The sequence below is a fragment of the Protomyctophum parallelum genome, assembly GCF_964188405.1.
Source record: "Protomyctophum parallelum genome assembly, chromosome: 6".
Classification (NCBI taxonomy): domain Eukaryota; kingdom Metazoa; phylum Chordata; class Actinopteri; order Myctophiformes; family Myctophidae; genus Protomyctophum; species Protomyctophum parallelum.
The window spans coordinates 8,949,650-9,021,738 of NC_139701.1; the positions used below are offsets into that span (position 1 = coordinate 8,949,650).

General features: G+C 43.0%; 2 protein-coding genes across 2 annotated transcripts; one reads left to right on the top strand and one right to left on the bottom strand.

The window, feature by feature from the left end:
* Nucleotides 1-1,547: 1,547 nt before the first annotated feature.
* On the bottom strand, nt 1,548-30,291 carry s100p (S100 calcium binding protein P). Its single transcript, XM_083767023.1, has 5 exons — nt 30,179-30,291; nt 10,630-10,800; nt 8,686-8,856; nt 7,967-8,162; nt 1,548-6,135 (listed from the first exon to the last, which is right to left on the bottom strand). Exons 1-5 carry the CDS (start codon nt 30,238-30,240, stop codon nt 5,851-5,853), a joined length of 885 nt encoding a protein of 294 aa, XP_083623149.1. The 5' UTR covers nt 30,241-30,291; the 3' UTR covers nt 1,548-5,850.
* A 38,253-nt stretch (nt 30,292-68,544) lies between these two features.
* LOC310860902 (small ribosomal subunit protein uS3-like) lies at nt 68,545-69,306 on the top strand (the record flags this gene model as incomplete). The annotated part of the gene is made up of 1 exon (XM_083768090.1): nt 68,545-69,306. One exon carries the CDS (start codon nt 68,545-68,547, stop codon nt 69,304-69,306), a length of 762 nt encoding a protein of 253 aa, XP_083624216.1.
* Between the last annotated feature and the right edge of the window lie 2,783 nt (nt 69,307-72,089).

A 72,089-nucleotide genomic window follows, 5' to 3' on the forward strand; every position in this document is an offset into this window, starting at 1 on the left:
ACTGTACAGTACACTACAGTATGGTAAAGTACAGTACAGTATGGTACAGTAACGTGCGGTACGGCACTGTACAGTACAGTAGAGTATGGTACAGTATGATACCATAAAGTATGGTACAGTACGATGCAGTACAGTACGGTACAGTGCAGTACAGTGTGGTACAGTACGGTACAGTATGGTACTGTGCAGTACGGTACGGTACGGTACAGTACGGTACGGTACGGTACAGTATGATACCGTACAGTACAGTACCGTACAGTACAGTACCGTACAGTACAGTACAGTACAGTATGGTACAGTATGATACAGTACAGTACAGTACAGTATGATACCATACAATAAGGTACAGTACAATACAGTACAGTACAGTACAGTACAGTACAGTACAGTACAGTATGGTACAGTATGATACAGTACAGTACAGTATAGTACAGTATGATACCGTACAGTACAGTACAGTACAGTACAGTACAGTACAGTACAGTACAGTACAGTACAGTACAGTACAGTACAGTACCGTACCGTACCGTACCGTACCGTACCGTACCGTACAGTACAGTATGATACCATACAGTACAGTACAGTACAGTACAGTATAGTACAGTATGATACCGTACAGTACAGTACAGTACAGTACAGTACAGTACAGTACAGTACAGTACAGTACAGTACAGTACAGTACAGTACAGTACGATACCGTACAGTAAGGTACAGTACAGTACAGTACAGTACAGTACGGTACGGTACGCTACGCTACGGTACGGTACAGTACAGTATGATACCATACAGTAAGGTACAGTATGGTACAGTATGATGCCCTACAGTGCCGTACAGTATTATACAGTATGGTACAGTACATCACAAAGGTATAGCCAAATATATGCTGAAATGCAAAATCAGTCTAATATTGGTGGCCATCTTGAAATTAATGGCCGCCATCTTCTCTCACAATATGGCTGTTAGCCACTGTAGTAATATGAGTATTGTGAGACAGAAGGAAGCTTCTTAGAAATTACAAAGTTCCTAATTCAAATTCTGCACAAGAATACTGTATAATTCTGAAAAATGGCGGCCATTTTGAATTTTCATTGAAAATGTTATATTATCCAAAAGAAACATTTACCAATTACTATGCATGGAAATATGTCCAAATATGTCTCGAATATCATATTATATCCATCACTCATAAGAAAACGGTTGTTGCTGGTGGCCATTTTGAAAAATGGCTGCTATGGGCGCCATGTTGAAAATTCAAGTTGGGTCCACATCCAAATCTTTTTAGAATGCCTTTGGCTATAAGTGTACCAAATTTCATGCTTTTATCACAAACTGAACGATTCATTGATATAGTGGAGCTAAGCTGCTGTACTATGGGAGCTACACACAGTAAAGACATTATTTTATGTCCAGCAACAATCTTTATGAAGCTACACTGCAACTGCTGTCTATCAAAACCACAAGATAGAGCCAGGCACACAAACGGCATCTTTCTTCCACATGCAGACGCACTATTTTATTTATTTAACAGGGACAATGCACAATTAATCAACACCTCATTTTTTTATTCCATGTAAATGGGCCAAAGTTGGCCAAGAGCTAATTCCCATCTGTAGTCCCTGAGCAGGCATACAACTATCCATACAAAAACATATAATACAATACAAAAACAAGTAAATATGGCACAGGGGACAGAACAATTACAGTGAAATGTGAGAAGTGGCACCAGTGACAAAAGGAGCCGATAATTTCTCATGATTACAAATTTGGTTTGCTTTAAGCCACCTCTTAAGGTCAAAGATGGAGTGCCACAATTAACAGGTTCTGATTCTACTTAGGAACTCCACTCCGTATCAGGTCTGTTTTAGTGTCAAGTGTGTCGGGTTTCCTTCACCGTGAGCAGTGTCCCAGGAGAGAGCCATAATTATGTGTTGTTAACATACAGTAGCCCCTGCATTGAGTGACCTCACCGTTCTCCGAGATCTGAAGATAGCGGGCTTTACACTCTCTAATCCTGCTGAGGAGCAGAGTCTGTGAACTTCCTTTGGTGTGGAACGCAAGCACTCGCCAACCAGTGTTGCCATGTCTGCTTATTATAAACGACCTTGTAGATAGTAGTTGGGTGCTTGTTTCTAATGTGTATTTGCTTATTTGGGCCTTGCTTCTAAAGTGTAGTTGCTTATATTGTGCTTGGCCCAAGTGAGGCTCTTCAACGTTGAAGCACTGGGCCCTAGTGGTAAGAGGAGGGACTACAGGCGGACCCGTGGATTCATGACCATGACAGTGCAGCTGGGCTTTAACATTGAGCGCTCGGTTGCACTTCCGCATTTGACCACCAAAATTTGGTGGGCTTCGTGCCAGTTCAGTCTCTATATCCTTCTTTATACTCTATGGCTTGTTTCCTAATGTTTAAACCAGTGATTCTCACACATTCTCATGTCAAGGACCCACCCACACATTAATGTATTTGTCCAAGGACCCTACATCTAAAAATATTTGTGCCAGCTCACTCCCATACCAGATTTGTGCTGTAAAAATTTTCAAAAAGATATTCCACAAGATATTCCACATCGTGAGTGAGCTTGTAGATTGGCTATTTTCAAATTGCCTAGTCGCTTCTTTTGATCTTGTTTTCATAGACCCGGTTGCTTATTTCTCACACACAATGTTGCAGAACTGGCACACATAGCCTACGTGCACGTACACATGCGCACGCACACACGCACGCGCACACGCACACGGACAATCACACTTCACTAATGAGGATTAAAGTTGCCATGGCTGTGAGATGCTTGTCTTCTCCCATATCTCCTTGACCTGCATTGCTCTGTATGTGTTAAGGCATCGAGGAAAGGTGAGGCAGCGTTATTGTTTTGGTGATCTGAGTCCTTATTAACCACCGAAGTGTGTCTTGTTGCAACACGACGTACATGCTGTGAGTTTGTTGAAAATGTTCAGATAATGATTATTATTAAAATTATTATTATAATTATTCCTAAAATAGGGATGCCAGGTTGAAAGTGGTTAATGAAGACTTTGATCACAGAGATAAACAGATCATTTGAACATTAGTGTTCCACAAGCTCTGTTCATGCCAATATAAAGCCCTTTGAATTGAAATTTAATTGTGTGTTTTTATAATGGTTATATGTTTCAATCAATACTCCTGTTACTAGTCCAAGTAGGTGAGACTGCAGAAAGCTGTGTCACCTTTCACCCCTGGGATTGTAACTGCGGTTTTATTTTAGAGTAGCCAATTATTTTTTACCCCCCTTTTTTGTCTCACCAATGTAATGCGTGCGTGTGGTCGGTGCTTACTGTACGTGACTGTGAATGAGCCAACTGACTCATCTATTCTTTGTCAATGACAACAAACACCGTGGAGATCTCGCCTCAGTTAGATTTTCATTTCTCTGTGCAGCTTGCTTTTGTGTGTGCGTGCATGCCCGCGCGCACGCGCGCATGTGTGTGTGTGTGTGTGTGTGCGTGCATTGCTAGCAGCAATATCTATTTCAATATCTATTTCATACCACCATCCGTCTTGTTTAAAGTTGGACAAAGATAAACCATTGCTATCTGTGTTCTTTCAGTTGCCATAACAACTCACAAGAGCTGTCATTTAAAGGTTAAATTATATCTAATTGAAGTTTAATTGTTCCAATAATGTAAAATGAGCCAACAGCTCATGGGTGGCAATAATCTTCCAGGATGTTGACTTGCACCTGGCACTATAGGACAGTGGTTCCCAAACCTTTTCATGTCAAGGACCCCTAAATTGACCCCCCATTTGAAGAGATATGCCAGGGACCACCATAAGAGAAGATTTTTAATGGCTCTACAGTAGCAGTGATTCTCAAAATAAATAATTTAAAGTACCTCAGTTTGACATGCATTAGTCTACGGACCCCCATTTAATGGTATTTCTATTTCTGGGACACCCAGAGTTACAGACCCATAAGGGCCCACACAATCATTTAGTTGGGGACCCCCATTGCCTCAAGGACCCCTGGGGGTCCCCGGACCCCACTTTGGGAACCACTGCTGCACTGCACTAGGGGATGCACTATGAGGATGTATTTATCGCTTGGCCAAGGACCCCCTTAGCTGAGAGAGAGAGTTGACACATGGACACATGGTCCTTGTTGCAGATTAGAAACATTCCATAGGCTTCATAGACTGAGCAGAGCACTATCATCCGTGTTAATTCAATTATTTTGTTTGTTTACACACCATCATTCCATTTATATAATCCCGACGGCCTTTACGGCATGTCACTCCCCCATCTCTCTCCCCCATTTCCTGTCAGCCTACTGTCTGTCCCTCTATAATTTTTTTAATAAAAAATAAAGGCGAAAGCCGCAAAAAAAAACATTAAAGGAAAAGAATATATATAGCTACTGGGCTTCAGGCACTCTGCTATACGCACACACGTGCGGACACTTGGCTTCTAAGTTCTAACACATATAACAAACTCACTGCACACAAGTTCGTGGCCAATAACTGAACGTAGTAATGATATCAGAGTTAGGTGATAGGTCTGGGCAGAGTATAGAGTAGGGGAATAGTGACATGCTTTGATCTCGCCACAAAGCGGGTGCCTATGGGCTATATAGTTCCAAATATTGCTCCTATGGTTGGAACTATCCCATCGAGATAGAATGAGCACTTCCGCATTCCATTGTTACAATGGGAGTCAACGCTAGTGTTGCCACTCTCTTACTATATTACTCTGGTTCCGGGATGCCACTTGCGTATGTGATGAAAGAAGTGACTAATGGATAATCTGAGAGGGTGGGCATGGCATGCAGGGAGAGATTGTGTAAGATTTAGATAGTGTGTGTGTGTGTGTGTGTGTGTGTGTGTGTGTGTGTGTGTGTGTGTGTGTGTGTGTGCGCGCGAGTGCGTGAGGGGGGGCGGGGGGATTGTTATTGCGGTTATAGTTTTTTCACGTTCAGTTGGCAGAACGTTGCAATATGATGAAATAACTTTCCGTTTCACCAATAGACATCATAGTAAGTTTACAGTACCCTGAAGGGGGAGATCGGGCAGTATGTTCACACCTGTACAGTATGTTATATTACATAGTAGGCTAAGTACAGTATGTAAGGTGCTCCCAATAATACTTCAGTCTTAAGGCATATTCATTTAGGTGATAAGGTGACCACCGAAACGGTGGTTAGTAGAGAAGTGTTTGGGTGAGCGGTGAGTCGCTTACCACCACAGCGTGACGTCATGTTGTCGTTTTCAGTGGTCACTTTATCGTCTAAAACTGGAGTATGAATGGGCCTTTATGTCACTTAAGTTTGACACAACAATCTTAAGTATAACCAGCTTTGCACCATTTACTGACTACCTACCAATGGCTATTTTATCTTTCAAGCATATTCCATCTCCTTTCATCATTGTGCAATTCACAGAAAAAAATACCCAAAATGTCACGCTTAGACTGTTGTACTTTATCTAAACAACATCTACATCAACTGCAGTTTTCCAGTCTTGGCACGTTTTGTTGTGTTTTCACATGTGCTGTGTTCACGGAAAAAATAAATTCCATTTGGACCTTGCGTTCCCGAGTTATTGCCATTTGAATACACCATGGCTTGATGAAACACACTGGAGATAGATCCATTTCTGTGGGACTGCGACTCAACAAAAAAGGCGCCCAAGTCGTCCTTGGCAGAGAACGCCGTTGGAAGAAAGTCGTCAAAAGTCATCCTTTGACGTGGAGTTAAAGTCATTGAGATGAGTCTCATTATTGTCCCTTCTCGTCGTCTCAGAACAATAAAGCCGCACCGGAAAGTCGCCACTTCGTCTTTCTGACGACAACGCTTCGCTCTGACATCGTGAAACCCCTCACCTCTTGAGGGGCTTCATCTGCTCGCACATTATGGACAGGTACTGGGTCAGCTTCACCAGGGCAACGATGATGGTTCCGCAGATCAAGGTGCAGGTGGGCCAGAAGAGGGAGTGGAAGACGGCGCCCTGGCCGTAGATCTGCGTCAAGATGGCGCTCTCCACGTGGTCCCTTGGGTCCGCGAAACACAGAACTATTTGTTGGGTTGTGAGGCGCGTGGATATGTTCTGGACCATGGCGTGCGTGGCTGCGTAGTCCTTACGGCACTTTGGGATGAAGAAGCACTGTGAGAGGGAGACAAGAAGGGGAGAAAGTTGTGTAGCGTACAGTACGTGTAGCGCCCCCTGGCTTTGTTGATATATCTATCTATTTATAAATGCACCAAGTCTCTGTCCGTATGTATATGTCTAATGTCTGTGTAATCCACGTAACTCGAGAACCGTCAAATTCGACACACGCGTTCCACACCACAGCAGGGGGTGCAGTGCCCAGTGTCGAGTCAGTCGGACTCACGGTTGTCCTGAACGGCCTCAAAAGGCCTCTGCCCCGAGCTCTATCTATAAATGCACCAAGTCTCTGTCTGTCTGTATGTATGTCTGTGTAATCCACGTAACTCGAGAACCGTTAGCCCCACCGACTTCAAATTCGACACACAGGTTCCACACCACAGCAGGGGGTGCAGTGCCCAGTGTCGAGTCAGTCGGACTCACGGTTGTCCTGAACGGCCTCAAAAGGCCTCTGCCCCGAGCTCTATCTATAAATGCACCAAGTCTCTGTCTGTCTGTATGTATGTCTGTGTAATCCACGTAACTCGAGAACCGTTAGCCCCACCGACTTCAAATTCGACACACAGGTTCCACACCACAGCAGGGGGTGCAGTGCCCAGTGTCGAGTGCCCAGTGTCGACAACCACTTTTCAAATTATCTTCATATAATTGGTCCTCACTAATAAAATACCACAATTGTTTTCGACTCGGTCTCTGTCTCATAGGAGGGATGTGAGCAGTTCAGAAACCTGTCCACCAGTGACTTCATCGATGGGGAATCCAAGCTAATAGAAACTGCAGGCTTTCTATAACTGAAAAGTTTCAATGCGACGCCGATAATGGAAGCCATCGTTCTCATGAAAAAAACAACAACAATTATATATTATTTTAAATCTTGTTAAAAAAAATCTGTCTAACGATGATGTCACTGGTGGACGGGTTTCTGAACTGCTCACATCCCTCCTATGAGACAGAGACCGAGTCGAAAACAATTGTGGTATTTTATTAGTGAGGACCAATTATATGAAGATAATTTGAAAAGTGGTTAAGTTAGTTTGGGCGGGAACCCCTTTTGGTGTTAGCATTGTCATGCTTTAGCTATTTAAAAATAGCAGATCTACAAGCTCATAGCGTGCCACCGAGTTGCGCGCTACGAGCTTGTAGGTCTGCTATTTTTGACTGCCATAGAAACATAGCTTTTTCAGAAAACTGTCAGGATGTTGAAGACATTTTTAGAATCTGATCTCAGGTCAGAATGGGTTAAGTATAAAACATACATTTTCGGCTTTTGTTAAGTCCATGCAGACCCCTAATATGCTCTATGATCTATGAATGTCTGGACTGTGGCTTTTGGGCTATAACATTAACATTGCAACATCATGTCTGTCCTATAGTGATGACAACATGCCACGTTACTTTTAGATGCGTCCATCCGTTCACTGTCCTAAGCTTTGTCTACATATAGCCAGCCTACTCTGGTTGCACCGTAATGATGTGATAATAACGCTTAATACTGTATCCTCCCCCCATATAGCACATGCCCTTTATACACACACAGAACCCCGAACCATCACATGATGCCCTAGGGCCTAGGCCTAGACTGACAGATCGAGGGACGGTCGTACAGTAATCTACACAGCACTGTTTCCCAAATTGTGGGTCACGGACCAATTTATATGGGACTCGAGTAAAAATCCCATTTTCTTTTACTACATAAAAAATATATATTTAAAAAGTATGCCTCCGGGCAGAGATATGCACTCAGAAGAACCAATATCGTTTTAATAATAAATATATAGTGCCGTGTACGTGCAAGGATACAATCTGAAAAATACGGTATATACTGTACCTCCATGCTGATGTCTTGTGTTTCCTCGTTGTGTGACAGACGGACCACCTTGCCCGAGGAGTTCAGGCTAACGTATACCTGAAGACACGGGTAGCGGGAGCTCTTCCAGCACTCGGCGCCACAGCTGTACGAGCAGTTCACGTCCCACACGATGGTGGAGTTCAGAACCGTGCAGCTGGTCTCCTCTGTCCACACACTGCACAGAGAGAAGATTGGGTCTGCTTATACACCAGTGGTTCTCAAACCTTTTCATGTCAAGGACCCCCAAATTAAACAAAATGGTAGGAGCGCACACAAGAGTAGGGAGGTGCTGACCACGGGAGACACACTTTAAAATAGAAAGGAGAGGTCGCACAGCTCGTAGTCCCGATGCCAAAAATACCTTTATTGTTACCAACGTTTTGACAAACAAGTTGCCTTCTTCTTCTTGACATTAACTTGAGGCACAAGTCAATTTCCCATTCACTTGTCCGGGACTTGTCCGGAGCACCTAACCGTTAGGGGAGAGGATGATATTGTGATGTCACTATATCACTGTTTCTTCATTGGCACGTTTGACTGTAAGGTTTCAGCCTCCAGGAAGAAACCCTAAATACAAAGGGAATACACCATTGCAAACAACAACCACACCAAGTGGTCTAATGAAGTACCGTCACCTCATGAACACATAAATACAAAAATCACGGCACTCCATCTTTAAGGATAACTTGGGCTTATACCTGTCAGAGTATGACCGTAGGATGGTGATTCCCAGTACAAAGTACATCATGACAGAGATGAGCACCATGCTGAGGCCTAGTAGTATGGCTCTGTCCTCTCCTGCCCTCAGAGCGGTCACAGTCTTCCTCTTGTCCAGCACCTCATACTCACGAATCTTATGGTAGATGGACCTGAGACGAGACAGACAGGGGCGTCGTATCAATGCTGCAATAATGTAGAACTACTCTGTTACAAGCAGTGTTGTTTATGGCAGCACATTTCTATTTTAGTTTAGTCATAGTCTTTGGGCCTGAAACTTTTTTGTCATATTTTAGTCATCTGGAATGTCTTAGCATTACTCTAGTTTTAGACAGTCGACTAAATGTCATGCGATTTTAGTCGACTAAATCTAAAGTTGATTCAGTCGACTAAAATGTATTTTGTCGGGCCTTGATGCCGTTGTAATGACAGATTTTACACTTGCTGAAAATAGCCGATCTACAAGCTCACAGTGCGTTGTGAGCTCCAACAAAAATAAATAAAGACACTTGGGTATATGAAAAAATCTGAAATAAATAAATGACTAATGAGTAATCTGAGAGGGCGGGTATGGCATTTTTTGTGTTTTCACAAAAGAACACATTCGTTCAAGGCAATATTGAGTGTAGGCCAGGGTAACGTTCATAAATTGACACTCCAGGTGACAGAGTGCACGCTGTCACCAAAATACCCTGCTCCTAAATTCAGATCACGATCAGAATTCCTAATGGTTTATTCAGAGCATCAGAGCTAGTGCACTCTGGACATTCTGATTAAGAGTGCAAAAGACCATGCTTCATCTTGATATGATTATTAGCTTAGTTACAACTTGAACTGACAATCACTTGATCCGTGTACCCTTGATCCGGAAACCCGACGGAAAAACGCTACTAAAAATCTGAAAAACGCAGCAGTGTGCCCTGTGACCTTAAGCCCTTGGACTTGTTGTACAGAGTGAACTGTTCTTTGGCAATGAAAAGTGATCATTTCATTGCTACTTACACCCAACCAGACTGAAGTGGTTTGACTCAGCTGACATTGCCATCCAGTCTTGTGCTGATGGGGCCAATAAATACATACTGTACATACATTTTATTAGGAATATTGTCTCCAAGTGAAAATTGTGGCCTATTAGGGGTCAGCAAAGTCAGTATAGGGTCCATCCTCTGGGGAGCATGACGCTATAGGCCTACGTTACAACAACAAATACCATCGCAATCCAACCAGTTGTTTTTCAGATATCTTGTTTGGGACCAATGTAGCCTGACCAACAAGTGTTAGGCGAACCAATAGGATCCACCGGCTGTTTTTGCCGGCACATTTGAATCTGCCCCTCTAGACCCAGTGGCGGCCTTATATATGTTTCAATCGTTTCAATTCAAACGGTCCTCGAGTCTCCAGGGGCCTTTTTTGGAAAAAAGAAATTGTAGTAGTAGTATAGTGTGTTGTTTGGTTGTAATTGTTCCCACTTCCCAGTGTGTGCACTCACTGCAGCGCTGACAGTTGAAATTGCATCATTGTATAGCCAATGCTGCCTTCCAGTTATACTTTAGTAAAAGTAGTAATTGTTTAATCAAGCAAGCTGCTTTTGTGTGTTTTTTATTTATTTCTATAATTATTAATTATTAAAATTATGACGTCATGAACGGGGCCTCCCGATCCTTAAGGCCGCCCCTGTCTAGACCAGAAATCACAGTGCCTTCACGGGCAGTGGGGCAGGCTAATATAATGCTGCCTAAATTATTTGTCTGATCTGTTCCCAACCGCACTGTTCCCGCTCTGTCAGCTTTAAGTGTGCAAGGTTAATGGTTAAGTAATGTCTACCACAGGAGGATTTGTAAACAGGATCTGAAGCTCAGTCAGGTTTGCAGATGGCTTTAGTCAATTCCTTTTGTAAGTGAAAGCTTAAGTTGATAAGAATGTACCTCCGCTCACTTCCTCCCTGTGTTGCCTTGCCTCCTGACCATAGAAACATGCTCTCAGAGGATTGTTGTGGGTATTGTAGTCCACTGCTGCTGCCAGAAGTGCTCACACTGGGCTGATATTGTAGTCCTCCGTTGCTGCCAGAAGGGGTCACACTGGGCTGAGGAAACCACCTGCCAAGAGAATGTACACACTTAAGTGTTCATAGTAATTAGACCTTTAAAGATTCCAGGGAAATTCAATTGCCGGAGGCAGCACAGCAGTTAAACTCACTGACTGCCATCTCTCTCCCGCCCCCATGCTGCTGCTGGCATAGTGATACTGGACATAAAAAAATGCTGCTGCTGGCATAGTGATACTGGACATAACAAAATGCTGCTGCTGGCATAGTGATACTGGACATAAAAAAACCTTCCCATGTGACAAAGGGGACTGATGATTAACTCTGTACTCTACTATTCCTTTCCCTCCTCCTTCCTCTTCGGTTTGTTTGTTGCACACCTGCCCTTAAAACCATTTTCATATTGCGTTTGATTCCATGGAAATGTGCATAATGCAAACCGGTAACCGGAATGCTCGCCTGAAACGGAAGACTGTACGTTTCTGAACCAATCAGACTCATCTGTGTACCACCAGGGGGAGGGGGGGCTGAAGTATCCACCAGTGCTACTAGTACCAGTGGTTGAGAACATCTGCTGCCATACATGGTTTCCTCCGCCATCTGTGTGTGAATGTGTATGTGTGTATGTAATAATGCACAATCTATGTAAAGCGCATTGGATAAAAGCACTATATAAATGCAGCAGTCATTGTCAAATTTGAAAGATAGTTGAGAGACGATCTGGCCCCCTGAACACATTGAAATCACTCAGCAGTCCTGCGGACCACCTGTTTCTAACTTACACACGATGCAGGAGGCAGCAGGACGCAGCGTTATTGAAAACGAGCACTTCCGACCAACTCGGGAAAACTTGGAAAAAGAATCACCCGCATGGAATTTCTAGACAGAAAGTAACTCATTTTAATATGTCTATTGTCTATGATCGATTTTTAAGAAACCAAAACTGCAGATAGAATGAGAATCTGTACAGCTGCAATGTTGGTGAGTTTAACGTTGTGTAATACAATCTGATTTCTCTTTAGATGTATGGGCTCGGCTGTCAAGGCCAGAAAGTAGTTTTTTTTGCCACTCAGTAGGCGTTCCCACATAACTTGCATGTAGGATGATGTCATGCGCATAGCCTCTATGTCTATAGCTTTGCCCAACAATAATTCACTAACTGAAATAAGTTTTGCATCAGCTGCTGAAGCCAAAGCAGATTAAAGTGACCATTTTCAGTCATAGCACAATATGTTATTGACATGAATGTGGCGGTTTGCCAATCCCCATCAGCAATTGAGACTATTTAGCCTTTGTTTTATGTCACAAATATCTGTCATGACGTTTTTGTTGTGACCTTAAAGGCTCATACATAGTCTGGATTTTCGGTGGTGGGGTGACCACCGAACTACAACATGACATCACGAACCGTGGTGAAGAGCAAACCACCGCCACGGCTCCAGCCCTTCTCTCTGTTTTTACTCACAACCGCTCAATGTTATACTCCGGTGGTCAGCTCACCACCGGAGCGGTGGTCACCTCACCACCGAAAATTCAGACTATGAATAGGCCTTAACAGTTCTGATTAGTGTGAACGGGTGAACTGACTAATGGTCCAGATGCTACAGCTGTCATATGTATTTTGTGTTGTGTACAGATGAGAAGACCAACTAGGCCTATACTGCAAAAGCTACACACAGTATATTAGAGAAAACGACAATAAGATGTTTGGCTGTTGACTTCACCACATGCATCCTAGTAGGCTATTCCTAATCTGAGGAAAACATTTAATCATGTAATTCACTGTGTCAGTGTGTTATTATGTTATTCCCAATATTTCTCATTTTGCCTGCATAATTGAATCACCATAATCTGCCAGGAGCCATACAGTACATTTCCTTGTGGATTAAAGCTGCTATAAGCAATAATATGTTACATTTTGAATGACCCTTTTCTATTTATTGTTTGTGTTCAGACAGCCAGCTATTGGTATAAAGCTCCCAAAACAAATTTAGTCTCTCTGACACATCTAGGGGCCACAATCTGCATTCAAAGATTTCCCTAGAAGCTTTGTCATTGGTCGATTTGTCTGTCTACTACCTGATTGGTTAGTCATTTCGACCGGGTGTTTTTCGACCAATGACAAAGCTTCTAGGAAAATCTTTGAATGCAGATTGCGGCCCCTAGATGTGCCACAGAGACTAAAATATTTTTGGGAGCGTTTTACTCATTGCTGGCTGTCTGAATACCAAAAAATCACACCAGTGTGAACCGAGTGGTGCAACTCCCGTCTATTGGTTCTCTGTATCATTCCAATTTGTATCGTTCCAATTTCTTCTCTGTATCGTTCCAATTTCTTCTCTGTATCGTTCCAATTTCTTCTCTGTATCGTTTGCGTCCAGCAGGTGGCAGCCATGTCACATACTTCTGTCGTTCCAATTTCACACATGCGCACAACACTCATGCTCATGGTTACAGGTACACACACAGGTACACGGACATTGCAAGCTGGATGTAGGAGTGGTTGCACCACTCAAAAATAATAATAATAAATAAATATTGCTTATAGAAGCTTTAATACAGTTTTATCTTAAATATAAAACACCAATCCCATCTTGTTTTTTAGGTCCAGCATTTGGTGTATGTAACCCAAATGTTGTCCTAACACAAACATTAAATGCCATTGACAATGACTATGGACTATTTTGTTGAGTGTTTGTGTAAACACAAACATTGATGTCGTCATTGGTGAGGACGCAAATTGTGATTGGCCGGAATGAGAAGATGTATGATGATGATGTATACGATGATAAGAGCGCCCCTCACTTCACACGGGTGTGATTTATTTATTGTAATGACAGAAATGATGTCGTTACCCTCTGCTGTTGATGTCATTAGACAAATTATGTCACGCTAGATTAGCTGTGTAATTGTCCATCAAATAGGAGAGGTTAGGGGATCACACTACACTAATGAACATAACAATGTGTAATTACTCCATTGGCACTGTTGATGCAACCTTGATAATTGGAACCCGCAAGATGTTGTGAGCATCCTGACACGGTTCCTGTTTTTCCAGCATGATTTTCCACACTTTACTATCATAGTAGCATAGCAAAGGTTGTGATTTCATCATACTGTAGAATAATTATGTTATTACTTGCACAAGCAGAGCGCACAAGTAGGCCATGTATGGCCTATTGTGGCCTACCATGTATGGTCTACTTGTGTGCCACGTGCAAGTTGGTACCTCGACAGAGCATTTCTAGTTTTATTTAAAGTCATCAGAGCTTATTGATGATAATAACCAGATCTTATTTTAATGATGTTTGGGAGACAAGAAAGGAAGTAAGTGAGCCCAGTGTCCATGACATCATGGAGCCCATGGACACTTTGAAATACAAAAATATATGAAAACACATATTTATTACCAACATAAAAACACCAGGAAAGTGTTTCTTGTCTCCCAAACATCATTCAAATAAGATCTGGTTGCAAAAGGGGTGAAGTGGCCCTTTAAGATGAGTCTACTCGTCATGAGCGCCTGCATAATTTATTTATAGATGTATATATATTTATTTATTTATGTGATTAGCATCAAATGTGTAATATGTACACTAGTAGATGTCCTTGTCCCTGTCTCCTTACACTGTTCTAGTGTGATTCCAATATATTTAAATCGCATGTGCTGTATGTTCTCCGGTAGTAATTTATTTATTTATAGATAGATAGATAGATAGATAGCACCTTTATCCAAGGCACTTGACAAAGATTACCATTCGTGCATGCATATATTCATTCATACACCGATAGCGGATGCAAGCCGAGACTAAAACTAAATCACATTTTATTCAAAAGACTAATAGGCTAAAACTAAAAAATGTTAAAATCAACACTGGATGATGAGTGTTTATGACGTCCTGGGAACACGAATAGAATCAATAATCATAAAGTAGAGTATTGTACATATTTGACATCACCTTGACATAACCACATACACCGGCGACGGAGCCATATTTATGTGAAGAGATAATACGACTGTTTATTTAAAGGTATTGTGGTCACACGGTGAATGAAAGAGTGCATTAAGGCAGTGGTTCTTAAACTTTTTCATGTCAAGGACCCCAAATTGACCCCCCATTAGAGAAGAGAAATTATTTTGGGGGTCCCAAAAAAAAAAAGAAGGAAATTAAGAGTTTACATAGTACACATAGTTCATGCATAAACTTTCCTTAATGATTATATCTGGTTTCAATATTTATTGTCTCCACCAGGCCGAAGGCATGTGGGGAGAGTATGTTTTGCACTCCGTCCGTCCGTTTGTGTGTCCGTCCGTCCGTCCGTCCGTCCGTGTGTGTGTCCGTGAACAGCTAATCTCGGCCACCGTTAACCCGGTCGATGCCATATTTTGCACACACACTCCCTGGATGCCAACCATGAACCTCTGCCCCAAACATTCCAGAACGGCCTGTTATAGCGCCACCAGGAGGCCGCTTTGTGCAAAACAAGTTTTTGCACAGTACACCTACAGATTTTGTCCAAACATCACGCAAATTGGTACACAGTCTCTCTAGAGCCATTCAACGAAACGGGTCTTTCAGATTGATCAGACTCCATCCTGATTGGTTAAGATTGGCTTCCAAAGTTCACAGGAGTGCTCAGTTTCAAACAAAATGCTGCAAATCATGAACACATCGCGTGAATTCCGTGAAATTGTGCACCCACATTCCCACTAGGCCGAGGACGAAATGCCACATGAACAATTTCAACTCAGCCTCAAGGTGGCGCTATAACTGGCCGAAAAGTGTTTTTACCTCTAACTGCACGGATCTGTGGATAACCTGGTGGAGACCTGTGCCCGGAAGGGCACTTTTTCTAGTTTATGATGTATTTTTGCTATTATTAAGGTTATTGTATAATGGTCAATTTGTATTGGGGGTGCGGAGGGTGGCAGGGCAGGGGTCGCTTTACAATTTACACCACTGCATTAATGGTATAGGTTGACCAGAAAAGGGCAGATCTTCCCCAGCAGGCCGGGTGGCCTACCTATGGGGCTGCATGTGTCAGTGTTGTGTTGCAGCCAGCGGGACGCGAGGAAGCTGAGGAGGGAAATGGTCGTTTAGGGTTCTTCCCTTAGAGTATATATTAATAGAGACGGCACCGGATTTCTCCTCCCATCCACTTGCATTAAGTTCGGTTAATTGTTTCAGTGCTGGCTGCTGTGTGCTGGGAGGCTAACAGTAAGCACACCGAGAAATGTAAGTATAGGGCCTACACTTCTGTCTTCAACAGGTTGAATAATTAATGCTGGATCTTCAATTTAATTGCATTTTAATTTAGCATTTTAATTAGAGAGCAAGTCGGAACTTGGCTCCCATACTTAGAATCACTTGCATTGAGTGTAATGTGCATAAGTTGAACATTTATTTAGAAAATTGTCCATCGTGCAAAAATAAACAAAAGAACGTGTGTGTGTGTGTGTGTGTGTGTGTGTGGTGTGGTGTGTGGTGTGTGTGTGTGTGTGTGTGTGACTGTGTGCGTGCGTGTGCGCGCACGTGCACACAAATCCAATAGGGACGAGGGTGTGCGGTAAAGATAAACTTAAGTGTGGTGAGTATGAACTCTATCTATATTGTCAACTTGAAGTGTTCTTGTGATGTGATGATGACTGACTATAAGGCCTTTATTTACAAAATTACACATACGTATCATGATGATTTAAAAAAAAATACTTTAAACTAGTGATTGAAAACAGAAAGTGTTTCATGAAAAGGTTTACCAAGGTAATTATTGTTAAAATCAAGTTGAAAGTCTGCCCAAAACCTCTTTTACTTGTATTGAGATTCAACAAGTGCTATACGGCGTCAGGTGATAAAAAGCGGCCTGCTCACTCCTCATGCATTGAAGGAAGTGCATGAGCTCAGTTCGGGGCTCTCCCCAGGTTGACAGAGGGAGAGTAGCTGTGGGATTACAGCTTCAGGCAACCGGGTGAAAAATGGGTTACAAAATCGTGGGTTAAAAAATGTATATAAGGAATGCACTAACGTGACCATAAGACGTATTGAGTGTAAGTGAGAAGTGTATAGTGAGAAGTCATCAAGTGTTTGATACAATGTTTTTTGCCTTGTGCAGATAAAGGACAGTTTGTGATGATAAGAAGTGTTCAGCATGGAAACAAAGCCTACCTGAAGAAACACGTGGCCGATAATGGTAGCTGTGGCGGTGGCCCAAATATGAAAAAAAGTAGTAAGTGTGCACGCATGCACGCACGCACGCATACGCACGCACGCACGCACGAAGTGGTGCGAATATATATAAATGACAAAGAATATAAAGCGAAAAGCCCTATAGAGGCTTGTTTCCTTTGTGGTTCTGTGTCTCCAATTCATCTAGACATTTTATTAAAGACATACAATAACATATACAAGAAAAATACAAATGTAACCAAATCTGTGTTGAACGTGATTAGTGGTGCTCCCTGTGGTCTTGACGGTGTTGACCTTTAGGAAGTAGTTAGACACTTAGACAGGTACATGCCATGGGTGTCTTTGTGGTGTAGCGTATCTTGTAGGCCAGGCCCATAAGTAGTTTAACAGGTACATGCCTGTCTTTGTGGTGTAGCGTATCTTGTAGACCAGGCCCACTGCAAGTTGCTGTGCTCTGTCTTCTACCCTGAGCCATCCCATGATCCCCACCTATCCAGAGCCATAGAGTAAGACAGCGTTACGACAACTCTGTTCACTTCATGGGGCCAGTCTAATGGCGGCTCTTCTACATAATAATATAATAGACTTTTATTGTGAGTGAACCGCATGACTGGGCTGTTTTCTGCCCCTTCAATGTCGTAACTCTGTCTTACTCTGTGGCTCTGAAGTCTGAACCTATCAAAATGAGCAGAGGTAAGGTGAGTTATAGGAGTATAAGGCCAAGCAGTAGCCTGAGTTTGTTTTGGGATGTCTGGAGCCTTGTGTTGTGTCCTCTCTAATCCCTCCCTCCACCAGGTGCACCTGGAGGCGTGGGTGCAGTGGTGCACCCTCATTCCATACGGGATGTTCTGTAAGTGCAGCCGCATGGCGTGCAGCGGCCGAAACAGAAGGAACCGCAGGTGTGCAGTCCTATTGCGTCTCAAGGGGTGAGTTTGCACGTGTGCCCGCAACGCACCCACCACTCACCCACCACTCACCCACCACGCACAGTGTTATAAAGTACTGTAAAAGGAGGGGGGGCTAATAAAAATAATAATTATCATTATTATTTTTGTGTGTGTGTGTGCGTGTGTGTGTGTGTGTGTGTGTGTGTGCGTGCGCGTGTCTGTTTGTGTGCGGGTGGGGAGGGAGGGGGGCATGAGAGAGAGATATAGAAAGAAAGACCTTAGAAACTAAACAAAAGAAAATTATGTAATAATGCTCAGTGTTTAAGACTATTCTGTACATGACTGATTAATTAAGATGAATTCATGTCTACTACATTTCAGCGGTGACGAGGGGAGGGAGGCTGTCTTGTCGTGAGTGAAATCTTTTTTACCTTCTCTGGAAACATTGTCTTGATAGATAGGTATCGGTAGATACGTAGATAGATGGATACTGTAGATAGATAGATAGATAGATAGATTAAAGCAATAAGCCACAAGAGGTCTCAGTTCACCGGGTATTTTATAATGGCTGAGAGGAGTATATAATGAGATACAACGTGCAGCGGAGTGTCTCTGTCTATCCCACCCTCTCAGACATTATAAAATACCCGGTAAGCTGGGACCTCGTGTGGTTTATTGCTTTTTTAATCGGTTACCAACATTAGCAACATTAACCTCATAAAACGATTCCTAATTCACAAAAGTAGCTACACTTTGCTGCGGGATCAATGTAACGAAGCTGGGAATGATAAAGTGATTAAAGGTGCAGGATTATCGTGAGAGTTACTACGTGATCTAATCAGAAACCATAGATAGATAGATAGATAGATAGATAGATAGATAGATCAGCTGGCTGTACAATGTTTAACTATATGTATTTTGTTTCTCTACAGTTAATGATTCGAAACTCTACGTGGCCCACTTTGTTTTCTACAAGCGCAAGGTGACATCTCTTAGGAAACTGCGACATTCAAATAGGTCATATTTCAACAAGATAATCAACTTTAGAAAGTAAGTTATTTTATCAAACACACGCAGGCACGCACGCACGCTCCTGTGTGTGTGTGTGCGTGCCTGCGTGCCTGCGTGTGTGTGTGTGTCATAGGAGAGCTGTGGGCAGTTCAGAAACCCGTCCACCAGTGACATCATCGTTAGGCAGATTTCTTTGTGTTTTAGTAAAAAACTGCCGCACCCTTAGATCTCCTGACCGACCTGTTCTGACATTCCATGTTAATCTGACCTCATCAAACCCTGTATACACTCAAGACACACTCCATATATGGCCAGAACTCATCAAACCCTGTACACTCAAGACACTGCCCCCACTGCCACCCTTAGATCTCCATATATGCAGCTGACCTGTTCTGACATTCCATATGTTCATCTGACCTCATCAAACCCTGTACACTCAAGACACGCTCCATATATGGCCAGTACAGAATTCATTCCGATCTGAACCCCCATGCCAAAGCGCCAGCGCTCGCCCAGCAGTCTGCCATCACCCAGGCGGATGCGTGCGAGCGAATCTCGCCCTTTAGGGTGTCTTACTGCATGGTTACTTAATACTGTGTATATAGTAGCCTATTATATACCCATAAAGTTTACCCACAAAGACAAGGAGAGAATGGCATTAATTCAAACACAGCTGCCATGCCAGCCATGTTTGACATTCTGAGTTCACAGTGAAGTCGTTCATGGTGGCAGTTTTACTTGCACTAGTTATTCAGCCCTTGGGATTATATCTGTTACCAACCCGAAGGGTTATCGGATATCACTCTCTCGCTGTCTCTCTGTCCCTTTATCACTCCCCTCACCGGGGAAAAATAAAGGCTAATCACAGCCTTTGATGTCTGTTACTTCTGTCGGTCTGACCTATAGTTACAGTATATCAGTCGGTATACTTGAAGGGAAGATGTGGTTAAATATATACAGTATCTTCTCTCACCAGATACACTACAATTTATGTGCCATGAGCATGTGGCTCACAATCCAGACTCTTGGTTTAAATTGATTCATTGAAGCAATGAAGAATGCCAGAACTGCTACTAAGCCACGATAATTACCCCTCAAAAATCACACTCGTGGCCTGGGCGGTTGGCTCATCCGTCTGGGCACCTAGGCTGCTGAGCTAGCCTGACGGCGTGCCGCGTGTTCGACTCCCGATCCCGACGGCCTTTGCCGCGTGTCTTCCCCCCCATCTCTCCCCCCATTTCCTGTGAGTCTACTATCAATCTATCAATAAAGGCGGCTGTCCAGGCACCTACAGTATATAGGCTGTGAATCTGCGGGTTCGACTCCCAATCCCGACGACCTTTGCTGCATCTCTACCCCATCTCTCTACCCCCATTTCCTGTCAGCTTACTGCAGTGTAAACTATATCAAACTAGAACTTCACTCTGTCGAGTGCCTACTTGCTTGTTGCACACTAGTAGGCCTTACATGGCCTACTAGTGCACAAGCAGAGCGCACAAGTACTGTCGACCACTACAAACTGTCAAATCTCAGCTTCTCTGTGTAAGAACGTTTGAAATATTGAATTATTAGGTTTAGCTATTTGCTACGTACCTAGTTTTTGGAGGTAAAAAAGTAGTATTGTGAAGTATGGTAAAAGCGACGGCTTTCGATGGTGACGTTATATCTCGATCAGTGTCGGGAAATGCCTCTATGTATATGTATATGTAATTTGTAAGTTGATTAGCGGTATACTGTGGTTACTTTGCGCCCCTTTTGATGCGTATGTATCGTCCCAGCATATGACGTCAGGGTATATAACTGGTATAACTAGCTCTCAATGATGACGTAATAAAGATGTGGATTAAAGGACCCAATGCCAGAGTGTAATTGGTTTTCGATGGTGACGTAATGACGATATGATTTAGTGTCGGGAGGATTAAAGGTAATGCCCCTATGTATACATCTATGTAATCTGGCACCACTGCCGTATCAGGCACAAGTAGTCATTACGTCATATGCTGGGACGGCGCATACACATCGAACATCGTCCTGGGCGAAACTAGTACTTGCGCGCTCTGCTTGCGCAAGTAATAAAGGCAGAAGAAAATACCTGTATATCTTAAATACATACATCACATTCTGTGCTCAGCCAATCAAATTCCACAAACACAACACAAACACACAAAGCAGTGCATAGGACCCCCTCAAAAAATGAAAGAAATCACACTTGTGTGAAGTGAGGGGCGCTCTTATCACCATATCAACACATTCTGTGCTCAGCCAATCAAATCATCACAAATAAAAAAAGACACACAAAGCTGCATGTGTCTGCTAGCGCCCCTCAAAAGGTTCACAGACATGGCTGCCACATTATGGCAGAGTCACTTTCATTCATTGCAGATTCACTGAGTTCACGAGTACATTTTGTACTGCAGTATTGAGAAAAAATAAAGGGAAGCTCCGCACACTCAGTACTGTACTGTAGTATTGATACTTTTACTTAAGATACTTTTACAGTAAGTAAAACATTTGAGTAGCCTACTTTTTCCACCACTGGCCAGTAAGCAGAGCTTGGTTTAAATAGCCAATCAGATGACGTGTGGATGTGACCGATCACCTGATGCTGAGTTGGCACTATACTTTGAGTTGTCTCAACTTGTCTGCCTGGAAAGGAAAGGAAAGGTACTATGTTTACCCAGGGTAACTGGACTAAGCTCAAGAACCTGTTTACAGCCAGGCCCTGCTCATAGAACATTTCTTGGTAGGGGTTCAATGCCTTGTCCAAGGGCACTTCAGCGGTGGTACTTTTAACGTGCCGGTCCGGGGATACGAACTAGCGACCTTCCGATATCAAGACCGCTCCGCAAACCGTTCGGCCACTGCTGCCCTGAACTACTGTTAGCTCTGCAGCCAGGCTTCGTATCATTTACACTACAGTAATAACCATTGTGTGGCTGTACGGAACCGTGTGTCTGTCCTGGGTTCAATTTGAGTCCATGCCTCTGACTGCTATTGATATCCCCCTCTGTTAATTCACCATGCAGTGGCTGTTTTATCCCTGCTTCTGGTCAAACTGCAATTAAATTCTGGGAACCTATTTGGTAAAACAAAAGCAAAACATGAAATCTTCCATCTTGTTTTTGCCTCTGGGGGGAACCACCTCCTCATGTTGATGTATATGTTTGATAATATCAGAATTGAATAGTTTAATTTAAAATGTATTTTTAACCACATAAACCCTGGCGTCCATATTTTGGGGAAAAACAATCTAAAATGTGTACAAATTCTAAAACATCTTTTACATACCGTGAATAAAGGCAATCGGATCGATTTACTAGCTGACAGCGTGATCGACTTCGCTATTGGTCATACAACAAAGTATATACAGTTAAGAATATCTTTCAAACCCTGCATCTATACCCTATGCATATAGCCTTATTCTGCATCACTGTAATACCCATGAATCTACAATAATACTGATAACGCTCACTTAGCACGTGTTAGTCAACACATGCTAAGTCATCAGGCTATAAATGTCTGTTTTGCTAAAGTGGTGGTGGCTCGGCTGACATAAAAGATGATCCCAGCAGGCCGTTGTGGTGAACACATGTGTCACCACTGAGCAGGACTAGCATGCCTCGGGATGGTTTACAGCCCAAAGTGAACCGGGCACTTTCAGCAGCCATCAATAAGGTGTGTGTGCGTGTGTGTGTGTGTGCGTCTGTGCGTGCGTGCGTGAGTGTGCGCTCGCGCATGATATGTGTGTGTAAACACACGTCTACATGTTTGTATGCGTGCATGTGTGTGTCTCACACGACGTGCTGCCTGCATGGGAGGTGTGATATCGTAACACAAGGAACAAAGGTGTGGTGGCATGCAGCGCTGACACGTTATATGGCCACATGTACATACTGCATGCGCAGCTATGCTACACATAATATGCACTCAGACATCACACCACGACGTACAGACACATGCCAGACATTCCTTTACAGTTTAAGACCTCCTGGCTTCAATGGAAGACATGCTCTGCACGTCAAAGGTGACATGGTGAAGGTCAGGGCAACTGTACGACAAGATTACCGGTATGTACTGTATAGCAGACATTAAACTGTACAGTTATCTAGCCGCCATACAGTATCGCCTGTCCAATAGCTCCTGTAACTATCTATCCCGCATCTGCTGTGGTACATATACCGCTGATTGAGACTGACTGATGTTTTTAGGGATTCATTGATTGATTGAAAACTTTATTCAAAAGGATACAGACACAAGAAAGCGGCTAGGCTTGTTTCCGTTGTGGTCCGTTGTGGATGCACCAATATGGAAATTCTTGGCCAATACCGACACTTAAAATAACAATTTAGCCGATACTGATACCGATATTATGTTTGTTTTTGTTGTTTTTACTTTCCCCCTTTTGTGCCACGGAAACAAATGCATCTTCAATACAAGAAATACATGTTCAGAATCTACATCTTGGTAGGCTGCAGATAACCAACACACCGACATAGCCAACGCAAAATGTATGCTCATCACAACAGAAATATCGGCTACTGCCATCAGTTGTTTTTTGTCGATACCGACATTGACCAATAGCGGCAAATATCGGCCGAATGGGCCAGTACCGATATGTGGCCGATTCATCGGTGGATATAATGTATAGTGTTTTATGTTTTGTTCTTTAATGGACCCTGAGTCTAGACAAATCAAATTGATTGATAGAGGTAGAGGCAGCTTACAGGACTTTATGAGAGGTCAGAATCTCTCCACGTTCACGTTTTGCTCACTTTTACTCTTTTTACCAAAAGGCTGAATGGGTAGCAGATGCATATAATCCTTGCTATAGAGAGAGGGTATAGGGAGTTTTTAGGGGCCTGCATGAGCACAATTTGGAGGGTATAATTTTGTGTTGCTGCCAGGGGAAGAAGGGGGTGTGGTTGAAGGGCAGGTGCTGATACTATTTGTGTGTATTTAAGTAGCAGTTGGAAGAGGTTGCCAAGGAAGTATGTCCATCATCTGGGCATGTTTGTGTGTTCTTGGCTTGAATTGCTTGTCTTTGTGCACCGTTGCACACAATTGGTAATTTCTTAAGAATGCTCATGAGAGAGTCAAGCACAGTCTTCCTCCCTTTAATGATTAATATGCACACAGAGTCACAGACACTTTGGGGCACATTTTGTCACATTCTTTTCTGTTCTGTAGAAGGCTTGATAACAGGCTATCTATCTCCTGGACATGTTTGTCAATGATAGCGAAAATTGCCTTTTTAGATCAAAACAAAACTTTATGTGGTCAACATCCAGCAACATCTGCTGGAAGAAATGCTTGGTTATAGATCCTGAAGAGCATGTGGTGTGTGGAGGTTGAAGAGTCTGTGTATGGAAGCAGGATTAAGGGTAATAAGGGAGGATGGCAACATTTATCTTGGTAGTTATGTATTGTAGAGAATGATCAAAACATGGTGCACGCACACACACATGCACAACAAGCTCTCTCCTATAGCTCTGACAGCAATCAAATCTTTACATGGCACTGCAGCGCACTAGACATCTACAACAACAGCAAAGCTTCTCTCTAGGTCGTCGTCAGACGAGCCCTCCATCGTTGCTTCCAGTCCTCCCGGTTCTCCATACATCTCCATACATCTGGCCAGTTTGTTGGTACTTTGCGCTCCTGCATCGCTCGTGAGTACATCCACGTATGTTAGCGTTAGCCTGGCTAATAAGCCAGACTGAATCAGCCGTTGGCAAAAAGATTGCCTGTGTTGTGTGATATTAGTCTGGCTTATTAGCCAGGCTATGTTAGCGTGGATGTCCTCGTGATCGATGCCCGTGTGTTGGTTCCCAGAGCACCAGTTTGCTGGCTGGTGCCTTTGGCAGTGTCTTGCTAGTCTCATTCTCCTGGCTGCTATTTTCTAGCTCACCCTTAGTAATCCCTCATACAGAGTCTTGTTAGTAACATGTACAGTCTTGCTGATGTTAAGTAGCATTCTGGTGTAGCACCTGTCAAGGGACTTCTGCAGGGTTGGCTTCAGGGTCCAGCATTCACTGCCGTATAGGAGAACAGACTCCACTGTTGCGTAGAAGAAGCTGAGTTTGATTTGACGGGGGAGATTGGAGTTCCATATATTCAGATCTTGCTCGGTTGAGTTGACCCATGAGCCCAGGTACTTGAAATCTTTGACTTCCTTCAGGCTTCCTTCAGGCACAGCTGCCTCCTGTTGTTGTGAGAGGTGGATTTTCCGGTGAGATGTTATAGGTGATAACCTCAGTTTTCTTGGCATTTAGCCTAAGGCCAACATTGGCACACTCCAACTCCACTCTGTTCAGGAGTTCCTGAGCTTGTTCCACGTTGTCGGAGAGCAGGCTGATGTCATCCACATAGTCCAGGTCTGTCAGGACTACTTTGGGATGTCGTCTCGACCTCGACCTCACTGATGGCTTTCTTGAGTGCATAGTCCAGGACTATGATGAAGAGGAAGGGGGCTAGGGTGTCCCCCTGGTTGCATTACCCCGGCTCGGATATCAAACTCCTCGCTGTTGGGAGGGACACCTTAGGCCATAAAGGGGCATTCCATAAAGGGGCATTCCACTCATTTTCAATATTTTTCATTAAAAAATACCCCCATTCTGTGTTTCCTAGAACTGGAGGTCTGAAAAGAAATCATTAACATGGTGAAACACATCTTGATGATGTCATCAAGATGTGTTTCACCATGTTAATGATTACTTTTGTGGATGAAGCAGAGTACAGCAGTCAAGTTATCCTTCTTCACCTCCTCAATCATTCTCCTTAGTGCCAAGATCTGTGCTACGGTAGTTCTCCCCCCTCTGAAGCCATTTTGGTTCTCCCTCAGGTGAAGGTCGATTGCATGCCGTGGCCCGTATCCTAATAGTATCATTTGGTTGTAAACTTTTGCAGTGATACAAGTCAGGCTGATGCCTCGGTAGATGTCTGGCTTTGAGAGGTCCCCAGCTTTAGGCACTGGATTGATGTTAGACAGAGACCATATTTCAGGCTGTTTGTTGTTCATTGGAAAAGGATAATACATAATATTTTTGTTGGAAATAAATGTTACATTTGTACACTCAGAGTTACTGAGTTTTACTATGAAGACCTCCACTAAAACTTCTAAGTCCGTCCGTCCATCTGTCCGTCACGCCTCATTACACGCCCCATATATGGCCAATGCAGAATTCATTCCGTATTTTGATCTGACTGACCTCATCTGGCCTCATCAAACCCTGTACACTCAAGACACTTCCCCTGCTGCCACCCTTAGATCTCCATATATGGAGCTGACCTGTTCTGACATTGCATTATGTTGATCTGACCTCATCAAACCCTAGCTGTACACTCCAGACACGCTCCATATATGGCCAGACCTATTCAAACCCTGTACACTGAAGACACTGCCCCCGCTGCCACCCTTAGATCTCCATATATGGAGCTGACATTTGGTCCAATCATTTTGCTCTGCGTTGCATTGCGCAGTATTTACTTGCGCAAGCAGAGCGCGCAAGTACTAGTTTCGCCCAGGACGATATTCGATGCGTATGCACCGTCCCAGCAAATGACGTACGTACATCACCATCGAAAACCAATTACACTCCGGCATTGGGTCCTTTAATCCACATCTTTATTTCGTCATCATTGAGAGCTAATTATACCTGTCATACCCTGACGTCATATGCTGGGACCGTGCATATGCATCAAAAGTGGCGCAAAGTAACCACAGTATACCGCTAATCAACTTACAAATTGCATATACATATACACATTTAGTATTAATATCACTATAGTCCAAGAATAAGTCAATTTAAAGCAATTAAAATAAAGAATTAAATAATTATACTGTATACGTGATAACATATTTTATTTCAGTTTATATACTTTTTTTTTCATCGGATATCGATGATTTATTTTTCTTTGAGAAACTAAAAAGGGATCCAGAATAATTCTAAATCGATAAAACTGTATTTCTTTTATAGATAGAAACTTGTACCATACTTCATAATACAACTTTTTTACATGCATAAAGTAGGTAGGTAGCAAATAGCTAAACCTAATAATTCAACATTTTAAACGTTCCTTCACAGAGAAGCTGAGATTTGACAGTTTGTAGCGGTCGACTCAACAGTACTTGCACGCTCTGCTCGCGCACTACTAGGCCATGCAAGTAGGCACTCGACAGAGTGAAGTTCTAGTTATTTATGTATTTTTTTATTTTTTTATTTGAGTTGATATGGGTTAGTTTAGTTTTTTCTTCTTTAAGAAATTAAGGAACTTGCCAGTATGAACTTCTAAATAAAACCTGTAACCTCTTATACCAGTGAGTCTTATTTTGAAGAGCTGCTACAGGAAGTCTGATAACTAGGCCTGGTTACTTGTCTGTGCTGCTAGGGGAAATCTTTGCTGAATGAATATGGACTACGTTTTAGGATTGCTTTTTACCAACTTGAACAATAGGGAAACTACTGATCTTTCAACCATCCACTGCAGTAGTGGTGAGTCTCATGGATTGTTTTGCTGCTTAATTGCTCTCTCTCTGTGTTTACTTTTTCTCCACAATCCCCCCCTCTTTCCTCTGTTGCTACGTTGCTACCTTTTTACGGTCTATGGTTGCTACACGTGCGTTTGTATTAGCCAAGCCCACACCTGCTGTTGTGGTATGATAATGAGCGGGAGGGTATGATTTTGGAACGTCATTGTCTCCACCAGGCCGAAGGCATGGGGAGAGTATGTTTTGCAGTGTTGTTCCGTCTGTTACCAGCTAATCTCCAGGTTCCAGCACCGTTGGCCCGATCCATGCCAAATGTTGCATACACACTCCCTAGATGCCAACGATGAACCTCTGCCCCAAAATTTCCAGAACGGCCTGTTATAGCGCCACCAGGAGGCCGACTTTTGTAAAACATTTTTTTTGCTATTACTACTCCTGATTTTGTCCAAAAATCCCGCAAATCGTTACACAGTATCTCTATAGTCATGTGCTCAAGACGGATATGTCAGATATTTCATATTCCATCCTAATTGGCTAACATTGGCATTCAAATTTTGCAGGACCTGCCCGTTTTGAACAAAAAGCCTCAAATCATGAACGCAGCGTGCAATTTACGTGAAATCTTTCATGCACTTTCCTAGGCTCCGGAATATATCCCGCCCTTTTCACGTTGGCCTGTTATAGCGCCACCAACTGGTGGAGTTTTGCAAAACACAGTTTTGGAACAAAATGCATCAAATCATCCAATTGCCATCAAAGGCATATAATAAATGGCACCCTTTTCACGTATTGGCCTTTTATAGCGCCACCAGACACCACAACCTGACCTTCCTTGGAGACCTGTGCCCAGAGGGGCACTTTTTCTAGTTTTATGCTGTTTTTTGATTGGCCCTTTTCACTCTCAAGGTTTCAACTAGATACAGAAATTGAAGTACTGTCACCTCATAGACAAGATTCTGGCACCCCATCTTTAACTGCACAAAGATAGTCGATCAGTGATGTTGTCTCATGGCTACTATGGGAATTCAATGCAAGTTGCTTGAAATATTAGAATATTTAGAAAATAGTGAAAACAGTGTAGTACAGCAGATAATAGGAACGATCTTTCACTTGGTGATACAAGCGTGAAATTTGGCATGAACATGCCTCTGGGTCACCTCTTTAACTTTTTTTAACCGAGCCAACGAAAAATCCAATATGGCGGTCATTTTTCAAGATGGCCGCCAAATAAAAAAGCCCTTTTGTGGCGGTTCTGGACAACCATGGGTGCGGCCGACTCGAGACCGGGCACTGCACTCCCTGTGGGTGTGTGGAACGTGCGTGTCGAATTTTAAGTCGGTGGGGTGAACGGTTCTCGAGTTACGTGGATTACAGATGTACACACGCACACAAAATTCGTGCAATATAGCAGATCATTGGAACAGTTGTTCGCTTGGTGATACAAGCGTGACATTTGTCATGAACCTTCCTTTGGGTCAACTCTTTAACTTTTTTAACCGAGCCATCCAAGAATCCAATATGGCGGTGCTATTTCAAGATGGCCGCCACATCTAATTGTTAGCCTATGTCTACATTTCTTACAAATTTTAGGAAAATTTTCACCAAGAGGTGACACAGAGGCATGTTCATGCCAAATTTCACGCTTGTATCACCAAGTGAAAGGTTCTCTCACAATATGGCTGTTAGCCGCTGTACTATGAAGACATGTAAGCTTGTATGATAGATCTGCTATTTTCGTCTAATCTCTCTTGTAGGTCTTTGAGCTAAACGTTTGGCAACCAGTGAACCACTGAGAGGAAAGGGGCTAAAGCTTATCTTAATATAGGGTTTACCCTGCACCTAATAGATTTATATGAGGTATATCTTGTGTGAAAAGCTTGACATTTACACCTGAGGGTGTCACTACTAGTGTCACCCGGTGCCAATTGCCACCCCTAAACTGCCTCCCCAACAGACAGACAGACAGACAGACAGACAGACATATCGATCGTGGAAAGCCAACCACTAAGCCATAGGGAATTCCCTATGACTCTGGGGAGATATTAGACTTTTAGTCCATCAGGCTGAGGTTGTGAGCCACTCTGTTACACATACTGTATGCATTAACATTTGTACATATCGTTTTCGTTGTTGGCCGTTGATCCAGAGACTTCTTTTACCAAATTCCGGGACATATTGCTTAGTTATGACAAATCACTTAGTTATGACGAAAGTGGTTACATTTAGACGAGTGTTTGGTCAAAGTTAGTGTATTGTGCACATTGAGGACACGCTCACTATGTCTAGTGGAGCCACTAGCAGAGGTGAAGGGTCTATTGGCTATATGCATGTGTAGTGATGTGCAGGGGCGGGGATTGAACCCCAGTCTCCCCCCATCCCCCCCGTTCCCCCCGTTTAGAGGGTTTTCTCGCGCTTCACACTTCACACCACGGGCCACCGCACACAACGTCCCTCATGTCCCTCACGCAAGGATCCCCGTCCTGCCGACTACGCCAGATTGTGGTGATGTGCAGGAGCGGGGGCTCAAAGTCGTATCACAGGTTATAGTTGATCATCGATCTGTGTAGTTTTGTATAGATTATAAGATCACTATTTCCATTCGGCCAAAGGAGACAGACCATCACCACACTACATAGAGGTTTGCACTTTGCAGTCTTCATTCTGTACATACTGTAGTATACTATCAATAACTTTGTTCCCCATCCTTCATCATCTATACTGGAATATGTGAAATTACGATGCACAAATGGCTTGTGCACAGCTTTTCATCGACATTAAATGGAATGGATCTTCAAGCATTTAATTTTCGTATGCGTCTCGTATTCTCACAGCACACCAATGAGGAAGTATATAGCTTACCTGATCACTGATGATGGTGTTGTATCGATGGTCAGACTGTCAGAGCAGTTGTCCTCTAGCATGGCCCTAGAACGTTTACTCCACCTCCACCCATGGGCCTCTCTCTCTCTCCCCCCCCCCCCCCCCTCTCTCTCTCTCTCTCTCTCTCTCTCTCTCTCAAATACTTTTTAATAAGTGTCACTGCTTTCTGAATGGAAATAAATAAATCACTAATCTTTCATTTTATTCACATTGTTAGGTCGCTGTTTTAGTTCCAGGGAGCAGCTGGATTGCCTTTATAGAGATAAAACGTGGTTCTTTTGCTTCTCTTGGTAGCCAATAAATCACTGAAAAATATTGCAGCCGTTCTCCAAATACCAATCAAGGCACAAGTTTGCTGGCGAAGCAAAAATATAAAGCATTAATCTTGTGCGACTGCTTCATAGGTCACCTCTAGCCTCCGCTGAGGTCTCTGGTGTACTGGTGTAGCCACTGGTTTCTGTCTGCCACTGAACGCTAGGCGTACGTCAGCCACACAAGCATCTGTTGGCATTGCTGTGTGACGGCGTGTATATGGGAGGTGGGTGGGTTGTTGGTAGGTGTTGAGAGGCTAAAGGAGAGGGGCTGTGTGTGTGTGTGTGTGTGTGTGTGTGTGTGTGTGTGTGTGTGTGTGTGTGTGTGTGTGTGTGTGTGTGTGTGTGTGTGTGTGTGTGTGTGTGAGCGAGAGGTATGCTCAGATCTATGCTTTGGCAATGTGTGCAATGTCATGCCAATAAAGTTAATTGAACTTAATTGAGAGAGCTAGAATAACAATGTGTTGAGAAGAGGGACAGGAAAAAGGATATATTTGCATCGTGATTTCTGAAGGTAATGGTAACGTGAGGCACACACACACACACACACACACACACACACACACACACACACACACACACACACACACACACACACACACACACACTTAATGGTTGCATATCATATCATGATGACCAGAACGTCCCCCTGTCCGTTCACTCAGCATTCTCTGAACATCATTTGTGTCAGTGACTTCTGTCCTGTTTGTCCGTGGTGGAAAAAAGTAGGCTACTCACATTATTATGACTAGACCGTCGGCCACCGGCCTACTTGAGAACGATGCAACTTTGGAACCTAATAATACCTGTTGTCAACTTGTCATAGCACCCGTTTTAACTGTCTGTCTGTGTCCCACATGGAGATCTCTGTTGAACATGCCTGTCTGCCTCTGTCTGAAGAGGGCAAACTGACTGACTGTTAAAAGTGGACTGGTTGCCATGGCAATCAATTGATTAGGCCCTGGCAGAGCCTGAGCAGAGCCTTTTGTGGTGGTTCTGGAGAACCGTGGGTCCGACCGACTCGATACCGGACTCGAACCGACCCTGGTCAACTATTAGTTTACTTTTTCTGTGTGGAGCTTCCATGTTCTCCCCATGTCTCCTATAGGGTAGGTACCCTCACAAAAAGACATGCAGTAATCCTGGTCTCTAAACTGCCTCCCCCTGGCCAGCCGGGGCACCTGATGGAGGGGAAAGGAACTGTTTGGAATTACGTGTTACTTCCACACGTTACGTCCAACCGGGGAAACTCCCCCTTGTCAGGTGAAAAGAAGCGGCTTGGAGATTGAAGATTCTGAGCCAGTGTGGACATTTGAACCAGCAACCTTATGACCACAAGCCGGCAGCTCTGGGCTTCCCACACTGACATTTATCAACATTTATATGACAACTCTCCTATCAGATGTCCATGTGGAACATTTCATCTCCATGTCCAATCTTAGAATCTCACATGCGCATGCCACACACATGCACACACACACACACACACACACACACACACACACACACACACACACACACACACACACACACACACACACACACACACACACACACACACGCACACACATTATAACACAGCTATTTATTTCACCCCTGTTTATATGGCTGTTAAAAATATAGATATCACGTCTTGTACTGTTGTTGAGACAACAAGGACATTGTTCTATATTTTCCCACAGTGTCGTTGGCTTAGCCTGGCTCCAGCCCCTGAATCGCCCCTTCAAAAATGTCTTCTGGGTGATTCAGCTCTGGTGACTCTATGGCAGCCTCGGTTGAAAATCCGATACCGCAGCTACGGCCAATCAGTGCTGTTTCAGCTCGATGACGTCAAACAACAAACATGGCTGACGCCTGACCCACTGAGGTAACTTGCGAGCATAGTGTAACGACACCTGCAAAAGTCACGGCCGTAACTTGCTCCTCCAAGGGAGCTAGCTCTCTTTTTTAAGATATTATTTTGGCTTTTTCTGTCTTTATTGATAGGTTGAATCGGTCTGACAGGAACATGGGGAGAGAGATGCGGGGAAGACACGCGGCAAATGCCGTGGAACCAGGAGTGGAACCCGCGGCACGCCGTCAGGCTGGCTCAGCAGCCTAGGTGCCCAGACGGTTGAGATAACCGCCCGGGCCGGGAGTTAGCTCTCTTGGCGTGGCTTGTTGCCTGCCTGGTCTGCTGAGTTGGAGATCGGGGTTCGATTCCAGCTCAGGGTGCTAAACGTTACAGTATTGCTCTGGCTATTAAATCGCCCTATGATTAATAGTTTCTTTACAGAAACGACAGGTTTTTAACACCTGACATATTTTATCCTGTTTGTTTACATGCTATAGTGCTCGTTGACTGTGTTTGTTTGGTTAGCATCAACCGTGTTAGCCACATTGCCAACAACGTCATCTGCTTTGCTACTATTTTGATTGGTCTGTGTGAACCAATCACAGAACCCTAACCCAGAAACTGTGGGAAGGGCTTTCAGTATGAAAAGAAATGAAAGTCCAGGCTGAGTGTCAGGCCATCGTCGGCTAGCTGCTAGCACACAATGCCAAATGTATACGGACAATCATGAGCGAACTGCAACAGCGGCGACTTGTGCAAATATCCGCTGTTAGGCGCGCCAGTGTCAGTGTTGTTATGCACGTGCCACAACGCTGAATGGCTGCACTACTGTGCCGTGGTCTGAAATGTGTTTGGTCACATACTGCAGTGGTTCTCAAACGGGGGATACACTGAGGTATTACAGGGGGTAGGCTACGTGAGAGAAAGTGGAATAGACTTGGATCAACTTACCCCTTACCTGGGGCAAGTTGAGCCACATGACAACTTTTTTTTAAAAGGTCATATTTTCATGGCCCTTTGTCATAGATGCTTACTGATCATTTCAATTGATAGAAGACATCCTGAAATATGGGTAGACCATTAGATTTTATTGCCATCTCATTTTGCCTTGCTTCCAGGACAACAGCAAAAAGTGGTTCATCTTACCCCGTTCTCCCCTACGTGAGAGAAAGTGGAAAATGGAAAAAACATGGAAGTAAATTTGCCCAGGATGCTCTAATTTCTTTTTTTTGAAATTATGTTTTTATTTTGGTCATCGTTTGCAAGTATTATGAACATCTTCACAACATATGATCAAGTGAATAACAATTGCATATAATATATAAATATATAGATATGTTTCCTATGTGCTCAATGGTGACCAAAATTACATTTTCTCTTTTTTTTGTAAAGGACGAAAACAAAAAGCAGACAAGAAAAAACAAAAAACAAAAACAGACAAAAACAAAAATCAAAAACATCTGGGCAGCTTTGCAGGGAAAGGGGGAGCTTTCACAAACTTACAATACACTTATTTGGAAACAAAAACAGGGTCATACATTCGGCAAGATACAATAAAAGAAAAGAGAGTGAAAAAATAAATAGAAACAAAAGTAGGAAGAGGCACAGGATGAGTGATGACAAACTACCTATTCAGCAAAAGTCTGATCGGACAGGTGCAATATATTCAGTCCATTTAATCCAGATCCAGAGGAACTTTTCTTCCTGTGATCTGAGTGAGTATGTCAATTTTTCCATCTTGTATATGTCATGGATTATCTCGATCCATTCTTCTACTGTGGGTGGTTGTGGCTGCAGCCACTTTCTAGTGATAGCCTTCTTGCTAGCGACCAGGAGGGTCAGAATTAATTTTCTATCATTAGCATCAAATGAGTCATATGGGAGGTTACCTAGGTATAATGTATCGAACTGAAAGGGGATGATGATCCCAAACACAGCTTCCAAATGATCATGTATTTCCTTCCAAAATGTATCTAGAACTGGACATTCCCAAAACACATGAAAATGGTTCGCTGCATTGTGATTGCATGATCTCCAGCAGTCTACTCCTGTACCTCTATATCTCTTTTGCAGAGGTGTTATAAAATACCGTATATGATTTTTCCAATTAAATTCTCTCCACATGTTTGAACATGTTGACTCCCAAAGCGAATTGCAAGTTTTCTCCCATTCTTCTTCAGTTATGGTAAAATTCCCTTCTCTTTCCCATTTTTCTTTGACATATATCGTATTTTCAGTTGTGTTCTGCTGGAGACCATTATACAGTCTAGAGATAATCCTACTGCATGTAGGAGAGTCTCCTGCCGACAAGAACACCCTCATGAGGTCTGAAGACTCCAAAAACAAGGCACCGCTCAGAGTCTGATTTATATAGTGTCGAAGCTGTAGAAACCTGTAAAAATCACTCTTATCCAAGCCATGTTTCTTCTGAACAGATTCAAAGCTCTTGAGTGCCCCCTTGTGTACAAAAGTGTAGTAATTGGTTATACCTTTAGAGATCCAACCCCTAAATCGACAATCAGTTCTGTTTGGAATAAATTCCGTGTCGTACGCACACCATCTCAGCATTCTGGCACCATTTTTGAGGTCACGTTTTTTCAGTGTTTCTTGCCAAATCTTTAATGCTGTATTAATCCAGGGGTTATTTCTATCTTTCATATTTTTTATTAACCTATCATCCCCAATTATGGCGGCTAGTGGTACCTCCCGAGCCCATGCTGCCTCAATGTCTTTCCACCTTGCTGAATATGAAGGCGTACACCAGTACACAAGAGTCCTCAATTGAGCGGCACAGTAGTAGTCAAATAGACAGGGGAGGCCCAGTCCCCCTGCTCCCCTTTTTAATTGTAAAGTTTTATATCTAACTCTGGGTCGCCTCCCCTGCCATATGAACCTGGATATTAATTTGTCCCATTCTTTAAATTGGTTGGTTGTCACCTCGACTGGGAGGGATTGGAATAAGTACAATAACCTTGGTAGGATGTTCATTTTGACCGAGTCTATCCTGGAACTAAGACTCAAAAAAGGGACGAGGCTCCAACGCGCCAGATCGTCTTTTATTTTATCATTCAGGGGGCCATAATTAAGATCTGTTATTTTAGATAAAACTTTAGGCAGGACAATTCCCAGGTACCGTATCGAGTCTGCGTCCCATTTTAGGTCGTATTTCCCCAACATAGTCTCAGGTGGATTATAGTTAAAAGTGATAACCTGGGTCTTTTCAATATTGAGCTTGTAGCCTGAAAAAGATCCGTATTTCTCTAGTCCCTCCATTAGAGTTGGAATCGATTGTGTGGGCTGTGTTGAATATATTAATAAATCATCTGCGAATAATGCCAACTTGTGTTCACCGTCTGCCATGTTTACACCTTTAATATTTCTATTTTGTCTTATCATTTGACTTAATGGTTCAATGAAAATTGCGAAGAGGCTGCAAGAAGCGCTGCAGCCCTGTCTGACACCACGTTCCAGAGTAAAAGATTCCGTCAAGTCACCATTAATTTTTATTCTAGCAGATGGATTTTTATATAACGCCTGGAATGTCTTGATAATAGACTTATGAAACCCGAACTTCTTTAATACCTTGAATAGGAAGCTCCAAAATACTGAATCATAGGCTTTATGGGCATCAAGGCTTAGTAAAGCTGCCTCCTCTCCACTCTGGACTATTTGGCTAGCAATGTGTAGAGTTCTTTTGATATTATCTTGTGTTTGCCTTTGGCGAATGAAACCTGTTTGCGCTTTTGAAATGATACAAATTAAAATCTCATCTAATCTTTGTGCCAATATGGACGTGAATAATTTATAATCTAAATTTAATAAACTGATGGGTCTGTAACTGTTACACTCGACTTTATCCTTTCCTTCTTTCGGAATAACTGAGATTATTGCTTCCTTCCAGGAAGACGGTGTCTCCCCTGTCTGCATTACCCAGTTAAAGGCTCTTAATAGAACGGGTACCAAATCCTCTCTCAAACCCTTATACCACTCAGCCGTGAAGCCGTCTGTACCTGGCGATTTGCCTCCCTTCAGCCTGGAAATCGCTGCTTCTATTTCTTCTATTGTTATTCTGGCTATTAAATCTTTGTTTTGGTTTTCCGTGACAGTAGGCAGGTCAAGAGACGCAAGAAAAGAGTCAACCTGAGGTTCGTTATTAGTTTGTGGTTGGGAGTATAATTTTCTGTAAAAAGTGTTAAAACTCTCTTTTATTTTCTCCTGGCTAGTCTCTATTACACCAGATTCAGGATTCTTTATTTTTAAAATGGTATTGTCTGCTTGTTGCTTTCTCAATTTGTAAGCTAGTAGTCGCATTGACTTTCCTCCCACCTCATAATAGCGTTGCTTGGTGAACAGCATTTTCTTTTTTATTTCCTGTGTCCCCAAATCCTCCAAATTGTTCCTTATTTCCTTCATCTCCCGCTTTACCCCGAGGTCCAGGCTATTGGCATGATTTCTTTGTAGGTGTTTCAATTTAATTTCCAAATCATGTGTCAGTTGTCTCCTCAGTTTCTTGGCTTGGGCAGTGATGGAAATAATTTTGCCTCTCATCACAGCCTTAAGGGCGTCCCAGAGCACTGACGGTGTTACTTCACCATTGTCATTCAGCTCAAGATATGTTTCTATGTCTTTTTTTAGTTCAGCTTTAGTTGTTGGATTATTTAAAATACTTGAATTAAATCTCCATAGCGTGGACCTCGGTTTTCCATTAAGGCATATAGTCATGTAAATAGGGCTATGGTCTGACAGAGCTATCGGGCCTATGCTACAGTGCTTTATTTTGTGAAAGTCTCTATTGAGAACGAAGAAATAGTCTATCCTAGAATATACCGAATGTGGAGCACTATAATGAGTGTAGTCTCGGCTGGTCGGGTACATTTCTCTCCAAACATCTATTATTCCTACTTCCTTCATCAATGCAGTTGCTTTCTTGGCTATGGGTTTGGGTTCCGGATTGCCTCCAGAAGCATCCAAATGTGGTATTAATCGAAAATTATAATCAGCAGCATTGATGAGGATGCCCTGTGATTTTGTCACCATTATATCGAATATTTGTTTGTAGAATGACCAGTCGCTTCCTGGAGGGGCATACACATTCAGTAAACTTACTATGGTCCCCTCTATTTTCCCTATTATCAATACAAATCTGCCTTCCTTGTCTTTAACCTCTGATATGTGTTCATAATTGACTGTGTGTGAGATCAGTATGGCTACTCCTCTCCTGGGACCGGACTTGTAAGAAGATGAGTATACATATTTGAAACCTGACTTGTTCAATTTGGCGTGCTCTGTATCATTGAGGTGGGTCTCTTGTAAATATGCTATTTGTACCTTGTCCTTCCTCAATTTCGAAAGTATCCTTCCTCTCTTAATTGGATTAATTAAACCATTTACATTAAATGAAACTATCTTTATATCCTGCATTTAGGTTATGCCCTGCATATTCAACATGTAAGTGAAAAGCATCTCCCTAGTTGCCCAAACAAGCTGCAAATATACAAAAAAACATACAAGAAGAAAAATATAAAATAAAATGAAAAGTGCATCTCTAGACTTCAAGGTAGAGGTCCCTCGTGTGACCCTACACCAGCTCAACAAGGGTAACCCCCCCTCTCTAGGCTGGCAGGGGGGGGCCTTAAAATTAACAACATAGTTAGGTCTCATGTTTTTGCTTCCCGACCTATTAGTATTTTATCCTTTAGTAAACCCTTAGGCTAGGTAAATATATATGCATACGAATTATTTACCCTGTTTTTCCTAAACCAAAAAGAAGAAAACATATTTTGACTTTAAATTGGACTCACCATTCCCAGTGTCATTTCTAAACCGTGCATTCATCACGTTCTCATCTCACTAACTGTTACTTATCAGTGTCCTGTCCTCTGGCCTCTGCATCTTCGGGTGGTGGTGGTGTTGTCCCTCTTCTTTTGAAGGTCTGCAGCTTGTCTTTGTAACTCGCGTTGTATCTCGGCCGGAGTGCTCGTCCGTCCCCACGTCGGGTGTTCTTCTGCCATGTCAGTTGTCTCAGTTGTTCCATCAGTGTCCCCGGGGTTTGAATCACAGTGATAGAGAAGCCTCTCTTCGCCATGTCTTGTGTTGCCTCCTCCGCCGTGTCGTAGATCTTGGTTCCCTCGCTGTAGTCCACTCTTAAACGGGCTGGATGGAGAGTTTTAAATGATATGCTTCGGTCCTTCAATAAATGGCGTGCTTCTGCATAATCTCGACGCTTCTGAAGAACACGTGGGGGGTGGTCTTGGTCTAGATTAATTCTGTTGTCCTTCCACGTGAAGCCTTTTTTCTGCCACGCCGTTCTGAGCACCATTTCTTTGGTTTTGAAACTAAGGAATTTGGCCACGATAGATCTTGGTGGGGCGTCTGTCGGTGGTTTGGGGCCTAGGGAGCGATGTGATCTCTGTATGTGGAGGGGCTCTGTGTTCGGCAATCCCAGCCCCTCTTGTAGTAGTTTTTCCACGAAATCGTTCATTGATGTGGAGTCACTTTCTTTCCCTTCTGAGACCCCATATATACGGACAGATTCGCGTCGGGAGCGACAATCTTGGTCAATCATTTTGGTGTCAAATTGAGCTAACAGCTTTAGCATCTCCGACGTGACGTCCTCTGTGTTCTGGATTCTTTCCTCCGCCTTTGTGATTCGACCCTCTGCTTCATCCATTCTTGTGTTTGTTTTCTTGATTTCTTCTTTAATATCTTCGAGTTGGCTTCTGTTATCTCGTCTGAAGTCCCGTAGTTCTCTGAGGACTGTAGCCAAGTCTGTATTCTTTTCCTCTGTGCGGGCGCCGCCATCTTGCCTCTCGTGCTGCTCCGGAGAACTGCTGTGGCTTCTCTCGCCTCCGCCGTGTTTGTTCGGAGTTTTGGTGGGTTTTTTCTTAATGCCTTTGTTGTTAGACATTTCTGCCCCTCTCTCGTTATTTTAGATTAAAGTTTGAACGATAATTTCACTGTTTGTGGGGCTCTCTGTCAATTTCTGGTCGGGAGCTCCCTCACTATGCTGCTATCCTGCTGGCGTCATAACCGGAAGTCATCAGGATGCTCTAATTTCAAGTCTTTCACTCCTTGTTTGTAATGTTATACTCTTCAATATATTCTTAAAAAGCTGGGTTATTATCGTTCATTCATAGCATCGGGTGCATATGTGAAAATGGTTACTTTTCAGGATTTAAATGAGTTATGAGGTTTCTGTACTCAGGAAAAGGGGGTACTGAAGCCAAAAAAGTTGGAGAAATTCACTCACATGGATTCACATATTATGTGAATCCATGTGAGTAAATTTCTCCAATTTCTCCAATATATTATATTGTACACCACTAACTCCTATGTGTGTTATGATGAATGTACATAATGGTCCTCAATGATCTTGTGCTGTACGTAGCCTACAGTAAACACTTGCAGACTGCATGCTGTGTAAGCATGTGTGTGTATGTACTGCATGCTGTTTGTAAGCCTGTGTAATGTACAGTGTTACCATAGGAAGCCGTGTGCGTTACAAGGAATTCTGTTCTCTTCATTCCTCAGCGAGCACACACACACACACACACACACACACACACACACACACACACACACACACACGCTTGCGCACACTCATAAACAAGGTTTGTGTGATGTCAGTTAAGGGACATGTAACAGTGAGCCACCTGTGTCAGTCTGATGCATAATGCTTCACAGCTTTCCTGGAAGGCTTGACCGACCGTCAGGTGAAAATGCGTGCTGACAGCACAGGTGTTGGCTGCTATGACAGGGTTAGAGCACTCACATATACATTACACACACGCACGCAGGCACGCACACACACACACACACACACACACACACACACACACACACACACACACACACACACACACCAGTCTGTCTGGGCATGATGTCATTGATCTCGTTCTGGAAAGTTATTTCGGTGGCATGTGTGCATGTGTCTGTGGGGTATACTGTGTGTGTGTGTGTGTGTGTGTGTGCATGTGTGTCCGTGTCCAACAGTTGTCCACCTGACCCGGCAGAGGAGAGTTGCAGATAGTTTTGTCAGGTATATTTAGAAGTCAATGGCCTCTAACTTGGCTTCAAATATGAAGCTAAAGTAATACAGCATTATTAATAATAAGTACTGGCTCTGATCGGTGAACCAATATTCTCCAGCGCTTGCTCCAAGCGCGCCCGCCCCTCTAGACCAGAACGCACGCTGGCTGGGCCAGGCTAGTTGCAGTCTCATTAGCTGCATGGCCAAGTAAACGTGGCTCAGTGAATATAAATGTATAAATCCTAATATATCTCTGTGTGTACGTACTAATACACTTTATTTATATAGTGCTTAACAATATAAAAACAACAGTGTTACATAATCAATTTACAGCAAGGCAGAGTAAAATTACATTGTTTATGGGTTTAAAAAGGCTTTCCTATAAAAGTGGGTCTTTAATTTAGTAGCTATAAAGGAGCTAATAAATCTCTGGTCGGATGGCAGGCTGTACGTCTGTGTAATCCACGTAACTCGAGAACCGTTCGCCCCACCAACTTCAAATGTGACACACACGTTCCACACCACCACAGGGAGTGCAGTGTCAAGGCCGTCGGATCAACAGTTGTCCAGAACCAGCACAAAAGCCTCTGCCCAGGCTCTGGACAGGGCCCTAATCCAGCTCACCCCTAGATCTCCATATATGGAGCTGACCTGATGTTCGGACATCACAATGATGCGTGACCTCGCCCTTTATTAACCAATTGATCACACCTGATCACCCCCCAACACACCTAGATCTCCATATATGGAGCTGGTCTGTCACAATGTGTTTAGTACATCAAAATGATGCACAATCTCGCCCTTTATTAGACGATATTGATCACACCTGATCACCCCCCAACGGGCACTGTTGTTGTATAAATTAAACTAGAAAAGTGTGCCGATCTCCGCCAGGCCTGGTTGTCTACCCAGGGCTGAGTCAGTCGTGGGGAAATTGAGTTTGTACGACAACTTTTTGTGGGCTGGGGCATAGAGGTCCTTCAACGTGTGATTCTAATTTGGGTATGATTGGATGTTGCGTTCATGATATACATAAATAGGCGAAATAGGCATATTATGAGAAATGGGCACAAACGTTATGCAATAAAATATAAATAAATTGTGAACGAAAGTCCTGTCCATGCAACAAACAGTGTAGCATTGTGTAGCATCTGTGACGCACTTATGGTGGACGTGAAATCACTTTTGGCTCTGCGTTTGCCATTTAGATGTCCCTCGCATTGTGTGACGCAAATGTGGGTGGAGTACATCAGATGATGCGTTTATTGAGTGATTTATGGCATGGGGGGGCAGCGAAATGTAATTCAAACGGAGTCTGGAGTGCCAGACCCAATCTCCCCAGGGAGCTTCTTTTTTTCTTTTTTTTTCTTTTCTGTGGCAGATTCGTCTGCTTTCCAGGCAGGTCCTGCACACTACACTGTCTTCACTGCAGACGCAATAATTGTAATTAATGAAGAACAATGTTCCGGTCAGTTTTCTGGTGTCAGCAGCAACGATGAGGCCATATTATGGCACAGCTGCCTGCAGTAGAGTTCTCTTGAGGACACAGAGATCATGAATGAATGAATGCTCTGTCAGCGTCAGTCAACAACTACTGATTTATGGAATAATTTATATATAACTAACTTCACACCTTCCCTGTGTGTGTGTTTGTGTATTTGTGTATGTGTGTGTGTGTGTGTGTGTGTGTGTGTGTGCGTGTGTGTGTGTGTGTGTGTGTGTGTGCGCGTGTGTGCGACAGACAGACAGACAGACAGACAGACAGACCAAGAAAGAGATATTTTGTGTTTGTTTGGCAGAAACAAACACACATATAATTAAGTATTAAGTCCTACTGTGAGGAGAGTTAAAGGACCACTTCACCACTTTTCAACCTATCTTCATATAATAGGTCCTCACTAATAATCATGAAAAAAATGGCACGATTTTTTTTCTACTCAGTCTGTGTCTCATAGGACGGCTGTGGGCAGTTTAGAAACCGTCTTCCAGTGACATCATCATTAGCTTCCATTTTCGCATTGCAACTTTTCAGGACTAGAAAGCCTGCAGTTTCTATTTGCTTGTATTCCCCATCGATGATGTCACTGGAAGACCGTTTCTGAACTGCCCACAGCCCTCCTATGAGACACAGACAGAGTAGAAAAAAATTGCACCATTTTACCATGATTATTAGTGAGGACCTATTATATGAAGATAGGTTGAAAAGTGGTGAAGTGGTCCTTTAATGACTTTGAATTAGGTGTCAATCATTTAAGTTGGTGGCCCCTCCCATGGGCTGATCCAAATTGACACACACACACACACACACACACACACACACACACACACACACACACACACACACACACACACACACACACAGACTCCCACGCGGGTGGGTGGGTGCGAATACAGAAGGAGAAAGAGAGGAAGAGGATTGGCCCACAAAAGGTGTTGATGGACAGAAAAGGAAATGAGATAAGAAGGGAAGGCTGGAGAAGAGGAGGAGGTAATGAGAGAGAGAGAGAGAGAGAGAGAGAGAGAGAGAGGGCAGAGGAGGAAAGGAAAGAAAAGTAGGAGAGCAGCAGACGACAGTAATAAGCAGTGGTGGTGAAAGAAATACTAATATTCTTTACTTAAGTAAAAGTAGCAATATCATAATAATAAACGTAATGATAATCAAAAGCGGAAAAGTAACTAGTATGTAATATACAACATTTGCTTCTGAGATGTAAAAGTATAGAAAGATTTTCATAATCAAGTAAAGTAAAAGTACATGCACTTAAGTACAGCACGTGAGTAAATGTACTTAGTTACTGTCCACCACCCCAGCAATAAGAAGATTTAGCCATTGAGGAGAACATGTTGTGAAGTTCTTAACTGATGTTCCCATCAGTTGTGCTTATCTGTGTACTGGTAGGAATACGCCTCTCTTACAGGGACCTGCAGAGAGTGTTGCAGAGGCAATGGACTCAAATATCGGATCTACAAGCTCTCAACGGGTCGCAGCGTGACACGTTGTGAGCTTGTAGATCTGCTATTCTCCGTGCGCGACCCCGCACTCGTTGGCTACTGGAGATGCTGCGATGACATGGATTTGTAAACAAAGTCTTTCACCGTAAAATGCTGCGTTCAAGATCAGGAGAGTTCAGAAAAAAGCAATTCTCGGGCATGTCATGGAAAGGAGAGGAGGCCATTTGCTATAGTAAATGCTGCATTCATGGACCTGGAGAGGGCAGCTGTTTTTAAAAGGGCAGGGGCTGAAGCCCCCCTTTGATTTCTATGTGTACACATGCCTGCTCCCTTACTCACATTATGGGCATGTCACCTTCAGCCTCAACAGAGATTGGCTACACCTCCTCTTACACAACCACTTCTTCTGCAGAGTATTCAGTAATATATTCACTTTCCTCAATCACACCATGATAGAAGAGCATCACCATGGGAACTTACTTTCATGCCAAAAGGTCACACTGAAAAGCTCAAATATGTATCGCACGATTTATGGTCTATTAATATAAATTATTATCAAGCACTTTCAATCATTTCAGCCTCCACAATATAATGTGAAAATGTGAATCACATTTACTGCAATCACATTTACTGCATTCACAGAGTGTCGTGTCCCATATTGCCAAATGAAATACAAAATTGAAAATCAATATCTTACCTTAATTTCTGGTGAAATCAACAACTTTCTTGGCATGCACGCTCATGTTTGTTGTTTTATTTTTAGATCCCATTGCAAGCTTAGCTGAGGCATGGCAACACTGGTTGATGTTTTGACGAAACTCATCTGTCAGTAGTCCATGAGTTGTAACTTTTCCTCCTTTCCCGTATAGGCGAGGCTGTGTGTGTGTGTGTGTGTGTGTGTGTGTGTGTGTGTGTGTGTGTGTGTGTGTGTGTGTGTGCGTGTGCGTGTGCGTGTGCGTCTGCCTGGGCTCTCAGGATGCTTTTCATTGCCAGCAGCGCAGCACAGCGTTGCAGACTGACCACATTCCCACACTGCCCCGTCACCACGTGTGCTAATGAGTTGGTGATGATGAGGATGTGTGCCTACTGTTCTGGAGGGGGACAGTCAGAGGGTGGTCGTGTTGTAAGGAACAATTGAGATAAATGAAGTGAAGAACCACAATATTTAATATTGTAGTAGAGTGATTATTCAGAAAGGGGGGGGGGGGGGGGGGGGATTATGTTCTATAAAATTCACATTTCTTCTTTTTAAAGTAGCATTTTGTCATTTGAATTTGACGTTCAAACTGTCTTATTGACTGCCTTAATGTGTCTTCCTTATACATATCGGGCAGGAGTTTATAGGATAAAGTCGACTGTCCTTGAGATAATTGTACTGCTTTCAACTACATTTTCAAGAAAAGCTTTATTGAAAAGCTTATTGAAAAGCTTATTGAATAGTGCACCATATGTGCTTCAACAGAGGAGTCTAAGAAGCAAATAAATAAAACACATTTTCCTCCTATAATGCTCAGGTGCGTTAGAGGTTTACTCTCACTTGGATTTGAATCCTCGAGAATAGGAAAGAATGGGCACACTCTTTTCCTCACCAGAGAAGACAGTTTTTTTTCATGGTCTTTTAAAAAGATGAATTTGTCTATACTGTCTAGTAGTCTACAGTACCATTCTAAATGTAAGCTCTACCATGTCAGATGGCAATTGTATATTCTCTGTCTCCCTTTAGTGGAGTATAGGCCACAGTGCATGCAGTAGAGCTGTCAGCTGACAGCATGTTCAGTAAACATGCAGGGCTGTTGTGTTGTGTTGTTGGGACCGTTCTTTTAATACATTGCATGTTTCATTGCAGCTTAATACACCGACACGCTTTGATTTTTTGTAAATTGTGTACATTTTACTATCAATTTAGTTTGGTCCATACATTTTCAACCCAGGCTATGTATTTCAAAAAGAAAAGGTTTACTGTCATGCGACTTGACAAAGAGATGCAATGACAAAACTATTATAAAACGATTTAAAGCCCCTAAGATCATGAAGCAGAAGCAGGTTACTCAGGAAATTGCATTGTAACAATGTCCAATTCTGTCTGTCTGTCTGTCTGTCTGTCTGTCTGTCTGTCTGTCTGTCTGTCTGTCTGTCTGACAGCAGACACATAATAGTACAAGCATTCCATAACTGTGGTTGAAGGGCGACCGGTACAGCATTGTGGTTGAAGTGGGACCAGCACCTACTTGGACAAAGAATTGAAGGAAGTGAAGGCTTTGCTTACTTTCCTGTTGGGGGGAGTTGGGGGAATTTGATTAGCTTGCACTTTAGTTTCTCCCTGATGTCACCGGTGTGTTTTTGTTTTGTTTAGTTTCATACATGGTATATCAACTGTAGCCTAATTGGAGCTCTAGTTTGTACCCCCAAATTGACATTTATTAACCCGCGGACCCCCATTTGAAAAGATACAGCAGGGACCCCCATGCATAAGAGAAGATTTTTACGGCTCTAGCTCAACCTGTTTAATTTCAAGTACCCCCAGTTGGACCTGCATTAGGCTACGGGCCCCAATTTAATGGCATTTCTATATCTGAGACCCCCAATTTATATTGTATAATCAATGTTAATTTAACTCACAGAGTTACAGCCCTGTGAGGATCCATTTGGTTCCAAACTATCATTTAGCTGGGGACCCCCTGGAACTCCCTCAAGGACCCCTGGGGGTCCCTGGACCCCACTTTAGGAACCACTGCTCTAGCTCATAGAAACCAATTAATCACTTAAAGGGACATTTCACCACTGGAAGAAACTACAGTAAATCAATGTTAATAGTATTTGTAGTAGATAACAGTAGCACAATTAGAAATTTCCACCCAATGGCCAGAAAAATAATGAAGTCTGTGTATTTGACTGGATTGTTGAATTCATACAACGCCCATAATGCTTTGCTGCACTATCCTTGTGGAGAGGGGGGAGGCTGTGACTTGTAGTTCTACCAGTCTGGGAGATAGGTGATCCAATGATCATTATAACAATGTGAAAGAAAATATTTAACAAGAAAAGAAAAGGTTATATTCCCGGGCAATCAAAACAGGCTAGGGCTAGCTAGGGCTGCGTATAGCGGCCCAAACTCTAGGGGCTATAAAAATGAGCCGATCTAAATCTACACGTTGTGAGCTTTTGGATCAGCTATTTGAACTACGTTTTTTTTAAATAGTAAAAGATTGGAAATAAGTTTAGGGATAAGGGTTAAGGGGTGGCGCAAGATATAGCCCTATATGTGAGGGCCATGTAGCAGCCTGAACCTCTAGTGTAATTTCATGTACTGTGTTGTGAATTGTCTGCATGCTGTCGGAATGAATGAATGAATGAATTTTATTTATATAGCACCTTTCCAAACATAAAGTTACAAAATGCTTTACAGGTTAAAAACAATAAAAAACAACATCAAGAACATCAGAAATAACAAAGCATAGAATCGTAACAATCAAGGAACACTAAATAAATATATACGTACATATACATATATGTATACATATTACATATACATACACACATGCCTACATACATTATACACACATGAATGGCAGTCTCTGGTGGACATTCCCCATTCCCTGCACCCATAATGAGGCACCTGTTTGCCATCACACCACTCAACTCACTAGCCAATCACAGTTTAGGTGTGCCATGCCATACTGTATATAAGCAGCAACTCACCCCACACTCCTCACTCAGTCTAGGCAACACGCCGTGCAGAACCTGTGGATCTCACTGAGTACCCGACAACACCTCACTTCTCTGCAGCCGTGCGTCCTTGACCAATAAACCACGGCTTAAAGGTATATTCAGTGATTTCACTCAAAAAACCTTAGGTTTCGTTTTTGGCTGTGGGACCCAGCCTTTCGTCCAATCAGGATAGAGAGTCAAAAACGAAACCTAAGGTTTTTTGACCCCCAGGGGTTAACTGGGGACAGGGAGGAACTCCTTATATGGCCAGCACACTCTATAGTAGGGAGGATTATCACAACAAAACAAAAATTTGAATTAAGTGAAATCACTGAATATACCTTTAATGGAAATAAACTGCCACATTGTTGATAAGTTACTTTGGTGTCACAGTCGCTTATGACCGGGGATACTTGGCTCATATTTCAACTAAACACAACCAGCAGAGAATATTTAATATACTGTGTAATGAGCCCAACACTAGTGGTGGTGACTGCATGCGTGTGTTCTGTGTTTTCCCTGTAGATCTGTGGTCAGGGCCAGAAACAAACATCTGTTTGTTTTGACCGGAATACGGAAATGCATAATTGAAAAATATGCTCAGCAATGTTCCAACCACGTCTCCGGTTCTTTTCGAGGTACTTTGTGCTGGTCTTTGTGAGACAGATTCACATGGTACTTTTTGAAATGAATGACACAATCAACACAAAATATAGCAGCACCGACCTGAGCAACATGGCTAATCGGTCAACAACCCAAACCTTTCACTTTCAAAAAGACTTTTGCCCATTCCATCGTCTATACTCAGGCTTATGTGAACACCCCGGACGGTTTTTAAGTTGCTTCATTCAGTATTTAGATATTAGATATTAATTTTAGCTCAGTGCCGTCTGCAGGCACAACTCAGCAGGGGGGAATACTTTTTTCCAAAGGGGGCACTTAATTTTTCAAACCCTCCTATGTATAACAAATAGTCCTATTAACAAAGTGATGCTTGAAAAAGGCTACAAGTAGGCTACAATTATGCAGCAGCACCAACAACAAACAAAGAAATACAAATATGTTGAGCATTATAATCTCTTCTGCATGCATATATTACCTTATATTTCTATGAACTATTCAATTAATTTGAACATGTATTTACTTACAATAATCATAAAGAACTTATATAGTTAACATTTGTAAAACATTAAAATAATGGTAGTGTAGGGTACTACTGGCCAATCTGGACTGCATGGGCACAAAATACAATCTGGGGGGGCAAAGCCCCCCAATGCCCCCTGTAGAGACGGCACTGTTTTAGCTGCCCTGCCCCCTTCCTATACAAACCCATTATAACTTCAAACATAATACTTTCAGTGTCATTGCTGTTGATTAATGCCAATTGAAGCCTAATTTTGATACTAACGCTTAACGCCATTGCCGTTGATTAATGGCAATTGCGCTTTTATAGTGCATTCGATCGATCGAGCCATAATGCTACTTACGTTAGCCGGTTAGCTAGCTATGTTGTTAGCACAGCACTGGATCGTCCATCATAGATCGTCGTTGCCATAATAATCCTTTCTATCCGTTTCTTTCAATCGCCTGTATCTCCTATTCGTTGTCCCAGATGGCATTTTTGTCAAAACAGCGTTTCTTTGACGGCACAGAGCCGACGATGTGTAGCGTTCCAGTCCATTTTAGCCATAATAGATTAATCGAAAACAATTGTCCTTTTTTATGGTGACTGATACTGCCCTCCTAATGTGCGAGGGGGCCGTGTTTTTTCAGTTACTGTTTTAATTTAATTTTAATTATTATTATTTTCCAAATGGATTTTGAAGTTCCAATGCGGATGTATAGGGAGGGGGCGGGGCAGCTACAATTAATATCAAAAATCTAAATACTGAATCAAGCAAATTAAAAACTGTCTGTGGTGTTCTGAGTAGACGAATAAATTACCAAAAGTTTTCAATACGTATTTTTACTCAAGTTCATGTTGAATTCCAAACCTTAGTCTAGATTTTATCAGTACAATGCAGAAATGTGAGTACTTTTTCCACCACTGACTAGTGCTGTCACTGAGTCACCACTAGGGGAGTAGAATACACTCAGGAACAGGAACAGTTCCTTCCATTAAAGCAGTGGACCCTGGCTGCTGTACCTTTATTCCATGTGCAGGGGGCAGTGTGGAGTCGCATTTGTCAAGAGGACTAGACATTATTCTGTTTGACCATGAGGGGATACTGTATGCATAACAAGAAAGAAGCTATATGACACACACACACACACACACACACACACACACACACAACTTGCAATTTTCTGGTCATGTTTCGAAGCAACAAAGCAAAGCTTATAGTTTGGTGGCGTTCTATTTTAAAACCCCTCCCTTCACAGCTCTTCAACTGGACTTACTGACCCCAGCAGACCCCACCCCACTCTGGTAGATCACGTGTGTGTGTGTGTGTGTGTGTGTGCGCATGCGTGCATGCGTGCATGCGTGCATGCGTGTGTGTGTGTGTGTGTGTGTGTGGGAGGGAGGGAGGGAGGGAGGGAGAAGGGGGGGGGGGGGATTGTCAAAGGGCTAAAAGGACTGGTGTGGAATAGAGAGAGAGAGGGAGAGTGGAGAATTAGGAAAAGAAGCAGGAAGAGAGGGTTCAAAGGGCCCCAGACATAAAGAAGCAATGTAGGTCATGTTGTTGGAGAGGATAGGAGAGTGTGGAGAGGACATAGGAGATAGTGTGGAGAGGACATAGGAGATAGTGTGGAGAGGACATAGGAGATAGTGTGGAGAGGACATAGGAGATAGTGTGGAGAGGACATAGGAGATAGTGTGGAGAGGACATAGGAGATAATGTGGAGCACCCGTTTCGAATGCCACAATGCATTGAAAGGGACAAAATGACGTTTAATCAGAGCATTCAATGCTCTCAGTAGCCGTCCACTCACTTACCAAGATCTCAGTATAGGCTGCATTCTGTGCGGTTGGTCACGGCTACCAACCATGATGCGCATCGTCAACTGACTACGTGGCCAGTCAACTTAACGTGGCTGGTTAAAACTGAGCAACGCGCCGCGTTGATCAGTAGCCGTGAAATGCAGAAATGCAGCCTATACTGAATTTCTCCAAAAAACTTTTCGCGCTGGAGACGGTTTCCGGTAGGTCAGTAGACGCGTCAACTCCTGGAACATTCAATACTCAAATTCGAGTATTCGAATCCTCTAAATGTGGAGAGGATAGGAGATGATGTGGAGAGGATAGGAGATGATGTGGAGAGGATAGGAGATGATGTGGAGAGGATAGGAGATGATGTCAAAGATCAAAGTCGTACGATTTGTCACACACGTTATCGCAGTTGAAATTTGTTCTCCGCATTTGACCCATCTCTTGGAGCGGTGAGCCGCAGCCAGGGAGCGGTGAGCTGCAGCCGTGCCGTGCTCGGGAATCATTACCATTGTTATCATTGTGGAGAGCAGAAGAGCAGAGCGTACAAGACATGGCCAAATTAGGAGACGTCAGTTAACATGGTGGAAAAGGTACCGCGTGTTTTACCTAAGTAAAAGCATCAACTATAGGCTACTCCATTACAAGTAAAAGTCCGGAATTCAAAATGTACTTGAGTAAAAGTGTTGGTATCAAAATGTACTTAAAGTACCAAAAGTACAAAGTACTCATTATACAGAATGTCCCATTTCATGTTTTCAAATGTTTTAAACATCTTTTTGAAAATAGCCGCTCTACAAGCTCACAATGCGGCGCATCGCGATGCATTGTGAGCTTGTAGATCGGCTATTTTCAAATGGCCGAAATGTATAGGGCTGAAGTGGTTAATGCATGTTTTGTAATAATAATCAAAATCTCCAAAGTAACTAATCAAATAAATGTACTGGAGTAAAAAGTAAAATAGCAAATAATATTTGCCTCTGCAGTAGAAGTAAAAGTACTGGTAATTGGAAATACTCAAGTAAAATACAAATACCTAAAAAAGATTACTTAAGCAGGGTACTTATAAGTAAATTTACTTTATACACACCACCGGGAGACATGCCTCGTAAATATTTTCCCCCGTGGCCTCGTCTGTTTACCTTCAGAGACTCCGCTGGGGAAAGATAGCATCAATGAACCCATCATGGATCTTTAATATTGTTGCTGCCGTGGCGGAGAAACCTCGTATATACAGGCAGCCTGTGTCCAAAACCATCTTTTATTAGCCGTGAAAGGAGTTTGTGAAAATAGCTCACAATGCTCGCGCGCTTGTAGATCTTCTGTTTTCACTATACGTTTGTGCGACACTCTTGTATGACGAAGAAGGGCATTCGATTGATGAAAAGGAAAAAGAAAAAACATTGAGATACAAGGTCCCCTGCCTGACAGCGAGTGTGTGTGTGTGTGTGTGTGTGTGTGTGTGTGTGTGTGTGCGCTGCGTGCGTGTATGGCAACAAGTCGATGACATGCATTACTGGGGGGATGCTCCTTCTCTCAATCTCCCCCCTCCTCCTTTCTTTCCTCCAAAAAGAGGTGACCTAAATACTATGCTGCCAACCTATTGGAAAATTCATCAGGAAAGCCAGCAACACGGCACAGCACAGCTCTGCATTGTGCGTGCGTGCGTGTGTGGAGTCAATTTCTTTTCGGTAAATGTTGCATCAGTCAGAAACTAGCAATCTAGTTCAAAGCTGCCATCTTGCCTGTTGGCATAGGAACCATCAACCATTTGCTGTGATGATCAAAGACGCCCCTGTCTACCTCTGGTGTGCGTGCGTAAGTGCGTAAGTGCGTGTGTGCGTGTTCACTCAAACTACATTGTTGTGGAATACATTGTGTACCACTACTCACATCACATCAAGGCATAACCAACGCAAGCTACTGTACTCTGTGTCGACTCGTGTGCTGCGTCGCTTTGCTATCAAACAAGGCATCAGGCTTTTAGAGTGACATCATGGTTGCCATCCGGCGGGCTGTGTTGACAGCAGACACAGCCTATATGAAGTCGACATATCTGACTATCACCATGAGGGGCAGACCTCAGAAATGTGCTTTACTTATACGAGTTAAAGTATCCCATTGTCCCATTTTTAATTTTACAAATCATTTGAAAATAGCCGATCTACCAGCTCACAATGTGATGCATTGTGAGCTTGTAGATCGGCTATTTTCAAATTGCCGAAATGTATTTAGACCTTATGGCTGAAGTCACAAGTGGTTAATGTATGTTTTGTAATATTAATAATCTACAACGTAGAGGCCTAAGGCCTCACTCACACTTGTTGATCTAGCATACAACATTGATGCATGCTATAGATGTAAGCAAGATGTAAGTGTCATGGCCGCCCAATGCATTTCCAATGGAAGTCACATGGTCTGATACAAAATGTTGGACTACAAGCTGTTCCTATGGCTTGACTGCCCCCCTCATACAACACAAATGTTGTGTCAAACCATGTGACTCCCATTGGAAATGCATTGGGGCAAGATGTATCACACCCTATACAACAAGCATACATCAATCGGTTGCGAAGGTGTGAGTCAGGCCTCAAAATGCTGGGACAACGCTCAACACGTCCCAAACTCTTCTCTCTTCTGGCTCCAAAACTGAAAACTGCAGACCCACTTAGCCCGTAACACTAGCTGTAGCACTTGCCCTAGCCTCGAAGACCTTACAGGCATATGCAAATAAGGCTCAATTTAATATGTAACTTGGATAGCATTTTATGTAGACATATATAGCACTCTATAGTATATACGCATAGTTTCATTATATAGATATTCCACTGTTAGGTACTTAGCTTACATATGATTTATGATGACTATTTTTGAGGGGCACTAGCCCCTCCTACAGTATATTCAGCTATTAGTGTAGATTTCCGTCTTACACGAACATTAAATTCCCATTGACAATGAATGGACAATTTTACGTTATAGTGTCTGAGCAAATAGACATGTTATGTCATGATGATGCACAATGATAAGAACGCCCCTCACTTCACACAAGTGTGATTTTTATATATATGATGCATTACCATGTTTTTGTTCTTGCTTACTGTAAATCGCTCTGGATTCAGAGCGTCTGCTTCGCCCCAGCTCTCTCTGTGCATATGAATACTGTGCTGCATTAATGTCATTCACATTGTTATGATCGAGGCTGTACAGTAGCCTACTGTATGTTTTCAAATTGCGTGGGTGTGATTCCAGCAGACGTTCAAACCAATGTCCGCAGTGGTGGAGTAAAGTAAATGTACTTAAGTAAATAAAGAAAGTACATTTACTTAAGTACTGTACTTAAGTACGATACTTCACTACATCTCAGAGGCAAATATTGTGCTTTTACTCCACTACACTTATTTAAAAACATTAGCTACTAGTTACTTTGATGATTATTACAAAATATATATTACCCACTTCAGCTCTATATACATTTCGGCTATTTGAAAATGGCAGGTCTACAAGCATTGTGAACTTGTAGATCGGCTATTTTCAAACGATTTTTATACTTGAAATAGGACAAATTCTGCATAAAGAGTACTTTCTACTTTTGGTACTTTAAGTACATTTTGATACAAATACTTTTTGTACTGTTACTCAAGTAAATTATTAAAGTATTTCTATATTGCAGCATATTGATAGTTTTACTCAAGTACAATAATTTAAGTCTTGAGAGCGTACAATCAAACCTAGCCTCTGTACCCAGGCTTTTGTTTTCGTTTGCGTTCTGTCAGATCGATGAACCAATATTCTCCAGCACATTGCAAGCTCCATGCGCGCCCGCCCCTCTAGGCCCCTCTAGGCCCCTATAGGCCCCTCTAGGCCCCTATAGGCCAGGCTAAATCAAACCAAATGGACCTGTAAGGGGCTGCTATTTTTTGAAGAAATCGTGAAAGTGTGTGCAAATCTTTGAATATATTATCATTTTTTGAAGCGAACGTCTTTATCTCAAATCTTTGGATCCGCAACCACATACAGTAGGCCTACATATCATTAGCTGACATGAAGAAGTTAGAGAACCCCTGATTATATCAAACATAGGTTTATCCAGAAAACTGATTTTAGAAGACACTTGTTGAATCGGTGTCAGGTCTTAATGGATTCAGGTCAAACGACCGTCATAGTCCTTGCAGACTGGACGCGTTTTTCTTTTGTTTTAATTGAAAATGGTACACAGTATGAAATGAATGGGAGGACCAGACATCTATTGGTTTAACACAGCTTGACCTCAATCTGGCAAGAAATGAAGTAATGTGGCATTTGTAGACATTTCAATCAATAAATAAAATATGTTTTATCGCTACAGAAGAACCAATGAGAAAATGCATCAGTGAACACGAACAGGTAAGTTTTTCTCAATTATGGGTGGAAAAAAATCAAGCAAGTGGAAAAATTGTGTGTGTGCGACTGTGCGTGCGTGCGTGCGTGCGTGCGTGCGTGCGGAGAGAGAGACAGAGAGGGATGTACTGTACATGCGATATACGTGAATATGAGCATGTGTGTCAAAGCGAGGAAAGCAAATTGAGAGTGGTAACATAAGAGTGTGAGGGTATAGTCCGACCGTAGTGCAAAAAAACCAGCAGGAAAAAAACAAAAACGCCATGGTTTCCCAGAAACCACACGCAGGCCTGGTTGCCATGGGAATGCTGCAGAGAGCTCTCGCACCCAAACCAACCAATGGGCTTCCTCGTTTTTTGCCGCGGGAAAACCTGGCTTGTTGCCTAGGAGACCAGAGGCTGCATGTGTTCCAAGTGAGAGAGTAGTATTTCCAGTGCTCTCTCTTTTTTATTCCCAGAGTTCCCTTTGTCTCGCGTTAGATCTCCCGACAGCCGTGCGTGAGATTCGTGAATGTTGCTAAATAACTGCGGGCCGTCTTGTCAGGACAGGTGATCTATTTAGTCTTGCTATTGTGTGTTTTCTAGTGAGGGCAGTGAAATCTTATGTGTAACCTGCGAACCGCTCTGCTCTAATCCGCCTGCGATAAATCAAGGGCATCATCGAGGCATGAACAGAATAAGCCAGATAATAATAGAATAATTTGTCCAATTTAAAGGGATATTTCCCTTTAAAAAAAAAAGTGGGCTCAATTTATCGTCTACTCTGGCTTTTGTGAACACCCTCAGCGTTTTTACGTTGCTCCATTCAGTATTTACTAGATTGTTGATACTAGCCCTTACCCGTTGTGAGATATTTGCCCCCCCCCCATTGTGGCCGTGGGGGGTACTGCGCCAGGTGTGTTTTTAATTCACTAATAAATTCATTAATAATCATTAATGTGTCAAATCAAAAAAATGGCTTCGTTACGCCCTCCATATTCATATGGTCAATGCCTGTGTGAAAAGAGCGATTGGTGCAGGCAATGAGGAGCTACGGCTCTGACACTACGGCTCTGACACACACACAGACAGACAGACAGACATTGTTAGAATTATAGTATGATATTCGCTTTATCAGACATGCCCCCATCCTAAACAAATCTATTGTAACTTCAAACTACATTTTCAAAACTACTATTTTAACCATGACAGATTCATCAAAAATACTAAAAGTACTAGACTGAGCCCTGCATCAAGCCCAGAACAATAAACCACCTTGTGACTGTAAATGGCACGTTCAAAAGTTAATTTATGTAAAAACTTCAAGGGTTTTGGGGACAAAGTATTCCAAAGGAGCTTCGGAGCAAAAGAGTGAGAATAAGTTTATTCTAAACATGATGAATTATTGATAAGGAAGCCATCTGGTGATGCAAATAACCTCCCACTAATTCACCAAGGACGTCACCTGTGTACAAGAAGACAGCGGCGCAATGCAGGGGCAAACAGCTCACTGTGCCATACAAACACGTGTGTGTGTGTGTGTGTGTGACATGTGTGTGTGTGACGTGTGTGTGTGTGTGTCTACAATAAAACTTTTGGCATTGGCGGCTATACAGTTTTCTTTTTTAATTATTTTATTAGTATTCATCCCGTCGGCTGGCACCTCAGAAGGACCGGTGTGCTGTGGGCACGTTTTGATAACCGCAGCGCCACTGCCCTAAACATATAATGTTGTTGTTAGTAGGAATGAACAAAGAAACACCCAGGAGGAAGTGGACTAAGAAAAGGGAGGAGCCAAACCGAGTTGCTGTTTCTACACAAAACAGAGCGGTACCTCTGGAGGCAAAATAACTGAGTGGGTTTCCAGATTTATTCTCGGGAAACTCTAGACTAGTAGTTCCCAAACGTTTTAGCTTGTGACCCAAAAGAGAGATTAGATGTTTGCACAGGACCCAAAGTAGTGAAAATAGCAGATCTACAAGCTCGCAACGTGACGCTTCGCACAAGTTGTCATGTTTTGGACTATAACTCTTGAACTATATTAATCACTGGATTCCTTGTTTCATGATGTTCATTTCTTCAAAACACACACTTACAGATTTGGTATAAAACTCACTCAAATCAGTTATTAGACATTGGGCTGTATTTTAGTACCAGGTCTTATTACTTAACTTAAGACATGGAGGCAGAATAGCCAAATGGCCTCCAGGTCTTAAGTTAAGTAATAAGACCTGGTACTTAAGACACGCAAAATACAGCCCATTGTCTCTGAAGTCATGTAATCAAAATGATTTACATTTCTTTCCAAATTGACTATACGATTAACTACTAAATGCGAAAAATGCCACAAATACTTTCGGTATATCGAGGGGCCTCGATAGGTCACAGCTCCAAACCCGCTTTCACTTCATGCCGTGAGAAGGCAACCCAGCCTGGCCGAGATATGTATGAGCCCTGTGGAACCCTTTTCTAGTTGCATGTGTTTTTGTCCTTTTATATGTTGGAAGTGTTTTAAGGCAGCATAAAACACACACCACCCTCCAACTCTTCCGTGAACAAGAGCAGCCCTCATGGGAAGTAGGAGCGCTATAGCGTGACGTTTCTTCCTTCCAGCAAGGCTGTGCCTTTTATAGAGCAAGTGTAAAGATGGATGTTTCTCAAGATATCTAAAATAAGCTTTCAAACACACTTGTGTTGAGCTTGACATGTTTGTTGTTATTGGTTGCGTAAGGCTAAGCCAGCATGATGACATAGACTTTGGATACCTCAGGTAAAAGGACTGCTTGCTATAGGCTTCTACTCCATTACATCTCGGATCCAAATATTGTACTTTACCTCCACTATATATTTTTGAAAACATTAGTTACTAGTTACTTTGTAGATTTGTAGATAGAGTATTATTACAAAACATACATTAGCCACTTCAGCTCCATATACATTTCAGTCATTTGAAAATAGCCGATCTACAAGCTCACAATGCGTCGCATCGTGAATTGCTCATACATAGATCATCAGTGACAGTAACTTTTGTATGAATATGGTTCATGTTTGTGGAGTTATTTGTTCAGTATAATCCTATATTCCAAGTGTTCATTTAAAATAATGTATTCCTCTAAATCTGGGTAGTAATGTAAAAAGAAAAAAATTAAAGAAAAAAGAAGAGCCCCTGCCTCTCCAAGTCCCTCTGCACGTCCCTGTTTGAGCTGGCTGGAGTGCAATCAGAAGTACATGTCAGAGTCAAATTTGGCAAATGTTTAATTCATGATTTTTGGATCGGTAAACAACACCGATTTAATACTATAGGAATAAGACTGGACGCAGATGTGGCTCTGGTTTGCTGAGCCAGAAACACATTTTGACTCATGGCTTAAAGTCTTAAGCAACTTAAGTTCTGCTTTTGTTTGTAGTTAAAAGGTTGAACTGTGTTTGGAGCTGTATGATCTTTTGTAAAGTGATTGAAATTGCCATAATTGACGTTGACCGTAGGACCGTTCTGTCAGGATGTACTGTACGGTAATTTTTTTCTTAGGTAGACTATATGTCAAATAGATAGATTTACACCTCAGGTGTAATGGAATGACTGGTGACCGGCACAACCTAGTGCGGTGAGGAAGAGCGAGATCCCATACAGCTGTACTGCCAGTGATGTGTTTGGTCCGACGTATTTACAGTCCCACAGGCATTAGTCCGACACCCTATATACCCCAATAATACCCCAAACCCTAATCTCACAGGGAAGCCACATTTGAGTTTTAACCGGCAACACATGTCGGGAGTCACGGGTGAGTCTTAACCTGCAACGCATGTCAGGAGCCACGGGTGTAGTACTGTGGACCAACATATGCCAAAAGTTTTAGGCAAATTTTATGCACATTTATAATAATTATTAAAATAATCATTATTAAATTCAAGAACCGCTGTCTGTCAGTCTGTCCCTTGCCTAGCATAGAGCAAGACAGCTGCTCGCCTAGAGCGCCTCCTCACAACACCACAACGCACAGACAGCCTCACGGAACCTAGCGCCGTGCAGCCCTGTCCTCCAACCTCAATCTGCCCTGCATTACACACACCAAACATTCTAACAATCATCTAAATTACATTAATTTGCGTCAAAAACAACTCATCTCCCCGCAAATCACGTGTCACCAGTGTCGCTGGTGAAATGCATGTTGGGACGGACACTGATTAATACTGGGACACAGTTTTCCGCGCAACATTCCCCTTCAATTATCCAACGCACCTTTCCACACCGCCCCCAGGCAGGCATCAGACATGCATCAGACCCACACGGGAAAATTGGGAAAACAACTCGGACCCATAGTAGCCTACAGCTACTCTTGCGAAGTTGCGTCCGTCAACATAACTTCTTCTTTGGGGAAGCATCACGGCCAATGCGTCGCGCGCACCCAGCGTGGCTGCGTGACACACTGAACAGCTCCATCATAACGGAATACTTATCTGTCGGGGACTCGGGGTGGCCAAATGCCTACCGCCTACCGTTAGCACGCAACAACAACAGGGTTTAACCCGGACGGGGCATTGCCTTGGCAACAGTTACACTACTGTGCATTTTTATATCTGTTGGATCATAATTTAGCCTAAACCCAACTTCCCATAGACCATCTGTAAACAATTCCCCCCTATCAGTAATGTGATCTATCACATTACACACACTGAACATCATTTGCTGTTCATATATTCAGAACGGGTAAGGACTAGTAATAATAAATTAATAATTTACATTTGGGGGATATCTTTCACAATAATATATGCACATGTTCTAGACATTATACGGCAACGGTCAGAGTCACTGTCTATCAATATTCAGTCTACAACTATAAAACACAGAAATACACATAGGCTCACTTCCTTTAATCAAACAACCGTGAATAAACTTGAACAAATGAACCCCAACAGAATACTGGTGCACTCTCTCTCTCTGGTTTGTTATTTAGCCCATTCTGACCGGGCACCCATTTTGGTGTTGGCATCATGTTATGCTTTAGCTATTGAAAAATAGCAGATCTACAAGCTCATATCGCGCCACCGAGTGGCGCGATACGAGCTTGTAGGTCTGCTATTTTTGAAAAATCGAAGACACTTTTAGAATCTGATCTCAAGTCAGAATGGGTTAATAATGAAACTGTCAGGATGTAATAGACATTTTTAGAATCTGATCTCAGGTCAGAATGGGTTAGACAGATGGGCACTGGGCATTCTTGGAAATGCATGCCCCACCACAGTTATGTCTGTGTCCCTTTTATGCCCATATATGGAGTTATTTATCTGGACAAATATGGAGTCTATGCAGGTGTCGGAACATAATTGTGATGTCAGAACAGGCCAGCTGCATATATGGAGATCTAGGGGTGGTCAGGTGTGATCAATTGGCTAAATCGGGCCCTGTCCAGAGCCTGTGCAGGGGCCCTGCAGAGCCTCTAGAGCAGTGCCCATTGGGCTCTGACCTACTTGGACCGATGCAAGTTGGAGTTCTTTGTCAGGCATGCCCAAATATGGAGTCTTTGCAGATGTTAGAATGATGTCAGAACAAGACAGCTCCATATGGAGATCAGGTCCAGAGCCCGGGAAGAGGCCTTTTGTGGCGGTTCTGGACAACCGTGGGTCCGACCGACTCGACACCGGGCACTGCACTCCCTGCGGTGTCGAACGCATGTGTCGAATTTGAAGTCGGTGGGGCGAATTGGTTCTCGAGTTACGTGCATTACAGACCTACAGACAGAGAGCATATCACACAAAATAACTCAACAAGAACAGAACAAGCCAAGCCTGATGTCAACATTGTCTGCTTATTGCCGTTTGCGTGCATGCGCAGGTGCGTGCATGCGTGGGTGCGTGGGTGCGTGGGTGCGTGCGTGCGTGCGTGCGTGCGTGCGTGCATGCATGCTCTAACATAAAGGTCTGGAAAAAATATGGTTATCCATAGAGAGATAAGCCCCTCTTTGGTTTTATTTACAAATCCAAAACCACAGTGCCGTACAAACACCTAGAGAGAAATATATAAAAGGCCAAATCAAAGATCAGCGCTACAAATTAAATACTAGTTCATAGTAGTTTATGAATAAAATATAATAGTAATCAATTAAGCTGTTGTTTCCATTAGGTTTAATAATGGACGTTTGATAGGAACAGGGTTGAAAACCATGCACGAGTTTGCTGACGTGGAACATATGGTCCATAAATAAAACCACTTCAATCCTCTGGTCTTAGTGAAACACACCTTACTGGCAATGGTACGTTTTTTATTTTTTATTTTTTTTGGTCTACACCAAATCCCTGTCAAATATAGCCAAGCTACGACTTAGATCTGCTATTTTCGGCTTCTGTTCCCCCCATAATAGGGATGCTGGGGTTCAAGTGGTTAATTTACAGACTCCCTTTGTAACACCGTGGCATGATCCCATCTATAGCGCTCTTCCATTTTCCTTCTTGTTCTTCCTGTAATTGTCTTTGACTCGTATGCTCGCCAAAAATAGCAGATTTTCATGCTCACAATGTGTCACGTTGTTACAGTGGCTTGGAAACGTGTTAATTTCAGTAAGCGCGCGTCGTGCAAACACGTGTGTACAATAGATTTGTCTTTATACTGTGGGTTTTCTATCCTTTTCTCTCTCCGTTTCCCTTAAAATGTTCTCATTTGTACTTCCACTCTCTCTGTACCAAATCTCTCCCTCTCTTTTCGTCACACTCCTTTCCTCATCTTCATCTTTCTTTGTCTCTCTTGCTGCCTCTGTCTCTCGTCTGTCATCCTATTAGTGTTTCTCTTGTTGTCACTTCCCCATCCTCTTCCTCCTTTATCTTGCCTTTGACTTTTTCTGTCCCCTTGAACCCCTTCTTTTCCATCTCTAATTGCCTCCCTTTTTTCCCCTCTCTTCACCATCACTCTCCCCCACCCACAGCTCTTCCTCCTTTCATTTCCCCATATCTTCCATTTCTCTGGAGGAGTGGATGGGGTCTTCAAAGTGCTGCGTAGACGGATAGAAGAGACTGGATTTCTGGCCAACAGGGAGATGGAGGCAGTGGCACTGGAGGCGAGGGCTTTGTTAGTCTTCAGCAGACAGATTTCAAGAAAGAAATGATTAAAGTTTGGCCATATTAAAGTTCACATAAAGTTTAGAGTGCCATAAATAGTTCAGCGTCTGATGAAACGGAGCTTTTTCGCTCACATGGCATTACAAGTGATGTATAGCAGGCAGCAGCTTCACAAGTTTTAGCCTTGCTTTGTTGATATCAGTGGTGGAAAGTAACTATAAGATTTACCCTGTACTTCAGTACAATTTTGAGGTATTTGTATGCTTTACTGAAGTAGGTACTTATATACTCAGCTACAATTATTTGAAAACATGAATTTTTAGCCAGTTACTTTGTTGATTCTGAGTATTAACCACTTAGCCACTACAAGCTTGTGATCTGCTATTATCAAAAGATAGTTTTTTATATATTTGAAAACTTGTGAAATGGGACATTTTACACAATGAGTATTTTTACTTTGGGTACATTTTGATGCCAATACTCTTGTACTTTTACTAGTACATTTTGAACACCGGCCTTTTACTTATAACAGCATTTCTGCATTGCCGTATTGGTACTTTTACTTAAGTAAAACATTTGAGTAAGTTTTTCCACCACTGCTTGTTCTACAGGTATGAATGATGTAAAAGACAGACCATGGTGGCTTTTTGAGGGACAGGGACGCTGGCTGGCCTCTCCTATGCCCAGCTTTGTGTGTCTGTGTGTACCCCATAGCGATGATTTGATTGGCTGAGGGCTTAAAAAGTGAGGACAGAAAAGTGAGGACGCCAAAAGTGATTGGCCGGAATGTGATGATGTATGATGATAAGAGCTCCCCTCACTTAACACATGTGTTAGAAACACAGAGGATACAGTTAGAGAGAACTAATTAAGGCTCTGTACATGAACAGCATACATCATTTATTGGTTGAATTGACCCCAACAACCTGGATACAGTCATCCATCCATCCATCCATCCATCCATCCATCCATCCATCCGTTAATCCTCCCTCACACCCTCCAAAGTTATTCCAATATTCCGTGTAGCAGCTGAATTTCTCCACTTTGTAATCGTCCGTGCGTGCGTGTGTGCGTGCGTGCATGCGTGCGTGCGTGCGTGCGTGCGTGCGTTTGCCAAGGCTGGGAATGCTCTGGGCGAGCAGTGCTATTTATAACTGACATTGGCAGAGTTGCATAAGGACACAGTCATCATCAGCACAGAGAGAGAGAGAGAGACAGTGAGGCTGTGATGAAATGGGAGGCGGAAAAAAGAGAAAAGAAGAGAAGAAAGTGGGCGATTAATCAATGAATCAATCAATGTGTCTGTCTGTAGTATCTATTTACCTATCCATGCATCCATCTGTCACAGTGTGGCTTTGAAACCGAACAGTTGGATTCTGTGTAACCTTGCACCGTCATCTCTATCTCTCACTTTCTGTCCTTGTCCTCTCTCTGACACTCATCTCATCTCTCTCTCCCTCCCTCTCTCTCTCTCCCCTACTATATGGACGTGACATAATCAGTAATCAGTAATAAAAAACCCCATCATGTACAGTTGTGTCAGCTGCCATGTTGTTCCGATTGCCTCTCGTGACAAAAGGTGAAATATGCATGGTGCCATTTTCACGCAGCAGGGCCCCTCGTTGATGTGGCTCTTTGTCATTCATGCATGATAGTCTGGGTTCGTCTAATACTAGGGGTGGAACGATACATTTTAACAGCGATACGATACGTATCACGATACGATACATGGACGATGTTGGTTCATTATGGCGATATGATACGATTCAATGATTTGAAATAACCCTAACCCTAACCCAGTAACTATTTAAAATGCATTGACATTATTAATAAGCTAAGTTAACCCCTCTTTTTATTTTTTCTTCTAAAAATTGCGAAATACCATGCGATTATTTGCATAGCAAAACAATTCGATACTGATTATTTGCATTGCAAAACGATACGATTCCATACATACCGGTAGTGGTAGTCAATGTTGCTGTTTTCATTTGGATATACCTCGATTCCTGAAATAAAAATTGTTTTTTTGATGCGGTTACTATATCGTTACACCCCTATCTAATACGGTACCGTCACGGATGGTTTTACATGAATACCTCCTCCGTTTGAACGAAGAACGGATGATTTTTCTGTACACATATACATACTCACACACCTGCGTGAATACAAAAACACACACACACACACACACACACACACACACACACACACACCCCTCCAAAAACGAAAAGCACACGAGCATGCAGGGGCACAAAAGCTATAAATAAAAATACGGCATGACAGCATACATGAAAAACACTCGTAAAAACCTTAGCCACTCTTCCAGGTCATCATTTTTGTGATGACAGCTATGATGTTTTTATCCCAAGGACCGTTTTCCGTGCAAAACAAAATGCTTGCAGTGCATTCCGAATCATGAAACCCCCCCTATAGTTTGATCCCTCGCATGCTACTTGCAGCATTTAAAATTTGTTCAATTTTGCCTGCATATACTGTAGGTTCAGCAGCAGCTGTCACAGATTCTCCTATAGGGGAACTGAATTTCAGTCTTTGTGAGATGTGTTACTATAGACACCAACGAACACATTGGTGAAGAAAGTTATTGGTAAGGAATTTATTCTCAGATTGGACATTTTTCTGACAATATTCCCTGACTACTGTGTGCAGGGCATACAGTATTTGTTTCCGTGTCTAATCTCACACGCAGTACATACACCTCGCACGCACGCACGGTCGCACGCACGCACGCACACATACTGTACACACGCGCGCACACACACGCACACACACACACACGCACACACACGCACACAGGCATCCAGCCTGCTTGCTCCAGAGAGATGCTAGCTGTGTAGAAAGGCGTAGCTCCAGTGTTAATCCTGGGATCAATGGCAGGGTCTGCTCTTTCATGATTGCTTCACAGCGGCCTCGATCTGTCACATGACATCATGTCAGCGAGTGCTCAGCGCAAAACGTGCACACACAAGCCGATCAAATGCACGCCCGCGCACACACACACACACACACACACACACACACACACACACACACTTTCTCTCTCTAAGATCAAAGAACACACTCTAGTGCCTATATGCCCTATGGGCATATCAGTAATAATAACCGTTTTTGTATTGACTTGTGCTTTCATTTGAAATGTACCCATACTTGGAACGATGCAAGTTGGAAATGCATGCCCCACCCAGTTATTATGTCTGTGTACCTTTTATGCCCATATATGGAGTTATTTGTCATGCATGCCCAAATATGGAGTCTATGCACATGTCAGAACATATTGTGACGTCAGAAAAGGCCAGCTCCATATATGGAGATCTAGGGCCTCTGCATGTCCAGAGCCTGGGCAAGAGGCCTTTTGTGGCGGTTCTGGACAACCGTAGGTCCGACCGACTTACGGCAAGGCACTGCACTCCCTGTGGTGGTGTGGAACACGTTTGGCGAATTTGAAGTCGGTGGGACGAATGGTTCTCGAGTTACGTGGATTACAGATGTACGTACAGAGACTTGGAAGTTAGGTTAGGTCAGGATTTAGAAGGCATTTTTAGAATTGGGTTATGGGTTAATCTGAATTTACTGAACTCACTTTTTTGCCAGGTGAAACCTGCATGGTTTAGGACCTAGTCATAATTGGCTGCCCCTAAGCCAATGGGAGTCTAAACCCATACTCTGAAACGCAGCCTAAGCCAATGGGAGTCTGAACCCATCCTCTGAAGCGCCGCCTAAGCCAATGGGAGTCTGAATAGTGCTTCTAGTATAGGGACCTAGTCATTATTGGCTGCCTCCTAAGCCCTGAAATGCCACAACTTGGGAGTCTGAACCCAGACTCTGCAACGCTGCAGCATGGAGTGAGTGGCAACAGCTGCTAATGTTATGAGCTAACTGTGGAGCTACAGGAAAGCCAGTGATTAAACCAACAAAAGAACGTCGGAAACAAACAAAAACAACGGCCGGGAGGTTGTGACAGAGAAACATACACGTTAATAATTTTAAAAAAGGAAAAAAAAAGGGGACAAATGCACAACGGAGACAGCACTTGTTTCACCTGGCAGTTAATGATATGCATGCCGTGTCATTCTTGTTTTAACTTACCTTTTTCTTTTTAATAAAGGTAACTCACCTTTTTGTTAGGTTTCACACTTCACAGAACACAGTTCCCCAAATCACACCTTTAATATAAACTCAGCTTTCTACTGCTCAGTGAAATCCTGGTTTACTTAATGTGTTACTCAGAGTGTAAGCTCTATATAAGCCAAACGAGTCTATTTGGCTTTACAGTTGTACACGCTCAGGCCGGGTTTATTTAGCACTCAGGGTTTCGCAGTGTGTTCCTGGGCTGCACTGTGCTGAAACACCACAGCAGTAGTTGTTTAAGGGCAACGAGAGCATAATAACTCATTCCCTGTTCCTTGGCAGGCCATGAAGTGAGCTGAACACTTTCTAGTTTCTCACTCCTCTCCTTTACTCTACTGCTTCCCCAGTAATTTCCAATAACATCCCATCTGGCTATGAGTGATAGAAATACTAATATTTCACTGTTTAACAATGCAACTATACTGGATGTGCAGATCAAAATTATGATAACATGACACGGGGCGGTTACAAACAAACAGATTCCAGCGGCACAGCAAAATGAAAAAGTCTCACTTTGAATAGTGGGCTCTGATTGGTCACCCACAACTCTGGGGTGAGCTAAATGTAATTCAATTCAGTGCCCGAACAATCTCCCCAGGGATTTATTTTTTCCTGTGGCAGATTGATCTGATTTCCACGCTACAAAGATTCATGCTCTTCCTAGCAATGATAACACGTAGGGTTGTCCAGATCCGATCACGTGATCACTAATCGGGGACATCCCTATAGTATCAATATGAATGATATCCATATCCTGATATTAGACTGGATATTGTCTGTGATTTGGGATATTATGGCATAAGTGTGAAAAATCGGTATCGGCAGAAAAATCAAATGATCGGAATTGGATTGGGAGCAAAAAAAAAGCTGTAGAAGGCTATTATCTAAAATAAACATTGCAAAGAAAGGCTGTGTGTGTCCAATATATCACACTGCCCACACAGTCCAGAGGCAGTGTCAAAGGATTGTTACAGTATCTGCGTCATTATACTGACACCCCTGCATACCCCCCACCCCCTCCTCTCTTTCTTGCAACTATTGGCTGCATTCCAGGTCCATCATTAATTCAACCAATAGCATAATGTTCCCCTCCTCCTCCCCTCTTCCTTCACATGGCCTCAGTGTCCCTGGCTTTTAAACCACCCACTGGCTCTTCTCCATTTGGACTGCTTTCAGATTGGAGCTATAGTGTCTCTCTCTCTACTTCACTTTATTGCCCTCAGTGTCATTGAGTTCCTCCATTAAAAAGGAAATCCAAAACTCGCCTGTTGTGTTTTCAGCGGAAAAGGAAAAGGATGTGTAGTGTTTGTATGCTGAGAGCGTTTGTGTTATTGGGTGAATAGCTAGGGGCTTTCCATTTGGGATAGTGGCTGTGAAACAACATAGTAGTAGGAGAGGACGACCTAGAGAGAGGATAAAATGGTATATGTTATACAAACTATATAATTGAGGGGCGCTAGCCCGTCCTCCTCTATGTCCAGCTTTGAGGGTTTGTGTAAACACAAACATTGAATGCCATTGACAATGAATGGCCAGCTTTGAACACAAACGGGGGTTATTTTAGAGGGATGATAGCCTCTCCTATGTCCAGCTTTTGGTGTGTGTAACCCAAATTTTATCCTAACACAAACTAGGAAGTAGTGTAGCGGAGGCACGGAGAGTTTTGATCTCTCAAGGAGGGGTTCGAGCCCCCTTTTTCGACGGATTCGGGGGATTTTAACCCCCGTGAACATTAAATCCCATTGACAATGAATGGACAATTTTGAGTGTTTGTTTAAACACAAACATTGCGTAACACAAACATTGAAGACGAAGGTGAGGACGCAAATTCTGATTGGCCGGAATGAGATGATGTACGTCTTGTACGATGATCAGATCGCCCCTCACTTCACATGGGTGTGATTTTTAAGGGGCGCTAGCCCCTTCCTTATATAAACAGCTTTTGTCCCCACTCTCCACACGTCTCAAGATTTGCCATTGGCTATGAAAGGGGAATACTGGTCAAATGTCCGCTAAATCTTGTCCCCGCCCATCTCGATATTTGCCATTGACAATGAACAGATAAATGACGTCAGAATTCCGCTAAATATTACGTAAATTAAACATCAAAACATTAAACGCCATTGAAGGGAAAATGTATGTCATTGTGAACGAGCAAATCATCCAACCAATCACAGGCAACAGGCATTTTGTCCCTCCAACGTCTGGCTTTCGGAAATGACGTCATGTGGCATCCTAATATATGGACTTTTTTGAGGGGCTCTAGCCCCTATATTCACCTCTTTGTGTAGATTTCCGTCCTACACAAATTTTACATCATAGTGTCAGAGCAAAACGTCTTAGTCACTATTTTTGTCCTACACAAACATTACATTCCCATTGTTAATGAATGGGGAATTTTACGTCATAGTGTCAGATGACGTAAAACAGAGCAAATAGGCATAGTATCTATTTTACGTTATGATAAGAGCGCCCCTCACTTCACACAGGGGTGATATTTTTTTAATGTTTGTTTTTTAGAGTACCAAATGTGACATCATGGCACCCTGTCACTATATGACTCAGACGAGCTGACTATGACTCAGACATGACCATATAGAGCTGACTATGACTCAGACATAACCATATAGAGCTGACTATGACTCAGACATAACCATATAGAGCTGACTATGACTCAGACATAACCATATAGAGCTGACTATGACTCAGACATAACCATATAGAGCTGACTATGACTCAGACATGACCATATAGAGCTGACTATGACTCAGACATAACCATATAGAGCTGACTATGACTCAGACATAACCATATAGAGCTGACTATGACGTCTAAAACTATATATAGAGTTCGCTATGGCTCAGCCATAACCATATATGTAGTTTCCACCCACACCCAATTATTGCTGATCGTGGCAGCATGACATCAGACCCAAGCCACTTGGAAAAGCGCTATATAAATCTCAACTCAACTTTTATTTGTTCCTTTCAAAGCACAAAGAACCTTTGTTTACAGCCTGTATTTTGTAAAGATGGCAGGGATGCAGACTAGGAACAAGAAGAGGCAGTTTGTCCAAGAAGGCGTCTTCAAGGCCGAGCTCGGCGAGTTCCTGACCCGCGAGCTGGCCGAGGACGGCTACGCGGGTGTGGAGCTGCGCGCCACCCCGACCAAGACCGAGATCATCGTGAAGGCCACGAGGACCCAGAGCGTGCTGGGGGAGAGGGGCCGCCGCATCCGGGAGCTGACGGCCGCCGTCCAGAAGAAGTTCGGCCTCGCGGACGGAAGCGTGGAGCTCTACGCCGAGAAGGTGCCCGCCCGCGGCCTGTGCGCCGTGGCGCAGGCCGAGTCGCTGCGCTACAAGCTGCTGGGCGGCCTGGCCGTGCGCCGGGCCTGCTACGGCGTGCTGCGCTTTGTCATGGAGAGCGGGGCCCAGGGCTGCGAGGTGGTGGTCTCCGGGAAGCTGCGGGGCCAGCGGGCCAAGGCCATGAAGTTCTCGGACGGCCTGATGATCCACAGTGGAGACCCCGTCAACCAGTACGTGGACAAGGCGGTGCGCCACGTGCTGCTGAGGCAGGGCGCGCTCGGCATCAAGGTGAAGATCATGCTGCCGCACGACCCCAGTGGCAAGACGGGGCCCCGGAAGCCCCTCCCTGACCACGTGGTCATCCTGGAGCCCAAGGACGAGACCCTGCCCACTGTGCCCATCTCGCAGAACTTCGGTGTAGAGCGCCCCAGTGGTTCTGAGCGCCCCAGTGGTTCTGAGACGTTTTCAGGGCAAGATAATATGATATGATAACGTGATATTATATTTGTCAAAAGTTTCCAAACCTTTCCGATATCTTTCTAATATTTTCAGAAATGGCAGAATGTACAAGCTTGCAGTGCACAAAGTGACTCGTTGTGAGCGTATAGAACTTCTATTTGTGAATAGTCAACCTATAAATGGATATAAAGTGGTTCAAATGCTATATTAACTACTTTTGCTGGATTCCCCTGGAAACCCCTCCCCCCCCAGGGACTCCTGGGGGTCCCCCGACCCTGGCTGGTTAGCACTGCTAAAATAAAATAAAATAAAATATAAAATAAAATAAAGATCATACCTGTGTGAAGTGAGGGGCTCTCTTATCGTACATCATCATGATGTAAATGTCTATTTGCTCAGACACGTAACTTAAAGTCTCCATTCATTGTCAATGGGAATGTAATGTTTGTGTAAGACAAAAATCTACACTAATAGCTGAATATAGGTGGGGCTAGCGCCCCTCAATATAGGGTTTCCTAATGCCTCCCATCGTGGCAGTCAGCTCAGACACTCAGGGAATTAGGTAATGCTGAAACGTGATTTCACGTTAGGTAACCAGACTATACCTCTCTCTCCCGTAATTACGGAATTCTGAAACGTGATTTCACGTTAGGTAACCAGACTATCCCTCTCTCTCCCGTAATGAGAGTGTGGGCTTTCACAGCATCCAGCTGACCTTGGTAGCCTACTGACGAAATACTGCGAGATGAGACTACAAATAGGGGAGAGGCAATCATTTGAAATGTGGAAGAAACAGAGTGGAGGGGTGCGTGCGTGTGCGTGAGTGAGTGTGCGTGCGCGTGTGAGAGAGAGGCTGAATAAAAATAGTGGAGGGGAGAGGGAAGATCTGTCCTCTATATGAAAAGAGATGGGATAAGGCAAAGAGTCATTCTTTAAATGCAATGCAATCCCTTCCCTCATAAATATTTTCAAAGGAAAACAACAAAGGCTTCATATAGTTTGTCCTTGGAAAGATATTTACCTCATACAACCTACTCTGTAGTCTATACACATGGCATTAGTTTGGCCGGCACACTATGCTGTTTTCTGTTTCTTTCTTATATTCTTCATTTCCAGTAGTCCACTAACCTTCCTGGACCCTCTTGGGTCAATTTTGCTACATTTAGTACACTCTCAGGGCCTGATTCTTCAACGTGTTTCCGCTGATATATTGCCGTGACGCTGGCGGAAAGGCATTTACGTGGATTTCCCACATTAATTTGGAATTCATGGAAATGGCCGTGAACTTGACGCTGACTTTGGTTCGTCGGTAACTCCGCTAAATCCTCCGCCACCTCTTTAGGTGGCGGAGAACTTTGCGGAAGCATACACTTGCATATAGATTTATTCAGAAGGCTTTAGTCTTCATGCTGAATCAATAAATAGTCCCCAAATCTCAGATAAAATATGTAGGCATGTGCCCCCAACATATTGGTCGATCAGCACATAAAAAAACGATATATATATATATATATATATATATAAAAGCCGAGTGCACTTGTATGCCTATAATGCATGCATTCTAGAGGCAAGTTAGCCTATAGAGTCCCATAAGGAAACTGCCCCTGCAAGCCCCGACACCTTTTATTTTATTTATTAGGATATTTCTATAGCATGCATGCGCGATTGCGCTGCTCACTGGACAGCCTTCTCTAGGCTACTCGCAGTGCAACGCGTTGTGAGCTTGTAGATCGGCTCTCGCGGACTGCATGTTAAAAAACAAACTCACAATTATAATAAGAACATAGGCCTGCACTTATCTGCATTTTGCACTGTACGAATCTAACGTTGTTTCGGTGTGTGTGTGTGTGTGTGTGTGTGTGTGTGTGTGTGGGGGGGGTGGGGGGGGGGGCAGACAGCAGCGTGCTGCCGATCGGATTCACATTGGAAAATGAATAGGGCTAATTAGCCCTATATAAAAAATAGAAGACCACATTTATAGCCTAATGAATGCAGCGTGTTTGAAAGTCGGCCAGTCATATCAGTTTTAAACCAGCTCACCTCCACTCGTGAACATGACGGACAGACAGACAGAATTTATAATAATGTATATTGATATTGATCACATGGATGCCACACACAGAATAGTTTAACTCACTGGATAAACTCACTGGATTATAATTTCTTCAGACAAGAGGATCCCAGGCCTACGAGGTAGGCCTATAATATATTTACTTATGAATGTATGGGGCTATGGGCTACTGTTCTTTATCGCGCAACAGTGTCGAGGGCCCATGCAGCCCCCCTCCCTCTCTCGCTCTCTCTGAAAAGACGACTTTTGCATTGACAATTGACATATCCGATATTTTAAATATCGGATATGTTTTACCTCTGCATAGGTGTGAGAGAGCACCCGCCTTGGTCCCGAACTTAATTAAATAAATTATAATTATATTGCTTCAGCGGAGCACGCACCGTTGCAAGCTTCGATAGCAGTGACCGCGGCTGTGATCTCAGACAAACTGCTGTCTGCTGAGTCATGCTTGAAGCCTTTTATGGTATGAAATTGGGCGTGGATCAATGCAGATGAGGTTGTCGGGTGCTTTTCCGATCACTTTGCACCCGCTGCATTCAGTATGACATACACCTGCGATACACCTGCGCACCTGTGGTACACACCACTCTCTGAATAACACGTCATCTCAACGTAGCTTGATCGGACGGATAAATACGATATCTGTTTCCGCCACCGTTACACTCTGGCGCATTTCGTTTTTGAAGAATCAGGACCTCAGTTACTAAAGAGATGTTGCTGTGTATCATACTACTAGCTT

Coding starts and splice junctions, on each gene's coding strand:
- s100p (XM_083767023.1), bottom strand. CDS start 30,240: ATGCTAGAGGACAACTGCTCTGACAGTCTGACCATCGATACAACACCA. Junction 8,163..8,685: donor CTACGGTCATACTCTGACAG/GTATAAGCCCAA, acceptor CTCTCTGTGCAG/TGTGTGGACAGAGGAGACCA. Junction 6,136..7,966: donor CACAAGACATCAGCATGGAG/GTACAGTATATA, acceptor TCCCTCTCACAG/TGCTTCTTCATCCCAAAGTG.